The 72,089-nt window shown below is 39.0% G+C and overlaps 2 protein-coding genes across 8 annotated transcripts in view; one reads left to right on the forward strand and one right to left on the reverse strand.

Annotated features, from left to right (window-relative positions):
- Positions 1-4,673, forward strand: part of LOC114459683 (ER membrane protein complex subunit 1-like) — a 15,964-nt gene extending 11,291 nt beyond the window's left edge. The window contains exons 14-23 of one of the 2 annotated variants that reach the window (XM_028441863.1): positions 614-813; positions 929-1,078; positions 1,763-1,924; positions 2,086-2,205; positions 2,453-2,590; positions 2,876-3,049; positions 3,152-3,362; positions 3,471-3,555; positions 3,645-3,774; positions 4,098-4,673. In XM_028441863.1, the coding sequence (XP_028297664.1) occupies positions 614-813; positions 929-1,078; positions 1,763-1,924; positions 2,086-2,205; positions 2,453-2,590; positions 2,876-3,049; positions 3,152-3,362; positions 3,471-3,555; positions 3,645-3,774; positions 4,098-4,277 (1,550 nt within the window). In that variant the 3' untranslated portion in view covers positions 4,278-4,673. The remainder of the gene's footprint in view (positions 1-613; positions 814-928; positions 1,079-1,762; positions 1,925-2,085; positions 2,206-2,452; positions 2,591-2,875; positions 3,050-3,151; positions 3,363-3,470; positions 3,556-3,644; positions 3,775-4,097) is intronic. The other variant, XM_028441864.1, reaches the window with a different exon arrangement.
- An 11,059-nt stretch (positions 4,674-15,732) lies between these two features.
- Positions 15,733-45,497, reverse strand: LOC114459686 (ERBB receptor feedback inhibitor 1-like). Of its 6 annotated transcripts, none has more exons than XM_028441867.1 (5): positions 45,109-45,497; positions 42,718-42,795; positions 30,493-30,656; positions 21,659-21,723; positions 15,733-17,697 (listed from the first exon to the last, which is right to left on the reverse strand). In XM_028441867.1, the coding sequence occupies exons 3-5, from the start codon at positions 30,558-30,560 to the stop codon at positions 16,766-16,768; spliced, it is 1,065 nt and encodes a 354-aa protein (XP_028297668.1). In that variant the 5' UTR covers positions 30,561-30,656; positions 42,718-42,795; positions 45,109-45,497; the 3' UTR covers positions 15,733-16,765. The 6 variants fall into 6 exon arrangements, with proteins under 6 accessions (XP_028297668.1, XP_028297669.1, XP_028297672.1 ...); XM_028441868.1 differs by lacking the exon at positions 45,109-45,497 and adding an exon at positions 19,856-19,912 and having other exon boundaries at positions 42,718-43,388; XM_028441871.1 differs by lacking the exon at positions 45,109-45,497 and adding an exon at positions 20,980-21,118 and having other exon boundaries at positions 42,718-43,388.
- Positions 45,498-72,089: the final 26,592 nt, after the last annotated feature.

Here is a 72,089-nt window from a genome sequence, read left to right on the forward strand (position 1 = left end):
TTTTTTTTTTTTTTGAATATTTTAGTGGCATTATGCACAAAAGGTGCACTTAAATTTAGTGTTGTTTTGAAATGTCATCTTAATGACAACATGCACAAAAGGGCACTATTTGTTTTAAAATATTGTAGTGGCATTATGTACAAAAAGTGCACTTTAATTTTGTGTTTTGAAATGCCATGTGAGTTGCATCCTGCACTAATGTCTTGTTTTGAAATGTCTCTGTGACAATTTTGCACAGAACGTGCACTTTCTGTTGACAATTTTATGTTTGAGCCACTCACTGTTTAATAAATACAGTTATGTCAACTTTGACTTAGTTGTGATATCCCCTTTTTTGCATGAAAGTTTAAAATTGGCATATATTAATGCAGTATGATCAAGAATGTTTTAATGTAGACATATAGAATTATCATACTGGTGTGATTTTGTGCATCAAAGTGTTAATTCAAGGGTAATGCAAAATATCGAGATATATATCGTGTATCGTGACATGGCCTAAAAATATCGCGGTATTTATAAAAGGCCATATCGCCCAGCCCTATATTGAATGGTAGCCATTTTGCAGCCATTTAGCATTGTGTGTGTGTGTGTGTTCTTGCTGTGGTCTCTCCAGACGGGCTGCTGTCCATGGTGCTGAAGCGGCTCTCATCTCAGCTCATACTGCTTCAGGCCTGGGTCTCTCACCTCTGGAAGCTATTCTATGATGCCCGCAAGCCCCGCAGTCAAGTGAAAAATGAAATCTCCATCGAGAACTTATCCAGAGATGAGTTCAACTTGCAGAAGATGATGGTGATGGTGACAGCTTCAGGGAAGGTACAATAATAAACCCAAAACTTTATTTTAATTCCTGTGCTCAAAGATAAATGAGCTTTACTGCTTGACTGTTGTCAAAATTTTGTCTTTGTTAAACTTTCCTTCTCCTTCAAAGCTTTTTGGGATCGACAGTAAGACCGGCAGCATTCTGTGGAAGCAGTACCTCAACAATGTTCCATCTAATGCTGCTTTTAAGCTGATGGTACAGCGGACAACAGCACACTTTCCTCACCCTCCACAGTGCACCCTGCTCATCAAAGATAAGGTATCGGACAAAAAAGTCTCTACCTCAACAACTCTGACAGCTGTTTTCAAAGCATTTACAGTTTTGATGCTGAGCCATAAAACATAATGCAGAAACACACAAGATTCAACAGTATTATACTGACTGTAAGGGCTGGGCGATATGGAACAAAACTCACATTTCAATATTTTTTCTCAAAATTGCGATATCTGATAAAAGTCTCTATTTTTAACTCAAAAGTCTTACCAGAAAGATAATTCAGAGTTAAATTTGCTAACAAACAGCTGGACAATGTTTTCTTCTGCTATAAGGGACAGTTTGTGTGAGTGAGTTCTGTAGTCTGGCTTTGTTAGGGGCAGGTCTGGGTTAGGATGCCTGCCCTTTGCAATTCATTGAACTGTGCTTTTTATGCTGTTCTGAAGCATAAAGCAGCGACACCAAAAACGAGTCTTTTTATACAAAATAAATCAGTTATCAGATAAAAATATATTGTTATAGGCGATATTGTAATTTTCTAAATAGAAATATCGATATATCTTGAATCTCTGAATTGCATTGACTGTACTGCTTCAAGCTTGAGCTTTGTCTTCTTGGGTTTTTGTCTTTTCCTGTAAAGCCAGCAACATTGGGCCAAGAACATTGTTCAGTTCCCAACACTTTGTTTTTTAAGTTTTCATTTATGTTGTTTTTTTTCTTACCCATCAGGATACGGGCTTGGCCACTCTACATGTTTTCAACCCCATCTTTGGAAAAAAGAGTCACATCACTCCACCAGCTCTGACTCAGCCAATTCTCCAGTCCCTCATGTTGCCTCTCATGGATCAGGATTATGCCAAAGTGCTCCTACTAATTGATGACCAGTACAAGGTCATTATCAAACCGCAAGAAGTTTTACATTTTTTAATCAAAGGGCTGCAATGTTGGTTTTAACTTGTCAACTGCTCCATTATGTCTTGCAAATCCTAAAGCACTGTTTGTTTGGGTAGAATGTATCATCTGCTCCCCAGCTGATTTTCTTTTCTGCCAAGGTGACAGCATTCCCTTCCTCAAAGAATGTACTGCAACAGTTGCAGGAGACTGCGTCCTTCATCTTCTTTTATCTCATGGACTCAAGCCAGGGAAGACTATCTGGCTACAGACTTAGAATGGCAAGTGAAATTTAATCTTAGGACCTTACAACCACAGTGATTATGTAGGCTACTCCTATAAACAGTGTAAGTACAGTATGTATGCACATATTTTACTGCAGTTTAGTTTTTTAAATTGTTTTCTTTATTGGCCATTGATTTGGTTAAACTCTTAACCTTTTGTGGTGTATGTGGAGTATTTTTTTTTTTGTATCTGGGAAGTTTGTCTTGATAAAGAAACACATCATGGTTGGTTTTATGCTTTTAGGATCTTTCAACTGAGCAGATCTGGGAGGTCATCATTCCGACTGAAATTCAGAAGGTTGTCACTGTCAAGGGAAAAAGGTCAAATGAACATGTGCACTCCCAGGGCAGAGTGATGGGAGACCGCAGTGTTCTCTACAAGGTACAGTAATGGGACGGAATGATACAGCAAATGTGCGTTTCATTTGGTTTATAATGCTAATAAGCCATAATTGACTGACTGACCATAGATATTAATATGTCTCACTTATCCTGGACCAGGATCAATCCAGGTTTAACTTTGCTTCTGCCTTTAGTAAGCTGGAATGGGTTTCAAATGCATGATGGATGCATACACTTCACAGCTGAAGTTGCGTTTTCATTGGTTTGGGATGTTTTAACTTCTTTGAGTTCTGAGTTGCACTTTATTCCTCTCTCATTTGTTAAGTACCTCAATCCGAATCTGCTGGCTGTGGTGACTGAGAGCACAGATGTGCATCAGGAGCGCAGCTTTATTGGGATCCTCCTGATTGATGGCGTGACGGGTCGTATCATCCACGAGGCTGTTCAAAGGAAAGCGAAGGGGCCTGTACACGTTGTGCACTCTGAGAACTGGGTGGTGGTGAGGATTGTTGACCATACCTTTACCCTTTGAGGGCAGAAATGACAGTGATCGTTATTGCAGATGGGATTGAGCTTGGTCATGTTTCCTCTTGTGTTGCAGTATGAGTACTGGAGCACCAAGTCTCGTAGGAATGAGTTTTCTGTGATTGAGCTTTATGAAGGCATGGAGCTGTACAACAGCACCGTGTTCAGCTCACTTGATCGGCCACATGCTCCCCACGTTCTACAGCAGTCCTACATTTTCCCCTCAGCCATTTCTGCAATGGAGGCTACTTTGACTGAAAAGGGCATCACCAGCCGCCACTTGCTCAGTGAGTCACAGCAGGGTGTTGGTATCCTGTTACTACATTATACTTTGTAATTTGAACTACTTCCCCTTCTATTGCGGTTGCTAATATGGTTTATTGGTTTTGTTACAGTTGGTTTACCATCTGGAGGGATTTTGTCATTGCCAAAGATGTTTCTTGACCCCCGCAGGCCAGAAATTGTGTCTGAGCAAAGCCGGTGAGCCGTTTACTAAACTGGGACTAAATAATTACACAATTTCTTTTTATTTTGCACTCACATATCCAACTCGTTTGTTTGACCTCCAGTGAAGAAAACTTGATACCTTATGCACCAGAGCTGCTGATCCGTACAGAGTGGTTCATTAACTATAATCAGTCTGTGTCAAGAGTGCGAGGTATACATACTGCCCCCTCTGGACTGGAGTCAACATGCCTGGTAAGTCTGTACTCATTATTTGCCCAAACTGTGGTGTCAAAGGTTTGTATGAGTTTGTATTTGAACTGCTTTACTGTTGCATAATTTAATGTCAATGTCAACAGGGAACATTCACTCACATTTACATGGCTGACTAAATGGGTGCAGCTTATGTCCAGAATAACATCTGTAACGTGTTGTTCTATTATACTGTAAATGTACCAATTTCATAAATAGATTTATTACAAATGTAGTTGAATAAATCCTAGTGTAGAATTGGTCCATAACAGATTAAGTCGTTGTTTCTAAACTTTGATATTTCATGTTAACCTGTTATTTTGTAGGTGGTGGCATATGGCCTGGATATCTACCAGACACGCGTATACCCGTCAAAACAGTTTGATGTGCTGAAAGACGATTATGACTACATGCTGATCAGCAGTGTACTTTTTGCCCTTTTCTTCGCCACTATGATCAGCAAACGCCTGGCTGAGGTCAAACTGCTCAATCGGGCGTGGCGGTAAAGACTGATCAGGGAGTGGGTTGATTGAGCTTTTCATGTCTTGTTTTCTAACTTATTTTCCATAATATTGAAGTTATTTCATAACAAGTGTTTTGTTCAACATTTGAAATAAATGTTTAACACTTAGTTTAGTGGTTCTCAAACTTTCTCTGTTGGGCCCCAGTTAGAAAATGAAACATTTTTAGACCCCCATCGCAACAAAATTTCAATAAAATGGGGGGAAGAATAACCATTATTGAAAAAGGTCAAAATTGTGACTATTCTTCTTGAAAACACAGTGATAATAAAGTTACTGTTAACTTTTTGGGGGAAAATATTTTTTTTTTTTTCATGCCTAATGTTCATCAAGCTACCCCCTTCCTCCAAAAAAATAAAATGTCTCAATATGTTTAAAGTCTTTCGTTGTCGGACTGCTTTATTGGTAAAGGCCAGATAATGGATTACATTGAAGCACATGCATGATTTGGTACTGTATCATAGTTGAATTATTAATGATGGCAGTGCTCTGGAACACAGTGAGGCTTCAGGTCCATTTACTTTGGGTAAGTATAAGTAAGTATAGTGATGCTGCAGAGTGAAAAGGACATTCAAACCTTTTGAAGGCTTGCCTCAGTGGTATTTCTACACTTTTACTTTCACTCACCTGTCCAAGAAAAATGTTCTTCCATGTCTTTCGGAGTAGTTTATCTATGAGGAAACCCTCCCCATAAACTGGTTTAAAAATGTGAATCTGCAGCACCTATTGTCAATATATCTATGGAATCACAGGAGTGATTCCATATTATGGAATCACAGGAGTGCCAAAATTAAAAGGAAATGCATGAGGAAATATAAAGTGAATCAAAATTACAAATTTGTAAATAAAAAGAAAATCAATAACAAAAATGTGGAAACAAAGACATTCAATAATGAAAAAATATACAAATGTCATTCTTTTTCCATTTTACGTTTGCTTTTTCAATTTTGTCTTTGTTTTTTTCATTTGCGGTTTGACATTGCTTTTACTTCATGACTCAAGCTGTCGGTAAAAGCAATGTCAAATCAAAGGTCAAGGGCTGTGGGCGGGTCTTTCTGCCCAGGCTGACTCGTCGATAAGTGATTACACGATTATTGCATGCAGTGGGTATGTATTAGCTTATGTTAGCTCTTAGCGCGGGTGACCGGAAGTAGCGTCACTATCAGGCCCATGTTTATTTTTTTTTAATTTGCCAACAAACAGTATATAAGGACATACAAATACAAGAAAAGAGTGCCAGGGTGTTCACATACATTCAAACATTTTAAAAACTACAGATGTAAATGGTTTTATGAGCCTTTTTATTTTCAGATTTTTTAATGAGATTTTTGTGATTTATATCAAAATGAAAGTGAATGAAGGTTGGGTTTTGATTGCTGTACTTACACTTGTGGATATAATATTTCGCCAAAAATAATCAAGAGATTTATTTTTTTAAAAAGCAAAAAAAAAAAAAACCCACATACACAAGATAATATCATCCCATTTCAGTGCAAATCTTTGTAAAGATGGTTAATGATAAATTGACTGAAGTCTTTCCAGAAAGTCCTTGAGTGTGAGCAGGACCAGAAGAGATGTTGCACTATTTCCGGGTCGGTTCCACAACAACAACTCACATGTCTCTTTTAAACTTGATCATGAAATGTTTGGCTGGGTAGTACTTATGTAATATTTTAAGACACTTCTTTTACCTGATTGGTGATCAGATACTTATTGGGGATTGACCAAACTTTTTTCCAGTTTACATCAGCTACAAAACGGTTCCAGTTTGATTTAATGTACGAGATAGAAATTACATCCTTCTGAAATAAACTCCGAATCTTCTTGTTACTGTTTTTGGATTGAGTAAAGCAGATTATACCAATTTCTGTCTCTAAAGGACTAGGGAGAGAAAGAGGGTGGGGCAAAAAGTTCTTTCTGAAGAGCATTTGAATACTTATGGATATGGCATCAAATAGAATGGCATATTGTTTCATAGAGATCGGAAAATTGAAGGTATGTAAAGTTTCTGAATAAGACATAAGTTGCCCATTGCTGTTAAATAACTGTCCAACTAATATAACCTGTTTCTCTACCCAATCAGAGAAATAAAGTGATTTGTTCTTGTATAGAATATCCCTATTGTTCCATATAATATATCTATGAGGTGAAAAAATGTGTTTATAGATAAGAGACCATGATAAGAGAACTTGCCTATGGAATTCAGATAATTTAACAGGAATCTTGTCATCATTGTAATTGCAACCCAAAATAAATTCCAAACCACCAAATTTTGATAATGTATATCGAGGAATAAAGTTCCAAATGGACACTGGGTTTTTAAGAAAGTGTTTAGCCCAATTAATTTTAAACGTATAATTTAGAGTTGTAAAATCTCACACATTAAGACCACCAGATTCATAATTATTCATTACAACACTCTTCCTGATATAGTGTGTGCGGTTTTTCCAGAGGAAGTTAAAAAGCATACAGTCGATATCCTTACAGGTTTTCCCATCAACATGAAGAGAGAGAGCAGCATAGGTCAAGTGAGATAAACCTTCAGCTTTAGAAAGTAAAACTCTCCCTTTAAGTGTTAGATCCCTTTGCAGCCACTGGTTTAACTTGGTTTGTGTTTTTTAATGACTGGTAGGAAATTTGAAAGCATCCTAGAGGTTTCATCCTTACAAATAAGACCCAAATAAGTGACTTCCTTTTGAACCTTGATGTTACATATACTGGGTTCAGTGCATTCTTTAAGAGGCAACAGTTGGCATTTGTTCACATTTAGTGACGAGCCAGAAGCTTTAGAAAATACATTTATTGCCTGAAGAGTAACGGACACCTGACTAGCATTTTTTAAGAATAAAGTAGTATCATCGGCAAGTTGGATAATGACAACATCTCTACCAGCGATGGTTATACCTTGAAGAGCACATTGTTGGATATGTAAGGCCAGAAATTGGGTACATAAAATAAAAATGTATGGTGAGATTGGACAGCCTTATCGTATTGCCACGATTGAGATTAAATCTAGAGGTGGTTCCATTTTTCATTTTGATTGAGCTATTTGCATTACTGTATAGAGCTTTAATATGTCACAGAAGAAATTTCCAAACCCACATTTTTTAAGAGATAAGAATATGAAATCATGCTCAATTGAGTCAAAGGCTTTGTAAAAATCTATAAAAAGAATAAATGAATCATCACACACCAGATCAGAGTAGTCAAGAATATCAAGGACCAATCGGATATTATTAGAAATATGTCTATTATTCATGAAGCCAGACTGTGTCTCATCTATAATTAAGTCTAATACATCTTTAAGTCTCCTTGAAAGTAACAATGCTATAATTTTGTAATCATTTATCAATAAACTTATTGATATCCAATTATCAATAACCAGCAAATTTTTGGGGGCTTTTGGGATTAAAGTATAAGACCTTGAGTGAGGCTGGCAGGAAGGGAACCCTTTTCAATACTTTCCAGAAAAGAAATGGAGCGAGTTGAACTGAAAAAGCTTTATAAAACTCAGCCGTCAAACCATCAGTGTTGTTGTTTTTAAGAAGATCAATGACTTGGATCACTTCCTCAATAGTAAGCAGACAATCAGAGAAATGTCTCTCTGATGTGTCTATTGATTTTATATTGGTCACTGAATCAATAAAATGTAAAGTAGTCTCTGCATTATAGTTAGAGGTACAGTATATAAGTTTGTATAGAATTCACAGCAGAATTTGGAAATTAATTTGACATCTGTGATTGTTCCATTAATATTTAGCTGATGAATGGTATTAGTTTTAGAGAGATGTTTTTCTAAGCAAAAAAAGTAGACAGAATTCTGTTCCCCCTCCTCCTGCCATCTTTTTCTGGACCTAACAAAGGCCCCTTCAGCTTTAAGGCGATAGAGTTCATCGAGTTTCTGTTGAAGTTGTCTTAGCATTAATTTATCATCTTCTGTGACTGACTCTGGTGGTTTTTGATAGTATGTGGTGATTTTAATTATTAACTCTCCCTCCTCTGCAGATCTAGATTTAGGCAGTTTAGCACCATATTGTCTTAGAAATGTACTTGCTTCAAATTTAAAAAGCTCCCAATTTGAACCAAAACAAATCTCATTCTTAGCCTTAGCGTAAAAATGACTAATCAAATTTGAAATCTCAAATTTTACTGGAGAGTGCTCTAAAAGAGAGCTATTTAGTTTCCAGTATGAGAGCCTGTGTGGGTTATATTCAGAAGTAAAACGCTGCAACTTAATATAAATTGCTCTGTGGTCAGTAAGAGGTGTTGTACGGACATCGACAGTGACCCTATCCTCCAACACATTATTGGAAATCAACCAAAAATCAATACGTGACCGTTGAGAACCTGATCAGTTACTCCATGTAAATTGACTAACAGAAGCAAACTTTTCCCTCCAAATATCAATAAGATTAAATTTATTCATAAAATGTTTCATTTTTAATTTGGTGATGAATTTTGTTTAGAAGGCCATCTGTCCAGTGTATTGTTAGGAGTGACATTAAAATCTCCTCCTACAATTGAAAAAGAGTTTGGATATTTAGAAAGCCACAATGTTAATTTAGTCTCCAACAAGTCAATTAAATTATCATTCTCAAATATAGTGTTATAACCATATAGATTGACAATGATAAAGGTTAAATGTACACACTCAATTATTAGGCAAATATAGTGACCAAGAGAGTCACATTCTGAATGTAAAATGTTTCCACCAAAAGTACCTTTCAGTGTAGTGACCCCTGCTGACGTCTGTGAGCCATGAGTAAACCAGCCATCATTGCCCCATTGGGATTTCCAGAAGTTTACATCAACAACTGTAGAGTGACTCTCTTGAAAAAAAAAAAAACAGAAATCAGCTTTACATTTTTTGGCAAATAAAAACAAGGCTTTACGTTTACAAAGTTGTCTTAACCCCCTGGCATTTAGGGAAACTAGTGACAGTGAAATTCAAACAAATAAAATAAAAAACAACACAATTTAGAACACAAAGAACATAAATAGAATCAAGCAGTTAGATCAGTAAGGGACCGAGCACTGCAACATTCACACATAAATATGGCAAGAATTTGAAAAACAAGCTGCAATTGACCATTAATAGTTAGGAACTAAAATATATGATTGAAACTGAATAATAATAAAAGTAAAAATATTATTAGCATAAAACAGAACACCACAAGTATTAACCTGAGTAAAGACTTGGTTTTAACTTCTTCATAATAATGAACAGAACCGTCTAAGACAGGGGTCTGCAACCTTTACTCTCAAAAGAGCCATTTTGCCTAATCTCGCCTGGATTAAAGTCTTCCTGGAGCCAAAAAAAAAACATTCTCAATAAAGACAATACAGTGTTATTATTCTATACAGTCAAAATAATATCAAATACTTGTATGAGTTAATGGATTTGAAGGGCTACAAAAAAATAACTTGAATTTGATGACGTGAGAGATCATGTCGGTCAACACATGCTAATAGATAATTTCTTGCAACAAATCAAGCATGCATTATGCATATTAAGCTGACATGTTGGCAATTAAATAAATCTTTTCCCACACAATTAAAATCTCTATTTTCTTCCAAAATAGTGTTTTTGTTGGTTTAGTTTCTTACCAGGGATTTAAAACTTAAGGTTAGCCACAGGTGCAGGAAAGTTGATGATCTGTAGATGTTGCAGGAGGTGAAGTAGGATGGTGGCAAAGTTATTGCACAATGTGATTCATTTTTAGGGTAACCAATTCTTTTATCATAATTTTATTTGAAGTTATTGTCATTAATCATCAATACCATATTTTTTTAAACGCTACAAGGAGCCATTGCAAAAGAGTCAAAGAGCCACATGTGGCTCCAGAGCCGCAGGTTGCAGACCCCTGGTCTAAGAGATATTGAAGGTACCCTCTTTATGTTGACATCAAGGAAATCTCTGATTTCGAATCCACACGAACCCACGAAGTACGCCTTCTTGCCCTCCTTACGAGCTTCAATGGTGGGCCACAGCTTACTACGACGTTCTCGATCTTCCTTCGACGAAAGGTCCTCAGTGAATTTCAGGTGTTTCTCCTTGACGAATGTTGAAGATTTTGCTGCTCTCCAAATGGAATCTCTAAAGAACTGTGAGGTGAACTGGATGATGATTGCTCTTGGTCTGTTGTTGTTTTGGTGCTTGGGGCCAATAAGGTGCACAGTATCCACAGTGTAAGGGTGGTAGTCTTTGGACTCAGGCAACACTGATTTACAGATCTCAATAACTGCCTTCCTCCGGTCTTCTCTCTCCATCTCTTTCACTCCAAAAATTCTGATATTCCATCTCCGTAAATATCTCTCCACCTCAGTGACTCTCTGTTGACACACTTCACCACGGCCTTCTTCTTTAGTGACTCTAGCTTCCAGCTTGGTCACTCTTCCTGAGCGTTCCTCTCAGATAGCATTAGCTTTCCTTTAGCGCTTCCCACCGGCCGTTTCTTCTCGTAAGTTGGGTTCATTCTGGCGCTATTCCTTCACACTGCAAGCTCTTGCTGTTCTATGTAAGTCATTAAACGTTTCAAAGATGGTCTGAAATTATTTTCCGTCGCGTTACAACTTTATAACTGCAGAGCTCGGCAGTAAGTGTCTACTCACTCGGCCATCTTGGAACGCCCTTGCTATGCTATCAGGCCCATGTACAGGCCAACATGCACGTACTTCGCGCGAACATCTGAAATTGCACAATGAAGTCTATACTGAAGCTGCTGAGAGAAGGGGCTAACAAGCTGGATGAACTGGACACATCATCGCCAAGACAGTCGGCTGCACCAGCTGCGTCTCCAAGAGATCCCGTTGATAGTAAGTAGTTTTAAGTTACTTTTTGATATACATCCTTGCTTGTGTGGCGTAATCTACGAGATACGCCCAAGTGCAGACAGTTTTTTTTTTGTGGTAAACATTGTTGGAGCGACAGCCTAGAATAATGCACTACAAAGTGGCTATCCGTATGTAGTACAGTATATTGACACGGCTACGTACGGATAGCCCCTGCAAAAAAAAAAAATTAAAAAAATAAATATCCAGAGCTACGATCTCGACTATGCCTGCATTCACGGTGCCAAGAAATTCAAATCCACTTCAGAAGGTTTGGGTTAGTCCGTAACGTTGTTTAGGAATCTACGTAATAATAGCAAAATCACAACACCTAAACTAGCCAATGCGGGGCGCTACGTACAATACGGCTATGTATGGATAGCCACTGCTTACGTACTGTTAATGTACATATTTACATAATTGAAATGTGGAATAGAGTGAAATGAGCCATCATTTCAAATTTCAGGGAAATTTGCAAAGTGGAAAATTGCATTGTTCACAAGTGTTGTTGTGTTGACTGAGTACGTGCTGAGAACATAACTGTTTAAGGACGATTGAAGAATTGCACAAAATCATAAAAACAGTTTCTCTGCTCTGCCTCAAGACGTCTCATAGTCTTATGATCAAAAATATAATTAACTGTTTTGGACTATACTGAATTTAACTTAGATTTTTCACATATCTGATATATCATATCATATACCAAAAGACTTCATATCAGGATTTCTTTTGAAGAACTCTTTGAGAGCTAACATGGCTCTGGTTCAAGGAAATAGGGATTAACAATTAACAATCTTATTCATGTTTTTGATATGGTTTATCTGAAATGTATAATGTGCCAATTTTATTCACAAACCGTATTTACTGTTATTTTGAATGTATCTTTTTTTGTAGGTAAAGAGTCCTGCCCCCAATATTTTAAGCAATGTCTGTTTGATGTATTCCAGAAGCTGAGTGAGGGGATTTGAGCTTCATAGGATTTGAGCCTGAACACGAAGCCGGGAGTTGTCTTTAATTTATTGCCCTAATACAGGGTACAGCGTGAAATATTTGAAATCACAACAGGCAATAACGGGGCATGCAATTTACATTCGGCCACTTTAGAGAAGCCCGAACATGGATAAAGTGAGTAGAAAGGCAGATTAAGACCCAATACTACTAGTACACATTACAACATGTTTACACAAATGTTTATTTTTGGGTATTTTTAATATTTTGTAAATATCTATGATTGCCTTTATTTTCAGTTTTTTTTAACCACAGGAAGATAGTGAGTCCTCAAACACAACTGCACCTCTGATTGCATGTCGGTTTTGTGGGGTAGAATTCCAGTTTGATGCAATTAAGGCACACAGTGAAACGTGTAATAGGTAGGTGGTTTTTAAGAAGCCTCTAAATCATCCTACGCCTTTAATTGGCCATCAAAAAAAATTTATTTAAATATTTCACTAGATACATATTACTAGATACATCATTTTATTTACAGTTTTCACAGCTTCTGTACTTTATGCATAATATTTTACATTATTTATTTTATGTAGTGTTTATATTGGCAGATGCATGGCTTCTTGCATTAAATGGCATTTTATTTATTTCAAAATGTTATAGTATGAATTAATTGTTGTGTAGCTTACAGTGCTTTTTCTGTTTCATAGTAAAATTAGCTCAGTAAAGAAGTTTTTCCTTTAGTTGTTTACAGTGTTGACGTTATTCAAATTGAGGATCAAGTTTTGAAATACTGAATTTATTCTTAAGGAAATTATGGAAGTGATGACATTAAATAAAGGCCAAGCTTAAATAAATAGTGCCGTGCAAAAGTTTGGGCACCCTCAGTCAAAGTAAAAGATAAAGTTATTTCCAAACGGCATGAAGTTACAGACGGGTATTGAAAGCGTGTTTCATGTTTTAGAGAACATTTTATCTTGTAACTTCACGCCTTTTGGAAATCATTTGATCTTCTACAAGTTTAATTGTTCACATGCAGAAACTTTTGCATGTGACTGTATGTTAATAAAACTTTTCATACGCAGAGTCAGGCAACGGTTTGTGTCCATGTTTTAATAATTGATAAATGTGTGATCTATAATGAATAATGTTGCAGTAGCACTAAATGGGTTTATTTATTTCAGATTGGAGGACGGTTAATGATCCACTTGAGGCCGTAAATCTCTTCAGACAAAGTGTCATGAAGAATTCTGGTGGAGCTTCACTTCAGAATGGATCTCAGGGATTCTAATGAGGCCAGGTAACAGACCATTATCAGCTTCTACAAAAGACTGGACGGCTCCCCTTATCTGTACTCTTGAAGGTAGCGAAGTAATATAATAAGGCCTTCATTGATTTAATAGCTATAATCATTTAATACTCTACATTTTGTTGTGTTCCAAAAACAGGTGATGCAGCTATAGGAGATGGTGTTAAACGACATTGCCTTTCAGCCGTGATGTTGAATTTTTTTTGTCCTTATCCAAACAATAGTTGAATCCTACACTCCTAGAAATATGTCACAGTTCCAAAAAATAATGCACATCACATTCACTAATTTATTATTTCAACTGAAACAAAAAAACAAACTTAAACCTCCATTAGGAAGGAGGTAAACTAAACTATGTTCAAAACAACAAATTTGTACGGAGCTTTTTGAAGTTGGTCAACTGATAATGTTAATGTTCATCAAGCTAGTGCTTGGGAGTGTCAAGGTTTTTATGTAGGAACAGGAGCTGCTCAGTAGTTAGGCTGCTCCGCTGAGAAGTGACAATGTTTCTAGCAGTAGAAAAACACACGTCCATGAAAATGTGAAAAATACAATGAGAAAAATATCGAGGAGGAAAAAAAAAATTTTTTTAGTCGATTGACTTTTTAAAATCGGCACCCAAAATATCGCGATATATCGTGAAAACAATTGTCAAATAAATTCCCCCCAAAATTAATAACAAATAGATAATAAATAAAATATTCAACATAGAAATTGTAATGTGCATGTGAATTAAAACATAAAAGCTAACATTTGTCCATACATATGCTATATTGCATAACAATGAGATTTTATCTGTAATTGTACAGCTACTTCTGGAACGCATCATTTGGCCATCAAGTTCATCATCAGTCAGTGGAGTGTACAAATCTGACAACCATCCAAAAGATTATACAACAGCAAAATGAAAAAACTGAACATCTATTGACTTAGTATGATTTATTCATTCATGTTAAATGACTACGTTACTAGTGAATTAATTTCTTATTGTGTAAACAATAATGACAATTAGAAATAAGATCTATAAAATTCTCACTTCAATCCATGGGATGCCATTCTCCTTCTGATGGTTCTAGTTGACACTCCAAACAGTTCACCTATTTTGGCAGCAGGTAACTACAGAAGAACGTACGACTCCATAATGTCCACCGGTATCTCTAGTCGAGGTTGTCCAGGTCCTGACTGCCTAGCTTCAACACGTGTTTGCATGCGTACCTAGTAGGACACCACAAACATGACATCCGTAAAAGATTTACGTGTAACCACGATATATTTTCTGAATCAACCATTGAATGTCTGATCCAGGCTACTGCTGGAAAGTTTCATCATGTATGATTATTACCACGGCAAGAGTACAGACCAGAGACAGATGAAGTGCACACACACACTTGCCGTTATATTAATTTACTGAATGCACACCTCAGCACACTGTGACTCTGCTCTAATCTGTCCGTTTGTGTGAGCTGAACACAGGTTTTCCCATAGCGGGGAAAACTTCGGCCGTGGCTGCTAATTAGGGGTGAATGCCTAATGCCTAATCTTCCACCAACCTTAAAATACAGTCCGTTGGAAAATTTTCCTTCACATACCGAGCAATTGCAAATAATTGTTGTTGAACGCCTCTTCTCAATTCGTCTCCCATTTTTAACTTTTCCTCCTAAAGAAGAGGAATTGTGTGATCAGGTATCGACTAGTCAGCCTGGGCAGAAAGACCCGCCCACAGCCCTTGCTGCTTGAGCCATGAAGTAAAAGCATTGTTAAAACACAAATGGAAAACACAAAGACAAAACAGAAAAAGCAAAAGGAAAAAAAAACAATACTACATTTGTATATTTTTTTCATTATTGATTCTCTTTATGTTTCCACATTTTTATTATTGATTCTCTGTTTATTTACAAATTTGTATTATTGATTTGCTTTATATTTCCACATGCATTTCCTTTTAATTTTGGCACTCCTGTGATTCCATATCTATCTGCCCACTGTAAAAATGCAAAAATAATTAAAAAAAACAACTTCAGCTACTATTTAAACATTTTGTTTTTGTTCAAATTTAAAATGGACAATTGGGCAGTAACAGAATGTTTTGTTTTGCCTCAGCACAACATCAGTTTTTTTCTAAAATAACAGCTTCACAGTCCACTTTCAACATCAGTTGATTTTTATCAGTGAGCATTGTTTACTGGTCAGGAATGTTTCTATTAAAAAGGAAAGAGGGGAATGCACTTTGTATAGGATAAATGTTATTTATTTCTATAAATAGATTATCAACAACATTACAAAGATGTTTCTTCTGACACCACATACAATGCAGCCATTTATCCAACAGATGCAGAATCTTAACAAATGGCATAAGAGTGAGAGATAAGATATAATAAAGTCTTAACTGATTAAAACACAGGCTTTATCAAATATATTAAACAACCCGTTGTAAAAATGAAAAAATGTTTTGTTAAAGTGTGGCATCGGGTTAAGCTTCTGTTTGTTTTCAGTACTCAGCAGTACTTCAGGGAGCTTAGGGCAGGATCAAGAAATGAGACTCAATACTGGAAAAAAGCAGTGCTACTTTAGAGTACCAGTCTGTTGCAATACTAACATGTTCAAAAATATTAAGGAAGTCTGCTTACTTGGGATCAGAAATGGAAATACCACATTCATACTAGGCAATGTGGATAAAGTGCCTTGCCCAAGGACATGACAATGACTTGGATAGAGTGGGATTTGAACCTCCAACCCTTCGGTTATTGGAGGAGCCGCTCTACCACTGACCCACAATCGCCTGTAAAGCAAGTATAAAGTTATAAACAAAAGGAATGTTGAGACTGCCCAAGCCCAGATTGTCCAGTAACAAGTTTTTTGCTTTTTTCCCCCTTGCATTAGTTTTCAGAAAACTTCATGATCTCTGTATATATTATTTTTCCATTAACCTTATATATCACACCGTGCTGTGAACTGAGCTACAGTTGGCTTAAAATTAGCAAAAGTAAAACCATTGTGTGTCACAAACTAATTATTAATGTCAATATTTCAGTTGACATCTTCCCGAAGAATACAAGTCTCCCAATCTATATTTACCACTTTATTTATTTATTTATTTATTTATTACCACTTGGCAGCATTAGTAGCTGCTATCTTACAATATTAGCCTTGGGTCAGCTGTCGGTTCAGCTAGCTAGCTGATGTAACAGTTTTCCACCTCATTCGTAAGTTTTAGGCTGATAATGTTTTTGTTATATATATATGTCTACAAATGTAAATAAATCACAATTCAATAGTTTACGTTTATTTCTCTAAAGCAGAGCTCCCCTACTGTATATTATCAGACATAAAATAATGTAATAAGTAATTATCAGCCACGATACACTGCAGAATTTAAACACAGCCGAGGTTATAATCTTCTCTGCTCGGTGCTGATGTTTTCGTTTATGATCGGGTCACTCAGGAGTTTCTCCTTCCTGTCTGAGTGCTGCGTTCTTTCTGGTGGTAAGAGGATGTAGTGGGTGGCACTGGCCTGTCTACCATCCTTTAAAATGGGAAGGATGCAGGGAGTTGGCTGAGTTTGAAGCACTAATCTTTCATTTTGTTGTCTCTGTAAAGCTTTGCTCACATATTTTGGATTAGCAGCAAAACTCTGTGTGGCAGGCATCACCCCATTGATATAAATGGGAAGACTTTTGGGGCTCGGTGTGCGCGAGGGGCAAGGTGGCACTAAAGGCACCCTGGGGGGGATTTTGGGAGGCCTGTTCTCGATGCTGGTGCTTGAAGTATTTAGTAGTGAAGAGGGTTTAGGTGAGATGGGAATACGGGGGGGCACTTGTGGTTTGTCTGTGTTGCAGTCCAAGCCCCTGCTGTGGGGTGGAGAGGCTGGGCTTGGACAACTTTTGCTATGATAAGAAAGTGTCCATATATTGGCTCCAAAATGGCTTTCTCTTCCCACAATTTTGTCATCTGTAGACGGCCAAGAAGAAGCAATTATTCCCATCCTAGTTTTCATGGACCTTTCCTGAAATGCATAATTGACCTGGCCGTTTTCTTGTTTGCTGCTCATACATATAGCTTTGGGGCAGTTTTTGGGCAACAGATGCTGTCGGTCACTGGTGAAAAACTCCACCTCACAATCAGCTGCTTCATCTGACAAAAGGTCCTTGAAGTCAGACAGAGGCAGCGGCTGCAGTTGTCGGAGCAGTTTCTGATGACTCCCAAAAAATTTGCATTTGTGGGAAGAAGGAACCACCTGGTCTCCTTCGCTGGTCGCTGTGTTATCAGATAATAGATGGTAGGTATCAGTGTTGAAAGATGGATGTGCGAGAGAGATGTTAGCTGGGGAGAGAGACCAACATAAATACATAAATCAGTGACATCCTACTTTTATCTTTAAAAAAAGACTTTGTGATCGCTCATGTCCTTTACTGCTGAGACATTTATGAGGGAAACATGGAAAACCTATTATGAAAACATTATGTGAAGAGAAGATCCTCAAAATCTGACGGGTAGGCAGACCAAACTGCTTACAGAAATTATGACGGAAGCGCCAACAGAAACATGTTAAAAACAACCGCTTAACCTATCACCTTGTTTGTCAAACATCAGACACAACACCCTGATTAACAGAGGAATTGTCAATATCTGCAGGGCTTAATCTTAACTTGGCTTCCCATAACGTTCTCTGTGGAAACATGTCAAACACTAGAACAACAGGTGTTAACCAGAGAGCGATAGCTTTACATCCTTCTTCACCCACATCCTCTTTCCTCAGACACACAGCTCTGTCTTTTTATGGAAAACACTCCCACACCCTGGGGGATTGGACAAACTGAGGTTATTGCTCGACCTAAACATGAATAGAAGTTCATTATCCACTTTGGTTCTGGAAGCACTACTGTAAATGTGATTATGGGCACAACATCCTGTGTGATGAAGAGGAAGCAGTAAAACAACAGCTTTCTTCTGTAGTGTAACTCAGTTTGTGGTTATGTTCTTTTAAAAATGCTTTGCTAACTTGAGAATCTTTTTGCCAAAAAAGACAGCAGGTAAAGCTGTCGATTGGTAGCAAGTGCATTGCATACCCTGCCCTTGTTGTAAAGGGTTAGAATTATTAGTTGGTGTTTCTTGTGTCAGAACCTTAAGGCTTGTGAGGTTCATTTGAAGTAGTTTTTTTTTTAATATAAGGTCCTGCGTTTGGTTTATTAGTATATATGAGCTTCTTTGTTTGTAAAATTTTCCATTGAGGTTTCTGCTAAGCATTTTAAAGTGGAAAGACCATTAGTTTGAAACTCCTCCTGTTTGTTGGGTGAGTCAATAGATTGCCCCTTCCCCTTCGTTGCTCACTCAGACGTTGTCCATAGCACATAGAGGCCAAGTTGAGTAATTATATAGGGTGTGGATTATACATGTGAATCTCCATCACTGACAACGATTTGATACGCACCTCGATACACTACCAGTGGGACGACACATTAGCGATACATTGAATCCCCTGGCGATGCAATAAGATTCACCCCCTTTCCCAATTCAATGCGATTTGATGGCGATTCAATTCTCCACAATGCGATACGATGCAATCCAAATAAATTATACCAAGGATTTTAATAGAAAATAAGAAGCTGTAATTCAGTATGGTACTAGAGGCATAGGATTTATTGTATTCCTTATAAGCAGCAAATTTAAGAAAAAAGTGCACATTTTGCTTATAATCTCTACTAGAACTATGCATCACTTTATGCAACTTTGTTTTGGCCTCTCAAAAAGCACCACCAAAAAAACAGGCCTTTTCTCAAGTAGCGCTGGGATTTGGAACCAGATTCATCATTAAGGAACAGGAATGGGTTCCCTCACATTTGGAACCTGTTTATCACACTGTCACAACGTAATCAGTTAACAGTAAGACATCACTCTCAATGGGGGACTTAAAGTGACACATTCAATAGTACAATGTCCATATTCCTGTCTGCCAGAAATATACTACTACAAATTAGGTCTTTCACAACTGCTTGTGCAAAGAAAGATGCAAATTATTATTTGTCACTCGTCCCAGCAGACTCACCGCGGGGCTGTATCGATACAAGTGAGCCCCTCATAGGCCGGCAGCCCAGAAAACCTACCATGAACCACCACCCACCCACAACAATTCGCCACTTGATTTTCATTATTGATCACATTATTGAGTAGAAACAGAAAAAGAACTCATTCCCATTTGTATTTTTTAAGATGTTTCTAATATGACCCTAAAAATGCCATTCTTTGATATTGTGATCTCTACAGACAAAACAGATTTTTCTTGAAGCTATTTCTGCAACCAGAAAATATGCAAACCAAGATATCAAATAAAAGCTTATTACCTCAACAATGTGCTGGTTTCAAATGTTTGACACAAACTTTGACCTATATCAAGAAAATTAATCAATATTAACACAGTTAAAGTATTCAAGGCACATATATTTCCACACACACATTCTCTGGGATATTTTATATGACTTACATTCAACACACCAGAATGAAGTTTCTTTTCCAGAATTGAGGTTTAGACGACCCATTTCTAAATAAAATTACATGAAGATAATTAATTAATTGCAGCCATCAGGAAGCATGGTGACCAAGCGGCACAAACACTCAAAAGTTTGGTTCCATTTCACTAGAAAGCAACCCTGACAAAGTTGATATTTCATCAAAGGGAGCAGATACTACCAGTATGCAGAGACATTTGCAAACAGCATGCGATAACTTTGAAGGAATGTCACGTTTTCGATCTGCTCTGCAGTGAATCTCATCCCAGCAGCAGTGGCAAAGTTAGCATGTCATCGACTAGTAACTAACTAATTAACTAACACTGCCTATCATATTTGCTCCATTTGCCTCATTGTAAAATTTGGTGTTACTAAATGTTAAGTTAAAATAATGCATTCTCATGCTTTTTATTTAGATAACTATGATGAGGGACAGTCTGAAAATGAAACAGGCCAGGACAGATAAATGTCACTGAGCATTAACTATGTTGGTGTTCTAATCAACCTGTTTCTTTTTCTTTTTCCAAATGAGAATTGGTAAGAGAATGAGACAAGAGAGTGATGCAGATTTGTTTTGTTTATAGGAGGTGCTAGTGAATTCTGACACAACAAACACCAACAAATAATACCGCAATGGATAAGAAGATTTATTGATCTCAGGCTAACATACTCAGTGTTGGGAAGGTTATTTTCAAAATGTAATCAGTAACAGATTACAGATTATATGCCCAGAAATGTATGTTATGTTCGAACTCTGAGTATGTTCAGGCTCAAATGAAGGAAACTGAGTATCACATTCCAGAATGCGAGGTATGTTCTTCTCTGAGTAGTCATCATGGTAATATCCTCCATGAACTTATCAAAGAAACCCTGGGTTTCTACCTGGCTCCGCCCACTCGAACACTGCTTCTCAAGGAACACTTAACCTTAACACTCTTATCTGACACACATTAGTAACATCACACACCACAGACGTGCTCACATCATTACAAATGATGTGCTGCTTTATGTTTTTTTTTTCCTCAAACTGTAGTTTTCTTCATAACAAATCATTTAGGGAAAGACACAGAGGTTGTTCTGCATTAAAACACCTACTGACATCTGTAGTAAAGTTTCCTGGATACAACGCCGACTGTGAGTTCCTTCACCATGCGGAGATCCAGAGGAAGAAAGCGAAGAAAGCCACGGCTTTATCTCCTTCGCCCCTCCTCTTCCGTCGGGCCCTCCACCCACATAACCTGTATCAGTGACGGGTGTGTCGCAGAGTTAGTTATATGAGTTGCTTCATGTGAAGCTAAGTCTGGTGCGTAAACAATATCTCTAAATATCCCTCAAAGCATTAGGTCGGGGATTTGAATCCAGGCTGTCATCTTTTGATTTTTTTGGACGTCGAGATGACTCTGCCGACTATATTACATAAATGTAACGTCAAGCGGCTGTCGCTGTCTTTATAGCCACTGTAGTGGGAGGGCCGTACACTTTTCCAACTAACTGGGGCCAAAGAAAGTGGAATACTCTTTGAATACACCTTTTAAATTCTAATTATATTTTAAGTGATCTCATCCTTTAGAAACTCCATAAGTTGAGCATTTAAACCGTAAGCTGTCTATGATAAGAGCTGTTACCCCACAGTGACCAGCCCTCTCTATGCAGCAGCCCTCTGCGGCCCTGCTCCACAGACACATTATTTACACTATTACGCGGTCGTCACGTCACTGAAGCGATGAAGTGATGAAGCGACCAAAAAGCGTGACTTACAAGATTACAATGACACTTACAGTTTGAGTCCTTTTGAAGCTCCTTCATGTTTTGCTCCATGTCAACACTCAGGCCAAAGCATACTCTGCAATGAAAAAGTGGTTAAGAAATGTATATGCAGCCGTGGATTGCAATGTAAATCAGTTTCATATATAACCTGCATCAAGTCAGTCATTATATGGGAAATAACAAGCAAGACAAATGTTTAAAACTTTTAACAGAATATATGTTCTGTTGTTGACTTTATCTTTTATGTAACAGTTTTACAAGTTACTGGCCTGCTTTTTGAAAATAATATTTCATGTTTTGTAAGGCATTTTTTCCTTGGATAGTAGCACTCTTATTTTAAGTTCTTCTGATTGATGTACAGCGCCTGTCCGACTACAGCAAGATTCATTCTCAAGGTTAAGCTTTTTGATTATTTTTTTCTTGATTTCAATTTAAAACTAGTATTCTTGAAAACGAAAACTAATTCTGATAACAAATGCATGGGAACATTTAAAAGCAAAATTGTGGGAACAATTCAGTGTTGGAGTGAGCAATGCTGTTTGAACACATAGAGGTGTCCATCTTATTAACCCTACACCGCAGCCTCTTCCTGCTTCTTCAGGGCACAACCCTGGTATGGCCTGTACAGCTCACAAGCCTATGACAGAGTTAAAACACAAATACAGACAAAATTAAAGTGGTTAACTTCTTGAATAAGCCTACATTCTGGGTGAACTCATCCTTAAGTAACCCCGTAAGTTCATCATTTAAACCATAAAGCGGTACTGTCTATGGTAAGTGCTATAAACGTACGACTGAAGAAGAAGTGATCAGCCCTCTCTCTCCCCTGTCATCGGCACGCACACACACACACACAGGCTGGCTGACGGGTAACTCAGCTGCGCTCCGCCCTGCTGCCTGAGTTTTCACAAAAAAAATACAGGTAATTGAGGCTAAGTTTTGGTTTTGAAACGGAGCGGAGATAGGATTCTACATACTGCAGCTTTAAGTAAGTCCCAGTTACGCACTCTGGGAGGAGCGACCCTGAAATGTGGGTGTTCCCAGTCAAATCTGGCCTTACACACATTCTCCTAGTTGCTCAAAGCAGCAGTATGTAGAATCATGAGACTTGTCCATGCTTCGAAACCTATCCTAGTGACAAATGTAGGGACTTTATTTTGTGTTCTGACGTTTTAGAGACATGAAAGCATGCATCACATATCACTTGCTGCTGTGGGGACAATAACTAGAGGCTTACAGCCCCTCCCCTCCCCTGCCACAAAACTCACACCACACACAAGTAGCTGCAATGATCTCAGAAGAGCAGACACACTCTACTCCACATCCACACTTTTAAATAAATTGCGTCTGTTCTCTCCACCTTGGATATGCTTCTTTACAAGCGATTTATCCCATCTGTTATCACTCTCTCTGACTCGGTATGTGGCGCAGTCGTCCTTGAGTCCGTGCGCAGTCCACGCATACAGGGTCAGAGGGACCTCTGTGAGTCCATTCCATCCTTGTATGTTTGTGCCTTTAGACTGTTGCCGCTGTATGCCGAGGTGCGTGTGTTGGCTGCTGCAACTGGTTAAAATGAAACTGTGACAGACCTCAGACTTCTGCCCACGCTGTCAGACTGATGTCCAACTATTTTCATACTATGTACAATGTAAAGCTATAGTTTGATCACACTACAAGAGTAAATAACATGTGAAACATTCATGACAGATGATGCTGTTGATGACTAATGTTAATAAAAGTAGGCTTTCCACAACAACAAACGTTAATCTGTCGTTAGTGTGGGGGGTGGAGAGGGGATTTTAAATGTGGCTTGGAAAGAAAAATGCGGCCAATCCTCACACTGCAATAATCTTATCAAATCAACCTGTTGCATTGTTTTTCAATGAAGGGCTTTCATTTTAAAAGTATGCTTTATCATTTTCACGGATTTCAATGAAATTTACAAGCTTTAGGAAAACTGTGATTTCCAGACAGTCAAAAAATAACAACATAATTGCCCAGTCTGCCTACTTGGCTTCAGACCGCCTTCATGGACAGACTTACGTACTTTGGGTCGATTTATGTGCAGTAGGCGTGTCAGGAGCCTGGACTGGACAATACGCACAGGAAAAAAGTAAGTCTGTCAATGAAGGCGGTCTGAAGCTAAGAAGGCGGACTGGGTCACGGTGTCATTTTTTTGCTGTTCTGAAATTACAGAACATAGAGTTTTCCTCATACTAACGAGAGATTAATGTCTTACATTTCCACTTTAAAAAATGATCAGCATATCAGCGCTGTTGAGCACAGGGGCCCGCGGCATTGTAATTTTGCTCCTCTACGGAGCGATGGCACGCCCTTCGTTCAGTTTACAGCGACGTAGGGGGGAATTTCTGCTGTTTTTTTCCTTTTTTAAGTGGTACCGTCGTATTACTTGTTGAACACTTGTACACAAAAGGGACTTCCAGGAGTGCACGAGTTGTTTTAACTCTCTTTTTAATTTGAATAGCCCAGAAACACATACATCAGCTGCACCGTTTATTTAATACAGGCAATTTGCTCAGATGTTCCCGTCTTTACCCGAGGACCCCTGCAGTCACTTAGCTGCCCCGCATGTATGCACCGTCCCATATAAACAGTGTAGCTTCAGCCAGACGTAGCATGTAGCGACACATGAAGCTGAGCGTCATGTTTATAACTCACAATGGATCATTCTACATGCACGCACAAGGATGTGAATACCTTCAGGTTGAAACGTGTTCAGCATTAAAGAGACATCGGCTTCATTCAGGTCGGACGGGTTCGGGCCGTGTTCTCTCAGGCAGGTTCTTCTTTTTTCGAGAAGGGTCTGTCTACAGCTGGGCGTTCCCGATTTGATTCAAGAACGCCCCCATGGGTGTTCCTGTTAGTTTGAAAACTAATCAGAGGAAGTTATGTGGGAACAACATCAAGGTGGCAGCATTGGGGAAACCTAGCATACAGCCTGCCGGAAAGCATTAAAGAAGAAGAAGAAACAACATCACTTCCGCAACTTCGGTAAAGCGAAAGCTGCGGTCAGACTTTACAATAATCAATGAACACAGCTGACTCCATACATGTCACTCATCTCTGTAGTAACTCTTGTGCAATACTGTATTAATATTTCCACAGACAATTCACTAGTCACTTTACGTGCTGTTTATTCTGTCCATGTCTTTATGCTGCTAATACATAAACAGTCTGCATCACTGTAAACACTTTAGTCTGAATGGACTAAACGAGCAGACGGCTGAAGTCATGAATTAATAATTCATTCATATGATGGGGCTGACATTATCAGCAGGAACCGATTGGTCAGAGGCTGCAATCTCCACCCTTTTCATGTGCACGCACATGTACCGAGGCTGTAATCACTTAGCTTAAATTGGCGTGTTGATCATAGGTGATTGATGTTGGTAAGACAGCTCCTGTCTGACAGGGAATGTTTGGTTATTTGAAGCCAGCTATCAGAGATTAATCCAATCTACAGTTGGTACGGAAAGTATTCAGACCCCGTTAAATTGTTCACTCTTTGTTTCATTGCAACCATTTGCTAAAATCAAAAAAGTTCATTTTATTTCTCATTAAGGTACACTCAGCACCCCATCTTGACAGAAAAAAACAGAAATGTAGAATTTTTTGCTAATTTATTAAAAAAGAAAAACTGAAATATTACATGGTCATAATTATTCAGACCCTTTGCTGGGACATTCATATTTAACTCAAATGCTGTCCATTTCTTCTGATCCTCCTTGAGATGGTTCTGCTCCTTCATTGGGATCTAGCTGTGTTTAAAAATACTGATTGGACTTGATTAGGAAAGGCACACACCTGTCTATAGAAGACCTACACCTCACAGTGCATGTCAGAGCAAATGAGAATCATGAGGTCGAAGGAACTGCCCAAGGAGCTCAGAGACAGAATTGTGGCACAGATCTGTCCAAGGTTACAATATAATTTCTGCAGCACTCAAGGTTCCTAAGAGCACATTGGCCTCTATAATCCTTAAATTGAAGAAGTTTGGGACGACCAGAACTCTTCCTAAACCTGGCCATCCAGCCAAACTGAGCAATCGTGAGAGAAGAGCCTTGGTTAGAGAGGTAAAGAAGAACCCAAAGATCACTGTGACTGAGCTCCAGAGATGCAGCAGGGAGATGGGAGGAAGTTCCACAAAGTCAACTATCACTGCAGCCCTCCACCAGTCGGGGCTTTGTGGCAGAGTGGCCTGACGGAAGCCTCTCCTGCAAGACATACGAAAGCCAGCATAGAGTTTGCCAAAAAACACATGAAGGATTCCCAGACTATGAGAAATAAGATTCTCTGGTGTGATGAGACCAAGATTGAACTTTTTGGTGTTAATTCTAAGTGGTATGTGTGGAGAAAACCAGGTACTGCTCATCACCTGCCCAATACAATCCCAACAGTGAATCATGGTGTTTTTCAGCTGCCGGGACAGGACGACTGGTTGCAATTGAAGGAAAGATGAATGCGGCAAAGTACAGAGATATCCTGGAAGGAAAACTCTTCCACAGTGCTCAGGACCTCAGACTGGGCTGAAGGTTCACCTTCCAACAAGACATTGACCCTAAGCACACAGCTAAAATAACACAGGAGTGGCTTTGGAACAACTCTGTGACCATTCTTGACTGGCGCAGCCAGATCCCTGACCTAAACCCAATTGAGCATCTCTGGAGAGACCTGAAAATGGTTGTCCACCAACGTTCACCATCCAACCTGACAGAACTGGAGAGGATCTGCAAGAAAGAATGGCAGAGGATCCCCAAATCCAGGTGTGAAAAACTTGTTGCATCATTCCCAAGAAGACTCATTGCTGTACTAGCTCAAAAGGGCGTTTTTACTCAATATTGAGCAAAGGGTCTGAATACTTGTGACCATGTGATATTTCAGTTTTTCTTTTTTAATACATTTTCAAAAATTTCTAACTTACTGTTTTTTTCTGTCAAGATGGGGTGCTCAGACTACATTAATGAGAAATAAAATTATATTTTTTTATTTTAGCCAATGGCTGCTTTGAAACAGAGTGAAAAATTTAAAGGAGTCTGAATACTTTCCGTACCCACTGTAGTAACGTAACATAGGCCCAAAGTGTCGACTCATTCCTAATATTTCAGATGTTTGTATTATCTTATTTACCTTGTTTATCCTGTTTGAGTGCTCCTTTTTTATTCCTGTTCTGTACTGTGCGCTCCAACATTGAAATTTCCCCACCGTGGGATTAATAAGCAAGGGTTCTCTATCTACTGACTCTGTACTTGTCATTAACCAGTAGTAATAATGTGCGATACTGTAGTAGCTGTAAGAATGCAATAAGGTATCACAATGTGCCCACTCACTTCACTAGTCACTATCTGCTATTTATTTTGTGAGTGTAGGGTATATACAATTAGGGCAATTTTTATTTTTTTTACTTAAGATGTGTAAGAGATTTGTTATTTACTAAACATTTACAGCTATTTATATTTGTTTCATTATCTTGTTGAATGCTCTTGGGACAAATGTTCAGAGTGATGTGGTTGTTTTCTTGAGAAAATAAGCTTTTGAATTATATATAACATGCCATGGTAGCTCATATAAAATAAAAACTGCTCAGTGCAATGTTTTTATTTGTTTTAATGTTTTTTCATCCACCTTAAATGTGTCAACTTGTTCATTAAAACGGCCTTTGTTTTATATCTTCTAATTATATTGTGTTCATTTGTATTTTACTGTTTAGACATTCAGATACATTTAAATTATTTTATATTTGGTAAATTTATAACTCAAAGCAGTCTCAAAACTGTGTAGGAAGTTAAAGTCCTCTTTAAAATGGACACATACTGGTCAACTTCGTATTTTAATTTCCTCTGATATATACAGTCTATAAAAAAACATCCACAAGGGGTCGCCACCTCGTTTTCTTTACGCATCTGGCAGCCGAAGAAGCAGTGGGTGTTCTCGTTTCAGATAGAGGGTGTTCCTGTGATGAACAAAAACGCCCATTTTTGGCCGCAGACGAACAATATTGTGCTTTTTTCGGCCCGATTAAACTTCTAATGTGTGCGTCCTCCACACGTGTCTGTGTGCGCCTGCGTCCTCTCCGTGTGTGTGCGCCTGCGCGTGCCGCGACATCCACATGTGTTTGTTCCAATATTACTGCAGGTCCCACATAATACCATTATCATCTGTCGTCAATACTGTGAGCTCTAAAGCATGCAGGATTGTGCAGCACTGCAGGCTTCATGAAAATATTATGTCAGGTGGACAAGAGTGTCTGCGATCCTACAGTGAGTCCGGCTAGAGGAGACAAAGATATTGTTTACATCCAGTGAAACTGCCATTGGTTTCCAACATAACAAGCTGTTTTAAATTTAAAATGTGCTATGGAGCTGATGTTAGTGTGCCTGACTTGAAGTCGAGCATCATTTCTATACCTGTCCTATCAGTTTTGGGTCCCTAATGTGCAATTCACCAACCTCTGCATAGATAACGGCTTGTTTCACTTCATATTTGTGATCAAACTGTGGCTTTACTTTGTACATAGTATGAAAATAGCTGGACAACAGTCAGACCAGCCTAGAAAGAAGCCTTAGCGCCATCAGAGTTTCATTCATGAGCTGCAGCCGTCGCTCAGCTCGCGGTGCGTATTCCAACTGATCTCTGTTTTTCCAGGGTGTCTCCAATTGAATCGATCACATAACTGATCGCATCATCATTAAACCATTTGTGTTTATTTCAGATCAATGAATAGTACCATGGAAAGAGAATGGAAATGTTGCAGGTTTATGTAATGTCCATAAAATAGTCAAGAAAGAAAGAAAGGGGGAGAATGTCTTTCCAAAATGGCTGGTATCTCAGCTTCCTCATTTTTTGAGACCAAGGGGGTTAAATGATCATTTTTCTTGCTAACATAATGCTCAAGTTGTTGATAATCACATTGTTTAATGAAAGACTCTTCAATTCAGTGAAGTTTTTAGAAACATAATGATTTTAACCTTTTCAAAACATAACTTTTATTCTATGTCCTTTGTTGTAAATAGCAGAACTTGCTAACTCCTGTTTTTCCACAATTTTCCATACTTCAGGAAGCAGAGGTCTGAGTGGGGCAGAAAGAACTTTGCTAAGAATTGTGGTGGGAGATTTAGATTTAGAGCTGTCAGGTTATTTGTACTAGTACTTCTGACCCTCTTGCTCCTTTTTCATGGTCGCGGGGGTCTGCTGGTTCTTATGTCCAGCTTTTTTTGGGCACTAGACGGGGACCCTAGAGAGGGCTAAAGTCCATTGCATGGCAACACACAGACACACACAGACAACCATTCACATTCCCATTAACTCATATGGGCAATCTAGAGATTTCAATCAACCTAACAGACATGTTTTTGGATTGTGAGAAGTAGCCGGAGTATAGTAGTCCCTCGCTATATTGTGGTTCACCTTTTGCAGCCTCTGTGTTTTATGGATTTTTTTACAGTGCAATTTTGGATGCATTTTTTTTTAAAGCGTATGATCACGCATTGTGTTTTGTGTCCTGATTGGCAAATGCTGCGTTCACCCACCAGCGACACATCCAACACGGTGAGTTTCACTGCCTGCTGAAGCGAGGAGCTGCGCTTCTTTTTCTCCTCTCACAAACATAAACCACCAGTGAATAAAGCCGATGTGATTAGCGGCTAATGCTATCCTAGCTCAGTGCTACAGAGAGAACTTTTACCTGCTACTACCACCTCCTCGCTGATTATTCTCATGCCTAATCCTTCCTAGTCCAGTCCCGGTTATAAAGGCCGTGTCATACAGCTCCAGGTGGTCACACACAGCTTCTACTCCATGGTTGAATGGGTGAACAGACCTTTGTCCGTGTTGATGGCCTGACGTCATCATCAACAAAGACTCTGAATGCGTTTGGCATCAATGTCTGATCGCTAGCAGTGTGACTCTGAAGTGCTGTATGTTTGAAAACATGTTTATGTTTTAAAATCTACGAAGGTTTGAACTTTGAGAGTGTTTAAACAAGAGAAAAATGTTAATTCCTGTCTGAGAAAAGTGTATAAAGTGTGTGGTGAGGGGTTTTATAGCCTTAAAACATGTATAATAATTGTAAAAAAATAAAGTTGACTACTTCGCAGATTTTGCTTGTTGCGGGTTATTTTTAGAACGTAATCCCAGGGATAAACGAGGGACTTCCCCTGGAAAAATCCCAAGCAAGGACGGGGAGAACATGGAAACTCCACACAGAAAGGATTATTATTATTATTATTATTATTATTATTATTATTATTATTATTATTATTATTATTATTATTATTACTACCATTTCATTTTATTCAAAGTATTGTCCAACACGAGCAGTTTGGGTTAAAGGACTTGCTTAACATCCCACAATGATGGACCAGGTTGGATTAGAACCAATAGCCCGCTGATTACAAGCCTGCATCATTGACCCTTACTCCACCACCCTAGAGGTTGAACCCATGAACTTTCTGAGAGGTTTTACAAAGAAATAAGGTTTAATGTTTAGATGTATTTCTCTCATCTAACTGTTGTAATGTTCATGAAATGCAAAGAAATTTAGACAAGAATAACAGAAGATAATACATTGTCATTGCGTTTTTTAAGTTACGCTTTGTATTAATATAAACCCGATGTCTACAACAAAGGACAGATGATAAATACAAAAATAAAAATATTTCTGAGAAAATTTTTGTTGTACATTGTTTTTTTAACCTAAAGACTCTCAGTATGTAGAACAAATGTGAATATAAAAAAATAATAAAAAATTCTGTCTCAGGAGGACAAGAGTTAGTCACTGGTGTAAATAGCTAAAGCGCTTGTTTGTTGAAGAAAGAAATGAATATACCTGTTGAGGTCATCATCTTCCCAGTGGTTGTTCTGACTTGCAGCCATGTTGTAGAAGAAACCTTGCATTTAAAAACTTTGAATACTTGTCTGATACTTCTCCGAAGCTTCTGTACCATTAAACTCTATCAAAGCCATCCCGTTGTCCTTGTGCCCAGAGGTAAACTGCAGAAAAAGTACAGATAACACAGTTTTAGCCTTTTCCTGGACACACATTTTTCCAGCCAACGTTCACATCAGGCAGATAAGACATGGTTATTGTATGACATCATTCTTCTTGTTTGTTCAGGTCACACCTTTGTCAATGTGAATTACTCATAAACTGAACATATGAAGGCTGTATATCTGGAACTTCATCCAGCACACCCAGCAGCAGCACGCACACCTAAGTTCCAACAGGCAGGTCAAAGGTCAGCTAACTTTTAGAACACGTTCACAATGAGAAGCAGGAACTGAACATTCACATTCCATAAGTAAAACGATTGACATTAAGTACAGTATTAATTACTCATAGGTCACCTTATATAGATCCATGCGCATTATATTGTGTTCACTATCAATAAAACAATTTCTAGAAGTTATGCATGTTTATATAGATGATGGAAAGGCTCATATCCTAAAGTCTTTTTTCTCTACCGTGTACGTGACATTGGTGTCAAATGTTCTATATTCAGCTCATTTTCCCAAAAACAACAAAAACAAAATTAAAAGCATTTCCTTTACATTTTGTGGCATATTCATAAGAATACAATGCATGGAATTTTCTTGCATATTACAAAACACAATGACAATACGCACAGTAAAGCTAAGATTTTAAAATAAGCTAAAAAAAAATAATTACACTGTTTGGTGGTACAAAGCCATAATGTGACAAAGCAATGTATTCATACAAGCTTCTTGATGTTCCAATGTAAAAAAAATCCTTAAAATCTGCTAAAATAGATGACAGTTCTGTATTCATTTTGCAGTTAGCACATCAACTCCTTAGAAGTCCAAAACTGTGAGCAATGCATTGTGCAACCACAAATACTTGTTTGGGACACTGAGTTCAGGTGCACAGTATAATAAAACCAACTTTTTTTGTGATACTTGTGATAATATTTAATAGATCCTTTGTAGACACAAGTTGTTTGGAAGGCTCTCCAACTATCAAATAGCTCTGCAGGTGAAAACTACTTATTTAAAAAAATATATACCGGGATATATATATGTATGAAAAGTACCATATTCCTCTTTGTGTGGTTAGTTTATGTTGATTAAAAGTTTGGATGAACGGCAGAGCCCGCGAAACGTGAACGTACCATGTTCCCGAAAATTCAGTCAAATGACTCGGTTCCACCGAGTAAAAAATGTCTCCGAGAGGCTCTTGACATCCATGTCAAATTACAGCCCGAATCGATAAGCATTAACGAAGGAGTAGTCATTTGGAAAACGGCGCCCCTGTGGCACATATCTAGTAATGGGCCCCATTCATATATTGGTATGTGTTAATGATTCGGTACCACCAACTGTTGCAATATTTGACTCAAATAAATGAGAAAATGACTTTAATGAAAATTGCCAAAAAAAGGGGGGTGGGCCCCTGGGTCTTTAATCAAATTGTGCGAGGCAAAATCGTAATCTACATTGAATTACCTTTGAAACGATATATCACACGACTATGTTCCCATAAATTTGGAAATTACCGGAAATTGGGGGTGGGCCCCCGGCCCCATTTAAAAAAAAAAGAGCTCCGAGCATCTCATCATATTCATTCATAGAGTATTTATACCAAACTGCATTCCGATCTAACGAGAACTAACGGAGGAGTAGTCATTTGAAAAATGGGGCCCCGAGGGCCCCCGTGACACGTACGGGGTAATAGGCCCCATTTATATATTGGTATGTTGCAATGATTCGGTACCACCAACCGTTGAAATATTTCTTTTGGGCCCCAAATCAAAAATCGGGCTACGAGCGTCGATGCATACACATCCATAGATTATACCTATCAAATTTCAGTCTGATTTGTTCACGAATAACAGAAGAGTAGAGATTTTAACTGGTGTACACAAGAAAAACAAGAAGAACAAAGTGAGTGGCGTTTTGAGTCCGGTAGCCCGGCCTAAAAAGTAAAAGAGATTTCTTGGATAATGCATGACAAATATCTTATTGTCACAAATAGTGTCACATGGAACACAGCCTACTCACTTCGCTCCACTCAGACTGCCTCAAGGCGTTATGTGCTGCATACACCCTGAAGGCACCACAGTCTATTGATAGGACTAAAAATGTTCCTTTTTGATAAAACTTTTGGTTTTTGATCCTTGCATGGCTTCCAGCTTTTTTGTTTTTATCAAAAATGTTTTTACTTGTAGCACGTTGAGTATTTTTTTTTTTTTTTGTCAAGTGAATTATAAATTAAAAAAAACATTTTATTATTACTACAATCGTCATTTATTATGTGTTATGGTAAACATGCAGAATTGCTTCTTGTCATTATGGGTCTCCAGTTGAAGTGGGAAGCAAAACATTTCAGTGACTCATTTCCCCATTTGAATACTAATGTAATCCTTAAAACAACCGTCATTTCCACCAGTAAGTCTCAGCAATAGACGCCATTGAAAAATGAGGATTTCTAGGGACAACTACTTTGTGTTCATGAACGGAATCACTGTCAGCCATGAATGGGCCTTTGTGCTACTTTGATGTACTGAGAAGCACGCCTGAAAATACAATCTGAACTCTCCCATGAGGTTAGGACTAGAGATTCTCCAGGGAGACATGCTGGCACAGCCAAGGTATGAGCCTGTGCCTCAGGAACTCTAAAGAAAGGCTGGTACTTGTTAGAAAGGCAAGCAAAAAGCTAAAGAAAGTACTTTGTTCGTGTAGAAGTCTTGATGTCCTGCCCCTGGCAGTACCAATGTTTAAATCTTTCAGCAAACAGACCACTTACAAACTCCTTAACAATAAATTCTGGTGTTTAGATAAAGAAACTAACCCTAACTCTAATCTGACTGTGCATAAATACATTCTACATATTTATGTGGGATTATTCTAGAAATTGATGTTTATATAACAGGGAAGGCGTCATGCCTTCCCTGCTGTTGTTTTTTGAATGCACATCTTTGCACATGATCTGAACACTTTTGAAAATCTGTCCTTTTATTTTAGTCCTTTATGTTCTGTATATATTTTAAAGTCTTTCTACTGTTAGTTTTACACCATGCCTCAGAGAGAAACATTTGTTTTTGGGTTTTTTTTGTATGTCCAGCACATGTTGAAAAATTGACAATTAAAGATTAATTTGACTTTTGACTCGACTTTGTAGAGAGAAGGAAGGGGGTAGATGGGTAGGAGAAATAATTGATGAATCATCCTTCTGACATAGTAATCGATAATCATTTCATAGATTTCCAATAATTGTTTATTCAAATGGTAACTTTTGGTAAGTGACGCAAATTACTATAGAAATATATTTTAATGGATTAACTGATGTTTTAAAAGCATGATAGTGCTTGAGCTGCTAATTTAGTTTATATATAATAAACTGTATATAATCATTTAGAACAGCCTTTTTGTTTATTGTATGTGTTACAATTACAAACAAGAATGCTGCAAAGATGGCACTTTCTCATGCAGTTCTAACTGAACAGTTTACAGATGTACTCTGATGGTTTAATAAATGTAGCTCTGTCTGAATGCATTTGATATGTTTTCAAAAACAGCAATTCATCAGTGGTCACAAGGGTTGGGCATCGTTTGGATTTTAAGATTCCGATTCTCAATTTCGATTCATGTTTTAAACAATTCTTGATTCCGATTCTTTGAGTTGTGAAGGTCAACAGGTCACAGATTTCACAAAACAATTTTTTCCATTTGAAAAAGCCTTTACACTGTCCATTTTTATTCATTCACTTAGTTGATACAATCAAATTTGGTTGCTGTACTGCATTGACGTGCAGTCAGGGTAAGCAAGGTAGGCAGTGCCTACCCAAGGGTGAATTGATATTTTGATTATTTCATTTATTGTTTTAATTATTATTTCATTTATTGTTTTAAACATAATATAACTATAAATTGGTTGTTTTTCAATTTCCGATGGCCTATAGTAAGTTTGAAAGTGTCAGCATTTTGTGCTTTTCATAGCCCAAATTAATAATCATTGCTATTTCCTAACTGCTGCAAGGCAGGAGGAGGCCACACCCCTTCTCAAAGGCACGTTGCTGCTCTGCCTCTTTTCCCATAGCGTGTTTTTATGTGTTTGCACATGCGCAGTCAGTTCCCCAAGATGAAAACCATTTACGTCCAAAGGCAGCTCTCTACGCTGCCTTTGGACGTAGCCGTGCGATGCTAAATGCTATACGTAAGTTCACAGTACATTAGTGAATTGCTATCACATGAACACTGCTGCGAGGTTCTCTAGCTAGTGGGCGGGATAACACTACAGGCAGGATGACAGCGCTAGAAACAATAAACAAACTTTTTTTGAGGAAAAATGACAGCTTTAAAATGATGGGAGACCAACACCTGAGCTACCAGTCCTTCAGCAAAGGAAAGGTCTGAAAATTGTTCGTATATTTCTACAGTGAATGGTACAAAAGGAAGGATTGGCTTTGTGGATGCTCCTCATTGCGGCTGTTCCGAGTTGTAGTTGCTGCCATTTTCTCCATGTTTCTGTGTTTCCAACAAAAAACAATGGATGCGCTGCCGTGTCATGAGATATATTTTGTTGGGAGAGTATGGAGGCTATATAAAATAATTGTCTATGTTTCTTTAATGATGTTTTACGATGTTGATTTTGTTAGATGGCTAAATACTTGTTCATGTGGATCTTGTTGGGTTTTTTTTTCTTATTATGAATTTTATATTTGGATAAGCACATTGAGATGACTTTGTTGTAAATTGCGCTATACAAATAAAGTTGAATTGAATTGAATTGAATTAACACTTGCCAGCAGAAACATATGAAATTTTCAATGGTATTGACATTGGTGGTCTGGATTTGGAAGGCCCTGCCTACCCTACCCTAGTGCTCACGGCATGTCACTGCTGTACTGTAATTAGGGCATTCAATTACAGGGTCCCCATCTGTAACTGTAAAACTGAAACTTGCAGAATTAAAACTACAAGTTGGCAGCAGTCTAAAAAACAAAGAGCTGCAACCCAGGTAGATGTATATGAAACAAAATAAACTCAAACCCTGGAGCAGTCATGTGACAAATCAATCAACAGTTCTTGTTGAGGAAGATTATTGTTATTCTGGCAACTAAGTCCTGCATGACCTAATCGCTCAAATTTGAAAAATTTTAACTTTTTAAAGGGGACATATCATGCTAAATCCACTTTTTTAGCCCTTAAATGCATTTTGATGTTTATTTAGAGTGCTTAGAAGCACAGAAAAGTTCAAATTAATCTCTTCAGGTGCCTCGTTGATATCTTTATATTCTGTTTTGGTCATATTTTTCAATCTGTTTCGATTTTTCGATTTTCTATTACATTTTTTGAACAATAACGACCAAATTAGGACATTGACTCCAGGCCCAACACTTCGAGCAATCCGCCATTTTTATTTCTCGCTTTTATTTTGTAGTCCAAGTTTCAGGATAAAGAAGTTACGAGAGGATAAGTCAAAATGTTTGGTTGTTGGATGTAGTAACCCACACGCTTCATTACAACGTCTTCCAGCATCAGAACCTTTTCAAAGTGCTTGGTTGAGTTTTATTCTTCACGGAAATGTACCCACATCTGTGGGTAAGGTCATTTTTGTGTGCGCGCAGCACTTCAAGGATGACTGCTTCTGCAACCTCCGCCAGTATAAAGAAGGATTTGCCGAAAGACTTTGTCTGATTGAGGGTTCAATTCCTTCTATTTTTGGAGACGACGAACAGAGCACTTCGGTAAGCTGTAAATAACGCTAAAAAGTGTGATGATAAGACGTCCCTGTCATTGTTTTGTTAGCATTAGCAGTTGCACCGTCTTAGTATGTTAGCGCTGTGTGCTCATTTTAGATCCTTGATGATATGGCCTACGTGGTTTAATTTAAGTCTAAAGTTTTCATTAGTCATTTCATTTTGCCATTTTTGTCTCCGAAAAGACTGTATTAAAATGCATTTCGTGACATTAGCTTGGCGCAAGCGTTAGCTCGGTGCTTGTGTTAGCTCACTTGTTAGGGTTCTGCAGGTTCATCATCTTCATTTTCCTCTCGCTCCGCTGGGTCAGACTCTGGCTCGAACATGTAAGGTTGGATGGACAAGTCTTCTGTTGTTGACATTGTGTATATAACGTGTAAATGAACATTTTCTGCACCGCTACATAGCCATATCTCTTCTATCACACTACAAAAATGGCCGAGCAGGGTGGAGTTGAACCTGGAGAGGGGGCGGGGTATGAAGTGTCTTATTTGCATTTAAAGAGACCGCACCAAAATGAGTTGCTCTTAGAAGCACATCAGAAAAGGGGTAGAAAAGGGGTGGAGCTATAATAATGAGGAATTCAGATCCAAGCATTGCAGTTCCGCTTTATATAGACCACAACTGTATGATTTATATCTAAAAAGAAAGGATTTAAAACCATGATATGTCCCCTTTAAGCGACAACTTCCCCGGTCGTTATTGTCTGTAGAGCCAAGGCAGCAGCCCCTCTTTACCTTTTGAAATTACCAGTGCAAAATTAAAGTGGATAACTTCTTGAATAAGCCTACATTCTGGGTGAACTCATCCTTAAGTAACCCCGTAAGTTCATCATTTAAACCATAAAGCGGTGCTGTCTATGGTAAGTGCTATATGCTATAAACGTACGACCGAAGAAGAAGTGATCAGCCCTCTCTCTCCCCTGTCACCGGCACACGCACGCACGCACACACACACACACACACACACACACACTTCACTGGAGTGATGGAGTGACCAAAAAGCGTCACTATGTTTAAGCGACTCATCACGGGTGATTGAAGTGACTGCAGTCGCTTCAGTCGCGTTCGGTGTGAGCGCACCTTTATGCTGCATCCACACCAAACGCGTTTTCTGCGGCACTGGGAGGCAAATTATTCTTCGGTGGGGCGGCGCGGGGCGGTCTGATTCCCGCGTGGAAAGCGATTGCTGCTGCAAGCGCTTCCGGTTTTCGTGATATTCGCCGTTTGCTTGAGTTGAAAATATTGAACTCCAGTGCCTGTTTCACGTGACGCGCAGGCGCGAAAGCCAATCAGAGTCCTTGTTGGCAATGACGTCCGGCAGGCAACACGTAAAGCAGTATTTTCACCCATTCAACCATTGAGGAGAAGCTAATCGTAGCGGTGTGTGACCACCAGGAGCTGTATGACACGACCTGTTATTTTAACCAGGACCAGGAAGGATTTAGCGTGGAGGAGAACCAGCGAGGAGGTGGTGCAGCAGGTAAATGTTCTCTCTGTAGTTTTCATCTTTGAAAGCCGGCAGTGAGCGAGTATAGCTTTACCTAATGATAGCATTAGCAGCTAACACCAGCTTTTTTCACTGATGGTTTATGAGAGGAAAAAAAAGTCAGGAGAAGCGTAGTGGGTCAGCTGCAGGAACATCCAAACTGTGGAAATACCCTGTGGTCATGTCCTTCATCGACCCCTTTGTTTCACCGCGAGAGACAAGCAGCAACATGGGGCAGGGGGTTGAGGAAGACAGGACCGCAAAGTATGGTCAACCATCAGAGACTGGAGGTTTGTTTATCAATGCCGACACATAGAAATATATACCAGGTTAATATTCAGACCTTCATGCATCACAGGGCTTCTTCTAGTGGGAGGATCTAAATCTAGTATAATGATTTAAAATGTATAGTAATGTGTTTCATATATTGTGTTTGCTGTCACTCAGAGGTAAACAATCAATGAGTGATGGAGAAGGAGAGGGAGGGGGAACAGAAGATGCTGATGCTGGTGGTGATGATAGTGATGATGATGATGATGATGGTGATGATGGTGATGATGATGCTGCAGCAGCATCTCCTGCAGAAACAAGTGCAGCCAAACCATCTGATATGAACATGACAGAAGTTGTTTTGCATTCTGTTATAAATAAAATGTATCTATAAATCCTTGGTATATCAGTGATGACAATGTTGATCATTACCTCATTTAATGTTTAATTAAAATATATCTATGATCTTATTTAAGTAACAGTAACTTGATAAGCTATTAATATATATATAATGTGTTTGTTTATTTTTAAGGAAAAAGAGCAAAGAAGAGGTCCAGCCAAGAGAGGTGGAGCAGCTTATCCTACAGACCTTCAGGAGACCACCTCCTCACCACCAGCTCTGACTAAGGATGAGATGTTTTTGAGAGACCTGCTTCCTATCCTGCAAGAAGTGCCACCAAAATTTAGGGAACGTTAAATTTCAAAGTTTTAAACTTCTTGATTATCATCCGGTAACACTAAATTTGGAACATTTTAATGAGGTTTTTGATTGGGCTGGATGGGCTGGGGTGGGCGGCACTCTTTGCATGGCAGGAACCACATTGTGAATAGTTGTTTATACTAGTTTGTTTATTATGTAAGTATTATAGTATTGATGTAAACAGTTTGTTTAAAATTGAGGTATTATAATGTTAATGTAAATGGTGTTCTTTCAGAATTGTTGATTATAAACACATTTTGAAGTGTACTTTTGCTTTCTTTTTAATTTCTATCAATGCATATTAACAGAAATGTGTTCACCACATCAAGGTTATATATGTTGTTCATACAAGAATATATAGTTTCCTCATATTGATTCTCTGTGAGAACTTTAATGCCTTAAATTAATTTCAGAGGTGAGGTTTCTTGGATTATTTCTTTCTGGTTAAAAGTGAAGCTGACAGACGTTTCTCTCCCCATTCTTTCATATTTATTATACACATGTTAATACAATAGGAAGTTTGCTCTATAGAAGTATGTGGTTGGCTCTTAAAATAGTCATTTTGGGTGTACTGGTGCATTATGTCTAGCCATGGAACGGCTCCTGCAGAGAAGCACGATGTGAAGACCTCTCGTCCATAGCTGTTAGCTGTGGTCCTGAAGGAGTCACCTGTGGCCAGATACCTGCACAGTGAACAACATAGAAAAGCTCAGATCATTGATAATCAGATATATATGATGTGGGTGTGTGTACGTGTGCATAAAAGGTGGAGAGATTAGAGAGAGAACAGGCCTTATCTCCCAGAATGTGTTGCCAGATGACAATAATTAACAGTAGTAAATAACTAATGATTTATGAATAATTAATAATGAGTTAAAAACAATAAATATTATTAATGAAACAAGCCTTATCTTCCAGAATAGGTCTCCAGAGGACAAAAAATAACAATAGTAAATAATTTATTATAATGATTAACTTTTATTTTAGTTGTAATATATTTATGATAAAAACAATAATAAAGCAGGCCTTTTCTCCCAGAATAGGTATCTCCAGAAAACAACCATTTTAATAATTCTGCTTTTAAATTCCCTTGGGATTAATATAGTATCTATCTTTATTGTGTATTTGAGAGATGTGTCTGATGAATCATGGCATCTTCGGTTGCTTATGAAACTTACCGGAGACAGATAAGACAGTCGTTCGGCTGCAGAGATGGAACTCCGGTAGTTGTATCCTGCCGGGACATCCGTGGGCCAATCCGACCCAGCAGGTCGTCGAATCGGGCGCTTGTCATCCACAGTCATAAGCAGTCATCATCCAGGCGCAGCTCGAAGCAGGCAGTGAAACTCACCCAGTTGGATGTGTCGCTGGTCAACCTGGTGAAGCCAGGAACGCTGACGTTTCTTCTCCTTCCGAGGGTAAGGAGCAGCGAATTGACAGGGGGTCCTCTATAGTTGATGGTGGAAACAAACAGAGCCTGGTTGTCGCCTTTTTGGAAGTCTGGTGGGCGGAGCTTCGCTTCAGACATGAATATGAAGCAAATAGGGAAACATTTTTTGATCCTGTGAATCCTGTGGAAGGTTTCGTGCGGCAGACACGTACGGTACCGCAGAAAACGCGTTTGGTGTGAATGCAGCATTATACCACCCGCGGAAATAAACTAGTGCGGGCATTTAGGAACCAAAAAAAAATTATTGAAATTCAAACATCTTCGTAACGGCTCTGGAACCGGACGTTAGGAACCGGTTCCTATTTGGAGCCAGATCTCGGTGCCCAACCCTCGTGGTCACGGTGAGAAACTGCGAAAAATTGCATAAAGATGCATTGATTTTTAATCGAGTTGCTATAACTGTACTAGACAATTATGTGTAAAATAATTTAAAACAGTAAAGAGGAAAGCTTGAAAAAAGGAACAACCTCTTTACTTGTTACATTGTAATTATAAGTATGTTGCATTTGGACATGCATAGGGTGCCCCCTATTGTCTGACCACAGATGACCCAGGCTGCACTCCTTGTCTCCTATGCCGCCCAGAGGAGCAACAGAGTTGCCTTGCAGCTGGGGCATGAGAACTGGGGGACCGATGACACAAGGAGTCGATACAGTTTTTTTTACCCACAAATGGCCAGAGGTGAAAGTAACAGATTACAAGTGCGTTACTGTAATTGTGTTGCTTTTATGGGTCTCAATCAGTGTTTTTAGTTTTACTTAAGCATGTTTTAAAAGGAGTAAAGTAATTCATTACATTTCTACACCCAACCGTGACTAAGCAAATTCTTATTTTTTGTTTTAAAGTGATCAACGAACATTGTGAAACTACAAAAAAATAAAATGACCAGACAACAATCAAACGCATCACATCATAGCCGACGAACCAAAGTAAACGTGAAACATTTCTTTTAGAGTTCATAACATGTAACTATACTTAGAACCTGTTATTTGATTTAAAAAAATAATCGTACATTTTGACAAACCTTTTATTTTATACAAACTTACAGTAGACTTAAACTTCCTTTATTGTCATTCAAACTTGAACTTTACAGTACAGAGAAGAACAACATTTCGTTGCATTGGCTCATATAGCAGGATAAAAAACAGGAGCAAGTACTTACATAAGGTAATTAGCATTTTTTTTTTGAAAGATATTATGCAGATTTTAAATTAAATTAAACTGGGCTTTAAGCCTTTATTTGTCATGTATAAATGTTGTTACACATATATATTGAAATTTGTCCTCTGCAATTTAACCCATCCCTGGGAAGCAGTCGGCAGCCATTTTGCGGCGCCTGGGGAGCTGTTCTGGGTTAAGGGACTTGCTCAGTGATGGCCCAGGTGAGGCTTGAACTCTCTAATTACAAGGCCAGCGTCCTTAACCACTAGGCCACCACTCCCCATCTTGAAATAGATATCAAGAGGAAAAGCTATGTGTAAGATTCCTATACAGATAAGTGATCAGTTATCAGTAAAATATACCTGCCTTTGTGGAAAATAAATTAAGTTCCAACTGTGCAAGATTGTGTCTCTTCCTTTTTAAGTTTATACATGAGATGTTTACTGTATGCAAGGGGACCGTGGCTAGATTTATTATCAAAAATAAACTTGGGGGAGTGAAAGTAACTTGTGACTTTTACTGAATGAGTATTATTTAAATCAGTGGTTCTCAGACTTTTTTTTTGGCTCAAGTACCCCCTTTCTCTAACTTTTGAATCCACGTACACCATTTGTCCAACTACACATTTTGCTCAGAATTCTGTAAAAAAAAAACAACTATAGAGCATAATGATGGATGAATGAGTGATAACACATTTAAAAGAATCTGTAAATATGCGTAAAGAAACAGTATTTAGTGCCTCCTGGATATTTATTTTTACATTTATTTATTTTTAATCATTTATGGTCATTTCCCTCCTGTTGTGAGACCAAGACTGACCCTTGTACTTTCATTTTTCTCTTATTTTGTGTGTTTTTGTTATAATTTTCTGAGTTGCTGTTAATATGATTATCATTTTTAACTAAAATTAAACATTATAAAAACCCCATATTTTTAATGCTTTCATTTGTTACTTTCTACTTTCCTCTCTCTCTCTCTCTCGCTCTCTCTCTCTCAAGTACCCCCTGTCGTGCCATCACGTACCCTTAGGGACACACGTACCCCAATAGATATCACTACTTTAATTGGGCTACTTTTTATTTATGTATGACTGACTCCATACCGCCTTACCGGGAATATTCATCTCTTAGCTAGCAGGGTCCACCGCTACCATTTTAAAGATAAAACCAGTGTAGGAAACCAGAGCCGTCTTCCCAGTCAAACCAGCGCCATGTGCAACATCCTCCCACCATCAACAACACATCGAGCTGGAATTCATGAACTCACAGAGTGACGTAGTGCATCTTAAAAAAGGATGGAAGTCTTCCGACGCGCTGCAGTAACTCCACCCCTCACTGGGAAGATCTTCTGGAAAAAGCTGCCATTAAAACTACAAATTAAAATAATAAATATTACTGTTGTCAATAAGACTTTTCACACTCTTGGAACGTTCAGTTCTCGTGCATGCATTCAAAGGTTGAGAGGGATAAACTCGGCTTTGCTGACAGCGAGTCTGTTCGATTTTGATTATTTTACCCGTTTTCCCCCTGGGATAAATAAAGGAATTCTGATTCCTTGAAAGATTTTTTGCGTAAACGTGCTATCGGTCTCCGAGGCAGAGGCTGCTAAAGCTAATGCTGCACACGAGCTGAAAATTATTTTTTTCTGACTTTTCAAAGTGTATCACTTATCGGCCTGTCCATCTTGTGCGCTTCCTTCAAATTTGTAAATTGAATTAAAATACTAGCTTAAAAAAATAATCATGGGCCTTAGTGAACGGTGCACCTTGTAAATTTAACTTTTCAAAGTGAGAACTCATGTCCTTTTCACACTTAGAAATTTTGCTTATCCCATCAATAATAAGAATACATTTTATTTATAAGCACTTTTCAAAAACTCTAGAACTCTTTACAGTTGTTAAAACAACTACACAAGTCAGAAAAAGAAACAAACAACAATAAAGCAAATACATAATAATAGAAAAGTTAAAAACCTGTAGATGGAGTGGAAGCAGAGGAGGTCTGTCCCTTTGATAATGTTTCTCACATCAGTTTTACAAAAGTGCTCAGATCAACGGAAAGCCATAGTCTCCCTGAGTCCGAATATATGCGTCGGGTAGAGTCTGCTGGAGACCATGGAAGTTGGGGCTTGTCGTTCAGAGTCCCATCAATGGGAAGGAGTGTGAAACCGTTTTTCCCATCGGTTTTACAAAAGTGCTCGGATACGTGCATCATTCCCGGGTAGAGTCCGAATTCCGCCCGCTTGAGACCCAGGTAGTTGGTGTTCATTCTCCAGGGGTGGAAGTGAGGGGACTGGCCATGCTTCAATACTGCTGCTGAGCTGCGTCCATCAGTTTTTAAAAGCGCTCAGATCGGTCGAAAGTGGCATCAACGGGAAACCCTGGACACCTCCTCGAGTTCGAATATGTGTAATATTAATAATATGAACTAGAGCTGGGCGATATGGCCCTTTTTGTTTTTTAATATCTCAATATTTTCAAGCTATATATATATACGATTCATATCTCGATATTTTGCCCTTGCCTTGAGATGATGCTTTGATGCATAAAATCGAAGCAGAATGGCCATACTTAATATATGTTAATGTTTTCTCTATGATGTATTTGGAGTTTCCCCTAATTATTATAGCATAGCCTACCTGTTAAGTTTATTTTTTCAGAGACAAAACCCTTAAACTAAGGTAAAGCCACATTCCAAATGTCACACAGGGACCTTTATTAACAGAGGTCTAGAGAACAATATAAAAATGTATAAAACAAATTTGCGCACATTTTAAAAACAACTTCAGCAAACCAAAGTGCTGTACAGTTTTTCTTTTTTTTTTAATAGTATAAATAACTATTGATTATTTATTTATTATTACTGACAATGACTTTTCTGTTATCTCCCATCTGAAATGACATATAAGCAGTGTTTGATCTTCCCCTGCATAAAATAAACGTGCAGTGTGACGTCATGGAGTTGTTTTGAGTCCTGTTTAAATCGTTATCGACACCTCTGGATCTCTACAGTGTTTTACTGAGCATTATGCCTGTCATAGACTTTACTCATTATGGGGACCATGTCCACAGCAATATGTCTTGGTAATCTCGCCCCACTTTCATTAGGCACAGCACGAGTCATTGAAGCTTTCAGGGAGGTTTGTGTCGGAACAGAGAGAGAGGGAGGCGGGGTTGAGAGGGACAGATGGTAGAGGATAAAAAGGCTTACTGGCGGCTCTACGGAACAAACTTTTAATGTTACGTGAATTATATCGATACTACAATATAGTCCTATGCTATATCTCATAAATAAATATATTTATATTTATTAAAAAGTCGATATATCGCCCAGCCTTAATATGAGCACTATTAAAACACTAACGATCTCCGGAATAACATACAAACGCTGTAAGGTTGAAAATAACAGTGAACGAGCTTGTTTACGGTTTTCTCCCAAATATGACACCACCCGTAGCGCATGCGCAGTTCTAGAGCGTGAAAAGGCTTGTTCAAAACAGCTTTATTTGCATGACAAACAAGTTTATAAAAATAAAATTATACAAAAATAGGGTTTCACTCTATATGTAGAACAAAATAAACAATTAGCTTGTGTGTGTGTGTGTGTGCGTGTGTGTGTGTGTGTGTGTGTGAGAGAGAAGGAAAAAGCGCTCCCTCACCTGTAACAGCAGCGTGTTTTATATGAAGCTGCAGTGAACGCTCTGTGTGAAGCAGGTGGAGATTCTCTGTCAGGGCGAGGCTGTGTTCGGCTCAATCGTGGCGTGCACGCAGACAACGATACGATCCTGGCATCGTGCTGACCGTTTTCGGATGAAGGTAAGACGCTGATATAGATTCTTCCGTGTTCTTGGCGTTGTGGTCTCCGCACGGAGAGCAGCAGTCGCGGGCTCACATGTATCCAGTTGTTGAGACGTGTCTATCTCCGTTTCCATCTGATGTAGGTTAGCCAATGCGCTACAGTCACAACTCCTAATGTCGGGTTGTGTGTTTAAAGCTGACTCGGCTCACAGAAGTCTACCCAGTGTCTGTTCACGGTGTGTTCTTCCTCTGCTCCATTGCAGCAGCAGCAGGGATGTCACAGTTCACCACAGCCAGAGGGACGCAGCAATGTTCATCCTTCATTTTCTTTCCTACTCTTGTGCCCTTGTAGCACCTGAAATGAAAGCTAATTTAACATAGTTGCTTTAACCAGGGCTGGACTGGGACCAAAAAATGGCCCTGGAATTTTTGGCCATAGTGGCCCACCACCTATCAATATGCAAAAGCACACAAAATACGAGAGGATATATCTGTACATTGTATCGTTTCAAAAAATAAAATAAGGTGTAATAGCCTATGGAAGAGAGTAACCGTTTAAAAGTTTCATATGCTGTTTCTATACTTTAAAGACATTTGTCTTGGGAGAGCTGACCACAGTGTTACAATTTCCATCTTAAATGGGAAGTGGATGTCAAAAGGCCACTGCTAGAGATGTCTTTACAGTGTGTAATGAAATATACTGTTTATTCAAATACAGAATTGTGCCCACGGTAAGACTATTAATCTATGTAAAACTATAATATAATATGTAGAGATGTAACGATTCACTCAACTCCCGATACGATTCGGTTCACGATATACGATTCTCTCACAATTTATTTTACAAAATGGGACTGTACACATATGATGACTGAAAAATATTCCTTTATTTTTTTGGGGGAAAAAAAAACTAAAAAACACTGTACTATTTTCCTTTTATATTTCAGTGTCAAAATAATCCCTTGATAAACTATTCAAAACAATGCAATTTAACTAAAAATAAATCTTGAATGAAATAAATAAAGGAATAATACAAATGAAGAAGGGCTTTGGTACCCCAGCGGTCGGTTGGCATGCAGCTAACTGAGCAGTGAAGAAGAGATGCTATGCTAGCAGACAGAGCTAATAGAAAAATGTGACTTTTACAGATATTCACGTAATATTACAGATATTCTTTCGGTGCTAAAGGGGTAATGAATCATTTATTAACATATTTAAGAGTAGAAGGCAGCCAGAAAGAAAGCATTAGCAGACTCCGCCCGCCGCCAACACTTCCGGATAGTGCCCTCTGCTGGTTAAAAAAAAGTACTGCGATTCAATTGTCAGAAAATCGATATCAACCGTGATACCTATGAATCGATTTTTAACTGCCGTACGATTAATCGTTACATCCCTATTGACAGGTGGAGGTGGGGTGCACACACGTGCGCAATTCTGTGTCCTGAAACGGACAGAAAAAAAAATAAAGGACGGTCAGGGAACAGCTACCTTCGACAAACGACTGCGTGTCTTCACTGCCTTGCACTTTTGAAACTCGGAGGAGCTACTCGCGTTAGTTATTCTCCGGCGCGCATATTTTGCATTGACATATTTTTGCGTTGTCCTGGCCCTATTATTATTGTTATTATTATTATAATTATTATTATTATTATTATTAACATCCCAAAACATTTTTATTTTTAATTCCACAAGCTATCATCATCTAGATCAGGGGTGTGCAAACTGCGGCTGAGGTTATTAATGATTAATGACAAATAAAATCATTATATAACAATTTGTTAACCTAAAAATAAATCATGTTGTACAATGCCACCTTCCTATTTCACCTCCTGCAACATCTACAGACCATCAACTTTCCTTGCACCTTTGGCTAACCTTAAGTTTTAAATGGTAAAATAATTAAACCAACAAAGGAAGAAAATTGAGATTTTAATTGTGTGGGGACAGATTCATTTAACCTCCAATGTGCTGGATTTGTGGCAAGAAATTATCAGTTAACTATTGATGTGTTGACGGACATGTTTATGCGTTATCAAATTGAAGGTACTTTTTGTAGCCCTTCAAATACATTAATAAGTAAAAAACTTCTTTATATAACATTGTGTTCATGTAAACTAAGATGTGTAAGAATTTAAAGATGCAAGATACTGTTTTGTTATTATTTCTTGATGTTAATTTATTTTATTTTAAACTGTTTTGAAGTTTCCATTTACATGGTCAATATGAATCAAATGAAATCTAATTAAATCAATTCTTATTCGACATAATTATAGCTGGAAAGAATTCAATACACTGTATTGTCTTCATTGAGAAGGTATTTTTTTCAGCTCCGGAAGGACTAATCAGGTGAGATGAGGCAAAATGGCTCCTTTGAGAGTAAATGGTTGCAGATCCCTGATCTATCCAATCCAGACAATTTTTCTGATTGCTTGGATTTGAGCTCTTCGGCTGATAAATAGGGATGTCCTGATACAACTTTTTCACTTCCGATATGATACCGATATTGCAGCTTTGCGTATCGGCCGATACCAATATTCATCTGATACAATATCAGCACGAATCATATATACTTTTATTACTTATTTTGTAGTTTTAGTCATGTTGGGTGTGGGATACATATGTATGTGTATATACGTATATATGCATATGTGTGTATCCATAAAATGAAGAGTCCATCCTTAAGACTGCTCTACTGTAAAGTGCCTTGAGATACCATTGGTTATGATTTGGCGCTATACAAATAAAGATTGATTGATTGATTGATTGATAGTGTGGAATGTTATAAAAGGCTTGATCAAGTGATGTTACTCAAACAGAGAACAATAGTCAACAACAGTAGGGTCATTTGTTGGGGTGTGAACCACAGTCACCTATGGATAGAAGTGCTGGAATGGAACATTTTATCGGAGAGCTTATATCGGTGATTTTAGATGCAGTCCATTAAAATCCGATATTTGATTTCTGGCTCATATCTGACCGATATTCAATATCAATATAGGATCGGGACACCTCTAATAATAAATATCCTTTCCCCCTATTTTTTTACACTTTCATCCAATTTTTACCTTCTCTTTTACTTTTTTTTTTTTGCCATTTCCTTCAAATAAGCTACATTTTGCCCAACAAGTACTTTTCCTTCGCAATAAATATACAGTTTCCCTTTTCTTTTGAAAATATTTTGCCTCTTTGAGTTCCACATTTCTGCCCTTTTTCACTATTGTTTGCCACATTTTGGCCTTAGGGTTGGAATTGGGGTCGGTGGTGTGGTGTGCTGGGTCCTCAGCTCCTGGGTGCTTTCTCAGGTGTGTGTGGGCGTGCGGTGGCTGCCTCTTGGCTTGGGGTCTTAGGGGCGTCTGGGGGGCTGCTCGGCCGTGGGAAGGTGGCCTGGGCTCCCTGGCCCAAATACCTGTTTTAGGTATTAACACTCACTCCTTACCGCTGTCCACAGCCACCACCATTATACCTAAGCTTCACACTTGTCACCAGAATGGCTTGATTACACAACGCAATAAGCACAATATGCACAACAACAACTTCACATCTTATTCTCACTTTAAAATAATCAACTCTTGCCCATCCTTCCATTTTCTACCTTGAATCTCTCCTCCCTGCTCCCAATCCCCCCCCCCCCACCCGACCCCCTCACCCAGGTGTAACACAGCCCTCTCTTTTTTGACCCTCCCCTTAATAAAGTATTTCTTACCCTTCCTTTGGGAGGGCTGGTGATGGTCACAATTATGCAATAAATTAAATTCATTTATTTAATTGCAATAACAAAACATGCATTGCTGTCTTAAAAAGATTGCACTTCTTGTAGTGTTGACCTTTGACAGCATGTGCAGACAAGGTAAAAAAACCCCAAAAACATAACTGTTTCCTTTTTTTGCTACTCTTGATTATTTTGACCCATTTTAGTCACTTTTCACTCTTTTCTTGCTAAGTTTTTGCCACTTTTGGACCATTTTATGACACCTTACTTATTGTTTGTCACTTTACTTACACTTTACTCATTGCCGGTCACAGACTTTATCACCATTTGCTTCCGTTGCTGAGTCGACCCCTCCTCGTTTGTCTCTCAGCCCAGCAGCAGCAGTGCTGACAGTGTTGTCAGTGTTGTTTTGGCTGAGCTTTGTTGTCCTGAGAGCATTGAGGTTTCACTTTGTTCACTTTTCTGAGGAGTTCTTGACCTTAAATATGATCTTGAGCCAAGGTTAAGGTCACACATTGAAAGGAAATGTTGTTCAATGGTACCAGTGCCCAAGTTATAGGGAAAGAAGTATTTTTTTAACTTTTTTTTGGTGACATCATGAAGTTTGACCTTTGATCTTTTTCACTGGTAGGTCGTACAGCTTTGGTCCAACAAAATAAAATACTCCACTTGAGATGAGCTTTTCATAAATGTAAACATCAAACTTGTATGTTAAATTTCATAGAGTTATAGAAATTTTGGTTTTTGACACTTGATGTGACCTTGACCTTGAAATTTTGGCTCCTGATAAGGTCGACTGCACATCTTTGACATTGCCCCTATGAGATGACAAACGTGTCATTAGTGCTGCATTAAAAGCCTGGGTTCTAGGACAAAGCAAGTTGCGGAAGAAAAATATTAATAAAAAGAACTCCTACGAGAACTATGTTTTTGGCAGTTTTCATTTGCCAAATACGGTAACAAAGATAGGATATGTAGTGATGTAAGAGGAGTGAAAGTGTTTGTTGAGAAAAGCTTGTTTCCTCAGACTCTGCTGCTGACTGTCACACATTGCGTCAAATGTCAGTGACATGGGACGGCGTTGCCGTAGAGATGACCTCAAGAGTTTGTTGGCACAGCTGGGTCCAGGTGTACATGGAAAGTGAGGGAGAGGTTAGAGTGTCGTATCAACATTCCATCCTTGAAGAGTTTGGAGAGAAAAAAACAGACCAATTAATTCAGGGGGGTGGGCGAATGAGAATAGAGAAGGTGTTTGGAGACGGGTTAGCCATAACATGGCTGCCAGCCCTACTGTTCCTGTTCCTGGTCAATTCCGATCAGTAATCCAATAGTGTGGCCATTTCCTGTGAAACAAACTATGCACTCCTCTTAAAGTTCCACGGTGGAATACATCTGAGAGAGTTCGGAGAGTTTGGCTCCTTTAGTCGATGACTGCGGCTTCCAATAGTTCTGCCAACGTATTCCAATTTTGCGATAAATCAGGAAAATGCCAAATCCAATCAACAGAAGACCCAATATCATAAATTCCAATCTGATGGTGATGGACGTCTTCCACGTCCTCAGGACTTGCAAACTCTCCCATTGCCCGTCCTTCTAGTAGAGAGATTTGACCAAAAGCGATGACAGACCAGATAATCAATTACACGATTAGATTCAGGATCGGGATGCTGATAGAGGTTCCTGTTAGATTAGAACAAAACAAAAACAAGACAAAGAGCAGCAAGCAGGAAAAAGAGGGAGCGAGTGGAAAATAGCGTCCCTCTCCTCTGAGTGCAAGCAGGAAAAAATAAAAATAAATTAATATGAGACGGAAGGAGGCCCCGGGGAAGACCCAGGACACGCTGGAGAGACTATGTCTCTCGGCTGGCCTGGGAACGTCTCGGGGTCCCCCCGGAAGAGCTGGAGGAAGTGGCCGGGGAGAGGGAAGTCTGGGCCTCCCTACTGAGGATGCTGCCCCCGCGACCCGGAAACGGCTAAGCGGGAGAAGATGGATGGATGGATGGATAATATGAGACAGGCTGAACCTGTCTCATGTGAGCAGCAGTGCAGACAGAAGCACTTTTCTCTGATAGATGATGACTGATACTCGCCGCTCCACTGGAGCACGGGAGTCCCTATCTTTAACTCTACGTATTAACGTAATTGATTAGGTTAATAAATCGTCCCAGCCTGACTAGCTAATAAGTAAAATAACTTACTTACTGGCTCTTCAACTCCCCACAGCGGCATTTAAGTTGTCAATTAGGGGCAAAGAAGCTCAAATGCAACCTGGGCTCTCCAGTGTGTGCTCAGCAGGTTGTGGTGGCACTGGGCGGACGGGCGCAGGTCTACTGGTCATCGAGTTCAAGTCATGTGACGCCACAGTAGAAAAGTTAAACAGTTCCGTGGTTCACACGCAGGAGAGACGTTAGCTACAGCAACCGAGGAGATGCTAAATGCATGAAAAATTGAGAAGAGAGAATCCCGATATAGGGTTCACCATTCGATTCGAAACCCGATTTGAAAAAAAAAAAAAAAAAAAAAAAAACTCAGACAAAGATTGGGCTGTAATAATGCACTTAACGCCTTTCAATTTGAATACACAGATCATATTTTGGAGAAAAAACTGATTAGTCAAAATGCAGATTCTTATTATTTTATGAAATTGTCAAGAATTTTTAAACAATACTATTAATATATAAATAAAGAAAATTGCCTAGGAATTTACATATTTTTCTTAAAGGAATCAGTTTTATTGGCCAGGTACAGTTTAGAACAATACAAGGAATTTGACTCGGGAGTTACAGCGAAAGAACACACATCAACACATCGGAGCAGCCATTTGCAGCACCCTATTTCAAGATCTATACCAAACAAAACGCATTGTTTTGCACCATATTGTTCCAATTCTGCTGTTTCATAGACGACATGAAGAAGAGATGAAGAGCAAAAAATCTGGATAATTAAACCATACCTTCAACCATTTCTGACAAAAACGCTGGTTCTTTGCAGCAGACTTGGGTCTGCATTAATGAGCAGCAATTGATCCTGGTTGCCTGTATTTACATGCACCCGGCCGGAGCTCTTCTTCTCTTCTTCATGCCATCTACGAAACAGCAGAGTTGGAATTGTTGCCCCCTGCGGTCCCAGTTTATTTCTGGTCACGGATTTTGTTTATCAAATTTCGGTAAACAAAAGAGGTTTACATGGACTATTTGAACTTTTACTGATTTTTAGAGCAACCCAAAGCGGCAGAAGTTGTCATTTTGACTGAAAGAGCCGCTAAATGATCCAGAATGCCTTCACGCCTGTAGGGGAACTTAGACAAGGAGTGATAAGAATTATAATATTAATCATTATTAATATTCCAGTAATTTGCCTGAGGAGGTACCATCTGAAATTGAGTTAAAGTGTTTTAAATCACTTAATTAGTTCAAGGCTTGATACTGCAACCAAATTGATCGCATATGCAACCATTCTTTTTGAGTGCGCGAGTGAAAATTTAATCTGTTCAAATCTGTGCGAGTTCGTAGGATGACCTTATTTTGTGATGGAGCGGCTGAGCGCTACGTCACTTCCCACAAAGTGCACTTCTTTCTCTTTTTCTCTCTCTCTCTCTCTTGCTCCGCGCTGTGGGTGAGGAGACGGTGCCTGCTCACGCAACTTGGCTAGGGGTAATGTGATGGTGAATGCGCCAAGTTTTAACACCAATGCGCTCCTTTGGAGTGCGCGCGGTCCGTGAACAGAGCCAGGCATAACGAGTCCTTCACTGAGTGCGCACTCACATTGATGGCAGCAGTAAAAAGGAAAAAATGTGCCGAGCGCAGCGATGGAGCGTTCATGCTCATCAGAATCAGCATGGAGGGACCAGAACTGAGGGACTATGATGCTAGGCCAGATGTTCAGCTGTGGTTCTCCCAGGGCAGGGGTCTGCAACCTGTGGCTCTGGAGCCTAATGTGGCTCTTTGACTCTTATGCAATGGCTCCCTATTATTTTTTTTTACAGAGGTTATTAATGATTAATGACAAATAAAGTCAAGATATAACAATTTGTTAACCTAGAATAAATCACGTTGTGCAATGACTCAGCACCGTCCTACTTCACCTCCTGCAACATCTACAGACCATCAACTTTCTTTGCACCTGTGGCTAACCTAACCAAGTTTTAAATCCCTGGTAAGATAACTAATAGAATAGAATAGAATCAACTTTATTGGCCATGTAATGTAAGTTATACACACGAGTAATTTGACTTGGTGAACTGTGCTCTCTCTAATAATGTAAACATTAAATAATAACAATTAACTAGAAAAAAACATAAACATAAATACAGTAGTTAGACTAATATGTGCAAAACTAAATAAAATAATATAACAATAACAAGATAATAATAATAATAATAATAATAATAATAATAATAATAATAATAATAATAATAAGATAATAGTGCAGTGCTGAGTAGTGCAGGTGAACATTTAAATAGTATGTACAGATTGATCCAGGGTTGTTATGTTTATCTCCATGGTTATTTCACAGAAACAGGTCTGACACTCTTTGACTGTTTAGAGTTGATCAGAGTGACAGCCTGGGGGAAGAAACTGTTTTTATGGCGGGTAGTTTTGACATACATGATCTGTAGCGTCTGCCGGAGGGGAGGAGTTTGAACAGATTGTGTGCAGGGTGTGAGGGGTCTGCAGTGATGCTACCTGCCCGTTTCCTGACCCTGGACAGGTGTAAGTCTTGGGTGGAGGGCAGTTCGACACCAATGATCTTTTCAGTCCTGATTATCCTTTGTAGTCTGTGTCTGTCTAGTTTGGTTGTAGATCCAAACCAGACAATGATGGAGGTGCACAGAACAGACTGAATGATGGAGGTGTAGAACATTATCAGCAGCTCCTGGGGCAGGTTGAACTTCCTCAGCTGACGCAGGAAGTACATCCTCTGCTGTGCCTTTTTTCTGGTTGTGTCTATGTGGGAGGTCCACTTGAGGTCCTGTGAGATTGTGGATCCCAGGAACCTGAAGGAGTCCACGGTGGCCACTTTGGAATCCCCCCCACTTTGAGTGGGGGGGGATTCCTCCTGAAGTCCACTGTCATCTCCACAGTCTTGAGCGGGTTCAGTTCCAGATGGTTCTGACTGCACCAGAGAGCCAGCTGTTCCACCTCCCATCTGAAGGCAGACTCGTCCTCATCCCGGATGAGACCGATGACGGTGGTGTCGTCTGCAAACTTCAGGAGTTTCACAGAGGGGTCCCCTGAGGTGCAGTCATTGGTGTAGAGGGAGAATAGAAGTGGGGAGAGAACACACCCCTGGGGGATGCCAGTGCTGAGTGACCGGGTGCTGGATGTGATGCTACCCAGCCTTACCTCGGTTGTAATGGGTCCGTCTCTTGTGGCAGACGGGTTGTTGAAGAAAAGTCTGAGGTGCAAAGCGTGGTTCTGGCTTGTGGTAGGAACGATGGCCCTGTTCCTTGATCAGTGTGTTTCACAGCTTGTTCAGTCAGCAGGTCACTGGTTCTGACTTGTGTTCTTCACCACGGGTTGAGAACTGACTTCGGGTGGATTTCTTCAGCACAGTGTGCTTTGCTCTATTGGCCTTCAGGTTAATTTCAAATCATTGAGGCCTTTGTTCCCTGGTATTGGTTTCCAGTGGTTCAGCTCTGCAGGCATTTGTCCTTGAGTTGGTTCAGGGTTTCAGCTCTTGTAGTTGGAACAGGAGGTTTTTCTTCTCTGGACGCGCAAGCTTATTTAAAAGGTCAAATGAAAGAATACGCTTTGTTACAAAGAAAATAAAAGATTAAAGAAGATATTCATACACTGCAGTGGGCATCTTAGCGGCTAGCACCAAAATCCAATGATTTGAATTTTGTGCTTCGGTTTTATTGTGGTTTAAACTTTTCTATTGGTCAACGTGTTTTCGGGAGCCAATCAGATTGTTTGGGTGGTTCATGTGACCTGTGGTATGTGTAAAAGGATGGATGAATGATTAAACTTCTTTGGAGAACAAATTAGACAATAAATCATAATACAGTCATTTTATAACCTTCAAAGCAAGATTAAAGTAAAGATCGTATTTTCCCGAACAGTTTGATACTAGACAAGATATGCTTTATGTAAAGTTAAATGAGAGATATTCCTTAAAAACACTTAAAGAGCATATTTACTATATATTACCTTATTTTAAGAATCCATTGAGTTCCTGTGAATAACGCATTAATGACAGTGTAAAAATTGTTTTGACATTGTATCAAACAATTTTGAGTTCATTTTAGTCATTGTTTTTGATAATTCTGGAGGGAAGCAGAACACAAAGGGAGAAGATTCTGCCGTGTGCTTCAAGAAGCAGCAGGGGGAAAGCAAACAGTCGTAAATGCCGGTTGGCTCCTTTGCTCTTGTGAGGGAGAAAAAACGGGGGGAGGCATATGGTTCTTTAAAGTTTGTAAAGGCCATTTGTTCAGGGAAGCAAGAAAGAGAAGGGAGGACATGTCTTCCTACACTCCTATAGAACTCAATGGACTAAAAGGGGAGATTGGCGTCATCAATGATTTCAACATGGCGGCAAACAGGCTTTGCAACAGTAAAGTAGTCCCATTTTTAAAAGTTAATAAAATTAATATGGTGCAAAATTATGCGTTTTGTTAGGCATAGATCTTCTAATAAAGACATTTCAAAGGTTTTAAGCCACATTTGTAAAAACAGTGGAGGATCCCTTTAAGGTAGGGATGCACCGAAATGAAAATTTGTGGCCGAAGCCGAAAAAAATATAAACGCTTGGCCGAATGTCAGTCAATTTTTTGATAGTGCATAATTAGGCTGGAATAAATTTTTAGACATGTTTTTTAAAGAAAATAAATGTTTTTTGAATATTCTGATTTTTTTTTAAATATTCCAGTAGCCTTTGCTTTTCAAAAAAAGGACAACAAAGTTTTTCATTTATATTAGCCCTTCAAATAAAACAAAACATGCAGTCCAAAAAAAAACTAAAGTGCATTAAAGGGGAGGTATGATGAAATAAATCACTTTATAATGGTTTTGCTACTGTGATAAACATCCCTTTAGCCTCATTCAGAGGGCCAAAGTTGAAAAAGTTCCGTTTCCTCCCTCTCTTGTCATTACACATTTTGTAAAAAATCAGCTCCAAATGGGCGAGTTGGATTTTGCCCACGTTGGCAGGTGACGTCACCTAACACGCCTCCTAGTATGTGAGCTCCTCCCTCTCCAACTATCTTACAGCTAAAACAACACTGATATTTAATATAGAATATATAATATACTTTATTGCCATATATGTAAATGCAAACTGCACTACTAGACGCCCAAACTGCACTACTTTTTCTGCTGCCGATCATGTTGGGAGTCACTGCTTGGAGCCACGGACCCATTGTTTATACACATCAGCTGTTAGCACTCATTGCTAATGCTACACCAGCCTATGCAGCAACACCCGACATTGTTTGTGAACTGAGGAGGAAACAATGGGGATGTTTACGGATTCGTGGCTCACAGCGCTAATAAGAGACTCGAGAAGAAGAAATAAAAGAAGAGTTAGATATTGTCATAGATATGTTCATTGAAAGGAAAACTGAAAGTGATGGAGATAAATATGCTCAGATGAACTCACACACACACAGAATTTAAACAAACACACAAATACTCTGTCCTAAACTCTCACACATTAAAATCATCTATTTACTCTTACATTAATGTACACAAAGACTAGCTCCACAAAAGCAGAATGACAGTTATTGATCCAGAAATTAAACTGATCTTACCTTTTATAGGCTCAGTTTCCTCCTTTGTTTTTAAATCCCTTTGAACCTCGATCCATGGTGGTTTTTATCAAGTTTTAGTTTCTCTCTTTTTTTCTCACTCACTTGGTTCTCTCTATGTTCCTTGTGTCGATTTCGTCAAAACAAAGCGGCATCTTTAATGTTTCAGTTACGTGTGAGTAAAATTATCGCAATTTACCATCACTGGCTGTAAAGAGCAACTTCTTATCTTTCATGAACTGGTGGAATTTCTGCGATAGAGCAAATATGAGAAGAGTTACGGTCATTTAAATTAACATGTTGCGTTCTGGTGCCCTGGAAAACCCAGTCCGTTCGTATAATCCAGCAGTGAAAAGAGCATGTGTCTGGGTAAATCTTGATGTATAGTTACCCTACGCAACAGAAGATATGAAATTAACAGCATGTACTGTCAACAACAAACCCAGAGTCGCTTAATGGTTCCGTAATGCCATACTTGTGTCATAAATTAACGTGATGACGAGTTTGTCTGTGGGAACCGAGTTGAGCTGGTGATCGCGTCTGTTCTACCGTGCCAGAGGAGGGTTGGATTCCTGAGCTTGGAACGGCCCGAGCTGGCAGTGTCAAGTTTTACATTTTAGGGCAAGGGGGTTGGATCGGTGGCGTGGTGCGCTGGGTCCTTGGCTCCTTGGGGCTTTCGCGGGTGTGTATGGGGGGGGCGATGGTTGCCTCTCGGCTTGGGATCTTGGGGGCGTTCGGGGGGCTGCTTGGCCGTGGGGTGGTCGCCGGGGGCCCCTAGATTGCCCGCTCTTGCTGCTGGCCTGGCTGCTTCTTCGGGCCCGGGGGCGGCTCGTGGGTTTTGCAGTGGCGGTTCTTGGAAATACATTTGTCATGGATGCACTGGCCTTGGGCTGTGGGATAACACTCATACTGGGCTCAACCATAGACACATTGTTCCCAAATACCTGTTTTATGGAATTTCCACTCACTTCTTCCTCTGTTCACAGCCACCACCATTATTCCTAAGCCGCACACTGGTCACCAAACTGGCTTGATAACTCAACAATAAGCACAATATACACAACCACAATTTCACATCGCATCACTTGAAACCTATCGACTACTCCCCACCCATTCCATTTCCTATCTTGTATCCCTCTTCCCTGTTAACTTCCCCACCCCTCTCCAACTCCTCACCTTGGTGTAACACTGCCCTCTCTTTTTTACATCCTCCCTTCAATAAAGTATTTCTTACCCTTCCCTAGGGAGGGCTGGTGATGGTGACAATTATGCAATGAAATAAATAAATTTATTTAATTTGCAATAACAAAATATGCATTGCTGTTAAAAGATTGCACTTCTTGTAGTGTTAACCTTCAACAGAATGTGCAGACAAGATAAAAAAAAAAAAAAAAAGTTTAACATTTTATTTTGTATTTTGTTTTGTATTTTGTATTGTTGGAATGTCAGTGCTAAATAAATATTTCCATATTTTTATTCTTTAAATCATTAATGTTAACCAAATTACTGTATTTATACTTACAGTGCATTTGTTAATACTAATAAGGGTTGTCAAGTTAAATCTATGTTGTTATGACTCCAGAGGAAGGGAATGGGTTCTGTACCTGTCAGACACGCTGAGGCACACTGAATCTTGAATGTGGTTTGGGTGATTTAATAAAACAGCGGCTTTCACAGTTAACACACACTGGATGGATTCTTCTACACAGTGTGTATCACAATGAACAGCATGGAACTCGAGACCAGGTAAAGTGAAGCAAAGCGAAGCGGTTAACAAAAAAATTTGACTACCCAGCTCTCCTCTCTCCTAATGACAGCCAGAAATACACGCCTTTTGAAATAGCCGCCCTTTACCACCTGTCACCCCGCATCGCATGCGTTACCGCAGCAACCAAACACCATGTCATACATACACAAATATACTACAATATGGCTCCTACACGTTTTTACCATTTTAGGAATGGGGTGAGTTAGAGCCCCAAGACTGCATAAATCTTACTCTGACCTGACAGCAAAAATTGAGAGCTCTGCTGATCTGAGTTCCGAGTTAGTAAGGGTGATAATTGACCACTTTAGTTCAGCACTGTTTTTCAGTGATAGCAGAGTTGGTGCACCAAGCATAGTTTATTTTATTGCACAAAACGCTGGTTTTACTGGAGCCGTCTGAACTTCGGTCTGCCCAATGTGTGTAGTGCTCCATAACTCAATGGCCAAAACAGTGTTGAAGAAGTGTTTACATATCATGTTGGATGAAACATTAAAAGTTGGACATTGTTTGCATTTTTGCTATAATCTTATTTCTGACATATACTCATGTTTATGCCACAGAATTTTGTTGTGGTAAATGCTGATCAGACTGCAAAACTAAGTATTTAGTAAATTTACAACTGTAATTGAAGTTGATAAATGAACCCTTTCATATTAATTAAGTAATCATTTATCTTTACATTAGCCTAACCTATAAGACAGAACAAGTTATGTATATTATATTGTTTATTATAGTACAAATAGATTTATTGCTTGTGTTTGTTGAAAAACACATGAAAAGAGGACCTTGAAAAAAATATCACACATTAAATCGCAATTGAGGAAAAAAAAATCTTTGCTTGAAAGTATCTCTCTGTATTTGGCAGCTGTCTTCTTAACCTTAAAACACACCAAACGTGAAATTCCTGCAGCAGAAAATCATCCCCACAGCATGCTGCTGCCGCTAGGTGAAGAGCAGTACCTCATATTCTCCAGCACTTGCAGTTAAGGCTAAATAGTTCTATTTTGGTTCCATGAGATCCTAGACTTTTTTTTCTTTCTTTTACAGAGTAGCTAAAGCACCGGTCCAGATTGCTTTCCATCTAAGTTTAATAAAGCTTTTTGGAAGCTAGCCCCATATTTATTAGAAATATTTATTGAAGCTTCAGACCTAAGTGTCTACCCCAGGGCTTGAACCCAGGACCTTCCTGCCATGAGACGACTGTGCTAACCACTACACCACCTTGCTTTAATTTTTGACGAACGCTGTAACATTACAAAATTAGAAAAAAAGTGAAACGGACTGGCGCCCTGTCTATGGTGTACCCCTGCCCAGCGCCCTATGAGAGCCGGAGATTGGCACCGGCAGACCCCTGCGACCCTGATAAATGGAAATAAGTGGGTATGAAGATGGATGGATGGATGAAATGGATCACCTACTTTCTTTAACTGGAAATATAAGAGGAAGCTGGATTATTTGGAGAAAACCTACACAGGCACAGGCCGGACATACAAACTTTACACAAAAAGGTACCATGTAGGTACCTAGGATTTAAACCAATTACCCTGGGTTAAAAGGGTTGTGCGTATCATCTTCTTGAATGAGAGGTGAAACGTGTTCAGGAAAATCTATTTTTTGCAATCAAGAAAATGAAGCTATCACCAAAAACTATATTATTTTAAAGATTTTTTTGCTCTTCGTTTTTTTTTGCGGAATCTCTCATTGTCTGACTGCTGGCACTGTGTGCTTTTTCTGAGCCGCTGAATGTCGGATGCAGAGTGCAGATGTCCGGTTGTCCTCTGTAAAACTCCTTCAGTTATGAGTGTTGGAAGCACTTCGAGACCTTTGAAGAAACTTGCTGTGTTTAAGTTGCTCTGCTGCAGCTCAGAGAGCTCTGTTTACACACCTCTCACATTGCCCCTGCTATAACCTTTGTAAAGGAGCCACATATTGAATGGTTACATTTTTTTTTTTTAAACATCTGTTTATTATCTTTTATGGAAAAAAAACAAAAAAAACATGCACAACAATACAATACACACAGCAGCACCCCTGCTAGCAATCAAATCTGTTCATCAGTCCAAACCTAATTTTGTACAGAAATAGCTTATCCCTTCAAGAGCCAGAAAGAGAGTCATTCCTTTAAACCACTGAGAGACACCACAGATTGTCGGTTCCTTCAATGAGCGAGCGATGTATCGTTTTGCCTCCAGGAAACATGCATTAAGTAAATACTTGACATTTTTTGAGAAGAAACCATTTTCAGGATATATATTAAGAATGCACAGTTTAGGGTTAAGAGGCACTTTTTGACTAATAATTTTACTGCACAGATCCAATACCTTTTCCCAGAAGCTCACAACCAATGGACACTCCCACATACAATGAAACAGAGACCCCATGTGGACACCACATTTAGTACATGTGTCAGGGACATTCGGGCTAAAGCGATGCAGCTTGGCGGGAGTGATGTACTGTCTGGTAAGCCATTTATACTGTAGTAATTTGGAGTGTGTATTAACTGTTTGAGTTTGAACTAGGGAGCAAGCTGCTGGCCACTCCTCAACTGTTAAATTGGTATGTAAATCACTTCTCCAAGCCCGTAAAAAAGTTTCTGAGGATTCTTTGCACTTGTTTATGAACAGGTTATACAGTAAAGAAACCTGTCCCTTGGACTGAAGATTATTTAAAACAATATTCTCTAGGGTAGTTAAACAAGGAAGCTCTAGGCCAGGGCTATTCAATTAAAAATTGACTCGGGCTAAGGATATGAGCTGGGCCGGACATTTTTAGCAGACAGTGAGCAAAGTTAACCATTTAAAATAAATATAAATAGAAAAGATAATGAACACACTGGATGTTTATTAACGTATTGCCACATCCAAAAGGACATAAACTAAACCTGTGCTGAAATATGGTTTCATTAAATTTTACATTTCAAACACATAAACACAAAACACATTTTGATACAATACAATACAAGCACATGTTAAGGTGCATGTGAACATAAAAACAAAGTGCAGATTAGAAATGACATCTTTGGATTTGGTCACATCTGAAAGTGCAAAAAAAAGTAACTTAGCAACTTTTCTGAACTTGAGGTATTTTTCTTCTCTTGAAATAACAAAAAACAGAGTTTGTCCCTGTCCATATTTGGTCTCATCTGAGACAGTCACATTCTGCATATAATCAAAAAAATAAACCGTGGGCACGGTGACACAGTTACTATCCCATTGAAAGGAAATAAAATGTGCATAAAAAAGTGCAACTAAGTGAAATATTAAGTTAAAAGAAAATAGTCACATAAATACATAAAACTACATTTTGTTCCTGCTATAGCACACTACTTTATTGCACTTAAAATTAGGCATTACATCTCAACTTATGTAGATGTGAGTGTAACACTTCCCTAGTGGATTTTTCTAGTGGGAGAAATGACACCTCTTGTTTTGAACAAGAGCATAGATGTTTGGCTCATAAGATGTCAATGCAATCCGAAGGCAGTAGTTAAGAGTACTGTCAGTCAGAGAGCAACAAGAGCTGTTTTTTATCATGTTCATGTGTGAAAAGCTTGATTCACATGTGTATGTTGATCACAGAAACGCTCCAGTGCTTTGCCTTTGGAGAGCCACCTTACGTCGTTGTGCAACAATAGGTCCTGGTGCTCCGCAGACATCTCCGACAACAGCTGGCGAAATAAGCGATGTTGGAGGCTTGATGTTGAGCGAATAAAGTTTATTATAGCCATCACATTGTCCATTGTCTTTTTAAAATGATCGCTCAGTTTTGCGCACAATACAGTCTGATGCACAATACAATGCAGGGTTGTCATCTGAGGCGCAACAGTGGACCAACGTGCAGCCAAACCTCTAACTTTTCCAGCCATGGATGGAGCCCCATCCGTAACAAGCATGCACACGCGCTTCATGTCCAGATCATTATCTTCAAAAAATGATATTTTTTCAAACAGTATCTCACCTGTTGTTTGTCCATCTAATGGCAACAAGCCCAGCAGTTCCTCTTTGAAAACGTTCCCGTCAAAAAAACAGACATACATGGAAAGCTGGGCTGTGTCAGTTCTATCTGTAGACTCGTTTACTGCTACAGCCATATTATCAGCTTTTCTGAGCTCTCTTAGCAGCGTCTCAAAGACATCTATGGAGAGAATGTCAACCCTGCGAATGATGTGAAGTGTCAGACAGGGGTACCTGTTTGACAGCAGATGTCACACTCTTCTTAACTTTATCGTCGGTTAAGACTTCGTCCACGACAGCCAACATGCAGTCCTTCACAGTTTCTGAGTCTGTGAACGGCCTCTTTTTCTTTGCCAAGATCCATGATACACGAAGGGAAGCTGCTGTGGCTCTTTCCTGAGCTGTGCAAGTCTGTTTCATTGTAGTACAGCTCCGGTTGTAAGACGCAGTCAAACTTTGAATTTTAGCCACCCTCTCATGAGATCCCTCGGGAAAGTTTGTTCGAAATGCGGCATGTTTTTCAGTGTGGTGTCTCCAGACATTATAGTCTTTCAGCACTGCAACGCATTCGTTGCAGAGTAAACACATTGGTTTGGCGTTCGGACCTGGTGGTAAAATAAATAAATACTTGTCTGTCCATGAAGGATTAAACCGACGGTTTTCCTCTTCGATTTTTCTTTTCAGGGTAGAAAAAGACATGCTGAAATTTTCACCTGCATAGAACTGCTAACTCCACCTCAACAACAACACAATGCATTGTGGGTTGTGTTGCATTCAATGTTTGCAATAATGTAGGAATTTTTGTAAGAACATGTCAGTGTTACTGAAATATGTTTTTCTATACTTCTCGGACCCAAGTCATTCAGCAGTTGCCTTTGGGCCACTTGAGGGTTGCTTTCGGGCCGCATGTGTCCCGTGGGCCGCTAATTGAATAGGGCTGCTCTAGGCTATTCTTTTGCCTCGACATTATAAAATTCCTGAGTTTAATATATTTGAAAAAATGCTTTTTATAAATGTTGTAAATTGTTTGAAGCTCCTGAAACGACTTTGATTTGTTATCCTTGTAAAGGTAAGACACTTTCGCTGCACCCTCATCAGCCCAAGATTTAAATCCAGGATTTGCCCTGCCTGGTTGAAAGCTTTCGTTGCCATAAAGTGGTGTAAAATGAGATAGGGGTTTTTCCTCCCCTCCATGAGCAAGAACACCGTACCATACCAATATGGTGTTCTTTAGGAAGGGGTTCCTCATTTGTTTAATCAGCTTTTTCCCATCTGCCGAGTACATGTAAAGGTTTAAAGGGGTCTGGGTATCATTTGATAATCCCAAATTCATCTGTAAACCAAAATAAAATAACCGTTTTTATTCCTCTCCTTCTCAAACAAAAAACAAGAAAACCGTTTTACCGTTTTAATCAAAAAACCACAAAACAATCAAAATTGGCCCGTTTTTCGATTGTCCCGTGTCCTTTTCTCCTTTTCCCTTTCCAATTGAACATTGAAAAACAGCAGTTTCCGTTTTCCATTCTCCTTTCCCCGTTTAGAATTGAAAATAGAAAATCAGCTGTTTCCTTTTTCCATTCTGAACTCTGATACGGAAAACGAAGTCACGTGTCACGAGATCACGTGGTCTGGCTTTTTTTTCAACCGACATGCGGAAGTGATGGTGTCAGAATAAAAGCATACGGGGAGAGAGAAATAAAGCAGGCACAAGATCTATCACAGAGAGTGATACATCATTAAAAGCTTTACAAAAGCTACATAAAGATCAAGTTTTGGTGTTTTTTTAATTTCGACATGAAATTGCTTAGCCGGCCTGTCGTGTTTGAAAAACATAATCCAAAATTACCAGCAGAGGTCCCCACGTCCCAACAAACAATATGAGACACCAAATCCCTCCTGAAATATGATCAGACTAAGATTTAACTTTTTATGGCTTGCAGTGTTTACTTACATTACATGTTTATTCAAACACGCTCTTTTATGAAACCATATCAGGATGAGAGTGGTGATGTGGAGACATGCAAGAGATGTCCCTAAAAGGTGAAAAAGAGCTGTGTCCACATTGCAGCAATTCTGTACGTGCATTTGTATCCCGAATCAGCTGATCAGCCATTCCTCAAACTCTTTGCATGTTGTGACGGTCTGATGCGCTCTCTTCTGAAGGCATCGGCTGTAATTTCTTTCAGCAAGGCTGGATCTTTACACTTCCTGAGATGTAAATCACAATCATGTATATGTTTCCCTCATACACTTCAATAGGCTACAATTAATCAGCTGGTTTTTGTGACATATATATTTCATGGTAGTATTAGTATGAGTGGTCAAAGATTAGATCCAATATTTTATATTAAATGATGAAAAGGCAAACACTTCATACTTAATACATTTACTCAATTCATTAGTTAATTCACATTTTTAGTTTTATACTGTATGCCATATTTTTTTACTTAATATATTTTTAATATGGCGTGCATTTAATTAAAAGATGTATGTTAACATTTTCTGAGAATGCTGGTCAATCATCTGTGCTTACGCATGGTCTATTTAAGGAGGTTCTATTTTAGTTTGTAGAGTAGAATAAATTCAAACAAGAATACATTGATTAATTTTAGATTTGTGCTTTAAGCGTTTGTATGCACGGTTTAAGAACAAATTGTGTGTATGCACTGTTAATGAATGAGGCCCATTGTGTCTGACATGACTGATGACTTTGACAGATTTCTATTGTAGATAAAACACAATAATGATCCAAAAATGGACCCATGTGGTACCCCACAGTGTATCATAGCACCCTGACTCATACCATTTATGTTGACAGACTTTTGTCCGTTATACAACTGAGCCAGGACATTGATGAGAAAATCCAAGTTAAAACTTTACAACATCTTTTTCCATAACTCCCTCGTTTTTGCGCTGTGTCCACTTTCGTTGCTACCTGTCGGCCACAATTGGGTATACTTGCTTTATTTGGCCGATTCCACATGTTGTATCGACGTGAGCCGTCGTGGTTGTGGGTAGGAATCTCTTTGAGGGGCTGCTCAGCTAAGCAGAACAAGAGATCGAGTGTACAAGAAGAAATTCGGAAGTGTCTCTTCTATTCTTCTTGAAATCGACTTGAAAATGTCATTTTTGGTTGTCTGAAGTTGCCATCTAGGAGGATGACAAACAATGTTTGAAAATTTTAACAGGAAAGAAGTTGAGGTGTGATCTGAGATTACTATACTATCATACCGACAGTTACTAATTACAGATAATAAGCCTGCTGAAACTAGATAATAATCAATTCTGGAAAAGGTTCGGTAAGAGCTGGAGTAGCAAGACAAAGTCAACTAACCTGGGTGCCTACTTCTCCACACATCGATTAAATTAAAATCTCCATACACTGAAGAAGCTCTTTTCTTGTCTGTGGGTGTGAAGTGTCTATCCCCGTAGATCTATCCAACTATGGTTGCAACACACAATTGAAATCACCCCCGATAATAAGATGACCAGGCAAGGCAGCTAATGATAGGAAAAGATGTCTGTAAAATGCTGAATTATTATTTGTCCCATAAACATTTACCAAATTTAGCCTAAAAGAAATAATTTGACATTGAACAATAAGATTTCGGCCAAAACAATCTTTAGTTACATTTATTAGCTAAAAAGGAACTGACTTATGTATGTGTGATTACCCCTCGTAAATGTGAGCTAAAGGAAGCTGAAAACACCTGACCAGACCATCTTCTCCTCACTTGATCACATCCTCAGCAGTTAAATGTCTCTCTTGAAGGAAAACTATCTTAGCATTTAACTGCCAGATCCTGCTCATAACTTGCTTTAATTTAATAATTTTATTTAACCCTCTCACATTCCAGGAGGAAAACTGAAGTTCAGAGGTCATAAGTAAAAATCAAAATCATTTTAAGATGATGAAACTGTTACGGCTGAATTTACGGTTGACCTCATTTGAAGACATGATTCATTGCTCTGGTTGAATGATGGAATCCAGGAGAAGCATTGATGATTTTATATAAAAAAGTTTATTCTATTGCTAAGTAAAAAAGGTACAAGATGGAACAAAGTGAAACAAAATTAGCGTCCGTCCAGGCGGACGTCCGAAGGAAGTGCCGCGCCCCGCTCCAACAGTTTCAAAGCTTAAGCTTTTTATACAGATAAGAAAAGGTCCCAACAGTGAGAGACAAAAGGGAGGGAGTCAGATGCCCATAGTGGCAATGTTGGAGGATGATGAAGATGTTATGAGAAGGTTTGGCTCCAGTCTTTATCTGTCTTGATAAGTGTGTACGTCAGTGTATGTCTGCATGTGAGCAGAGATTCTGGCCTTGGCAGAGACTGTGCTGCACTGAGAATAATACGATCTGTACTGTTTAATCATGATTCAGCTGTTCAAAAGTGTAAAGATTAATGGAGTCGTCATGTATTAAAACATGACAAATTGTACACATGAACATACATTTGAGGATATGATGATGAATATAAAAATGACCATAACATTCCCCACTTTTGGTCGCCTCAACGACCAAATCAAGAAACAAAATTATTATATTCCACCTTTGCTGTCTGTCAGGGTTAACCATTAGCATCGTTATTGTCATACATTGGATATATTCTTCTTTTGTGAGGCACAGATATATCAAGAAAAATGTGGAAATAAACCTTAAAAAAAACTTCATCATTATTATCAATGGCATGAATCATCAAAAATCATCCTTTATTACATCTAGATAAGCAAAAACCATCATTTGCATCAAGGACATCACTCGTCTTCATCGGCTGAGTTCAGTGGTAACTGGGGTAACCAATAGCATCATGAGTGAAGAACCTTGAGTATTTTCCTCCATCGTAGCAGAAGGGTTTATGACTGTATTCCTGCAGCTAGGTGTGAGGTTGTCCTCCCTCAACCTAGCTATGAGCATTTGGTGTGGCTTATAAACAAAGCTAGGCCCTTGTTCTAGAGCGTTTTCTTGTGTGTGTGTGTCAGTGGCCTTGTCGGTTCCCCCTTCATTGTTCGGTCAGCCTCCGTCTCAGCATCAGCTGGTCTCGGCAGTCATCTTGGATCCATGTCGCCCGCTGTGCGACCTTCACTGCCGTGTGGGTCGTTCATTTCGGTCGGCGTTGTAGATGATTGGTTGTTGTCTGAGGAAGGGTAGTCTCCACACACCTGGCAACCTCTCTTGGGATTGGCTGGTACCTGAACAGAAAGGGGGGAAAAACACCAAAACAGAACTCTTGGGATTGGCTGGTACCTGAACACATGCGCGATCCCACTACTGAGGCTTTAGCTGGTACCTGGTACCTGGTAGGCTTTAGCTGGTACCTGGACAGAAAAAAAGGGGGGGGGGGGGGAAAAACACTCACCCAAAATAAAATAAAATAAAATAAAATAAAATAAAAAATAAAATAAAATAAAATAAAATAAAAAATAAAATAAAATAAAATAAAATAAAATAAAATAAAATAAAATAAAATAAAATAAATAAAATAAATAAAATAAATAAAATAAAATAAAATAAAATAAAATAAAATAAAATAAAATAAAATAAAAGTTTAGGGGTGTTAGGTTTAGTTAACTAACTAAATGAATAGTTAGTATGGCCAGGAAGGCAGAGACAGGTCAGAGGTCAGGATCTGAGAGCTTTTCAGATCCTAAAAGGTGCTGCTGCACAATCACACAATGGTTAGGTGTGGGTTAGTGAGCTTTTAGCCATGCTAGCTCTGTAGCCCATTCGCACGCGAGTGGGAAAATATGAGGCTGAAAGAAAAGCAGGAAGTATTAATTCGATTTTCTTTTCCTGGAGTAAGGAGAAGCATAGCTGGAGTTGCAGTGATTATCTGTGGTACATCTACTTACCTGGTGAGAAGCAACAATTTGAGAACCACTGTTTACAAGGGCAATGCAAGTCGGACGGAGAAGGACATGCAAGTCAGACGGAGAAGTGTGGAGTGTGATTACATGTCTTCTCAAGATGAATACATACAATTGGGAGACATGGAGATGTGAGAAAGCTAAATGAGTTTAACCAAATAAATAAATAATGTTATTTATTTATTTAAATTGTTTGTTTCATTTTTCGTTGCTATCTCTTATTTGTGAAGGAGAAATCTTATTCTATCCTTTATTTGTTCTGAATAATGTTAACACTCCACACCTATTCACATAGCCTAATTCTTTTATAGAGCTGAATTTGTCAGTTCATTTATTTCATTCATTTCCCTCATAATTATTATTTGAGATGTAATTTACTTAATTTTGAAGGTCAATTGGTGGCAAAAGTGTCTCCTATTCTGTGTCTGAACCAGAGTTCAGCGAGATTATTGGCCCTTTAAGGTTAGACAGAATTAAAGTTAAGTTGAGTCGAACAATCATATTGTCTTTTGCTCTCTGTATTTATCCCATTCGTAGGGGTGACGAGCCCCAGCACGGTTTGGAGAGCTTCCTTAAATGCTTGGAAGTTACTTAACTTTAAACTATCTCTTATTTCAATCAATTATCAAGAATTTCAGGAGGACCCTTTTTAAATCTCAGGCGACCCAGATTGGGCCACCAACCCAATGTTGAGAACACTTAATTTTTCCCTTAAAAGTGTCTAAACCCAGTGAAGGTGTTTTATGGTCTTGCACGCTAAGTGCTGTTGGAACAAGAAGAAAATGGTTGGAGGGTTTTGGGGTAGATTATTTTCCTATGATAAAATATAAATCAAAAATCAGAGGGACGTTGGCCCCTCCCTTCCCTTTTTTTACATAAGAATACATTTGGATTCTTAAAACCATATGATAAATATCATTGGAAAATCACTTATCTGATCATTTTGGATGTGTCTCCGTTTTCCTCTCTCTTGTGTCCGCCTGCCTTTGTGCCCTTCCAACCTCCTCGACCTCCTTCTCCTCAGCCATAAAGGTCAAAGCCAGGGTCAACTCTACGCTCCTTTTGGAAATTTGAAGATCTGTCCCCACTTTTGCAGTTGGATTGGAAGTCGCTGTATTCTCTGGAATAGATATTATGTTAGAACATCCACAATATGTCATATTGTCACGTGTCTATTTCAATCTATTTTCCCTTTGCTTCCCTGTTACAGTTATGGACAATACTTCCCTTTAATTCTCATCCTTCATCATAAGAAGCAGTGACCAGGCATGGCGGCGAAGAGGAAGGATCGGAGTCGAGAAGGCGGTGGCATTCTGTTAGGAAACACTCAGAAACAGAAAGAGAGGAAACCATTAAGACTTAACTGGATAATTTAAAATATCTCTTTTCTTTAGTTGGATCTGATTCGTCTCCTTACAGCGACCTGTATTTTGGAAAAAGCTACATAATAACAACAACTAAGACGAAGACGTAGACAAGTGCACACCACAACGAGTATACACATATAACAACAAAAAAACATGGACACTGAACATGTAAGGTCAGTCAAGGTCAAAGCCAGTCATTCCACTGAAAGTGGTATCATATATAAAAAATGTCGTTTGGTGTTTTTAAACACCCAGAAAAAAACCTTTAAATCCTGGTAACTTTTTAGAAGGCCCAAGGCCTAAAACCTTAATTTTTAACAAGCAGCAGTGTTTTCTGAACACCCCACTACATAATTGGCAAAAACAGGGAGAAGATCAAGTGCATCAGAACCCAGGAGGAAAAGAAGGTGAAACAGAGGAACATGTGTAGTCAAACAGCCATTCATCGGTCAATCACTCAATGACACGTCCACGGCACATTCGCACTCACAACACGGTTCTCTCAGGCATACGTAACGTGTCATCATTCAGTCATTCATGCACCGCACACGTTCATGCCTCAATTTTCACATCCATTCATTCACAAGGTTTTGTTGCATAGTGTCTAAGTAGAATATAGGTCTCATCTAACCCACCAATGGCGATAGCCAGTCCACCTCGTCTCTCGGGGTCAATGAGCTCTTATTGCCCCCCCATGCTTGGCAACCTTTTAGTGTTAATTAATTGCTTTTTACTGGTATCGTCTGATTACTAAGAGGTACGCTCCTTTTTACTTCCGCCTTGGCGGAGTCTACACTTAGAGTATTGTCCCTTGCAGTACTGACAGTCTACTAGCTGCTGATCAGGCAGCAATCGCACAGCCGTGCACAATAACCAAACTCAACCCCGGTACCCAACCTGGGGGAAACTCAACCGCTGTCCATCTCCAGAAATGTAAAAAAGAATCTCTGAATCAGCAGGAAACTCAACCACCGCTCTTGAAAAATAAGAGTTTGGGAATAACTCAACCACCATAAACTCCAGAAGTCTAGGAAAAAACCTCTGAATCAGCAGGAAACTCAACCACCACTCTTGAAGAATAAGAGTTTGGGAATAACTCGACCACCATAAACTCCAGAAGTCTAAGAAAAAACCTCTGAATCGGCAGGAAACTCAACCTACACTCTTGAAAAATAAGAGCTTGGGAATAACTCAACCTCGGTCTGCAACCTGAGGGAAACAAACTCAACCCCGGTACCAAACCTGGGGGAAACTCAACTGTCAGGACTTTATTGGGCACCTCTAAGATTGAACGGAGCATGCAACCTCTAATAACCCTCACTCTAAGGGAACGTAGAAATTTGTTCAGAACGGTATTCGGTTACCAAGCATGTATCAAATCAGGTGGACCACTATCCCCCGAAGAGTGCTTTCCCTAGCAAGGTGTATCCTTTTTTCTGCACATTAAACCAGGACTTCTTGTTTGAAAAGTAATTGCCTATGTACTCATAGCAACTAATGGGACATTTTTTTCTCAGGAAAAATTTGGTACCCCCCCCCATGCTGTCGAGTGGCTTTGGGCCGGCCAGACAGTCCGACGCGGTAAGGGGGAGGCGCGCAAAATGAAAACAATGAATGTTGAACTAGGCTGTCTGTCGCAAGCAGCTTCAAAAAGGGTAAGGTACAGATTGTTTACGAGGGTATCGGTCAAAAAATGTCAAAATTTAAACTTCGTTGAGGCTGCAGTCCTCAATCTCTGTCTCAATTTTCCTGAAATTGAGTAAAAACAAAAGAGAAAAAGAAGAATCGTTCAGAAATAACAAAGGAGAAAAACGTGTGAGCTCAAAAAAAATCATGGCCAATAAAAATTAAAACTTCAGCTCCAAAAGCTGAGGCAACAGGGGGCTCTGTCTTCAGCGGATGTAACCATATCTTGCATTGTGGGGGGCCTCCCCTCAATCAAGAGAATAAATGAAAGAAAAGCAAACAAAAACAACCTTATCAGTAACACTATTTTCTTCCCCTTTGTTTGTTCTTTTCTCATAAAGGCAAAAGCAGTGTAAATAAATGAGCAAAGATAAATGATGGGCACACTTGATCTCATGTGGCAAACAGAAGGGTTCTGTGTGAAGTTCTGGTGGTCCTGTGTTTCTCATAGTTATGAATGTGGGTGTGTGACTGTATGTCTGGTCTGTCTGCGTGTGAGAGAATAAATGAAAACAAAATAATCTAGTGCACAGTCAGAAGATAGAGGGGTTAGTATTGTGCGAAGGAGAAGCTTGTTGGCTATTTGCTAGTTGTCCCCCTCCATGCCAAAGTTCAAGGCTAAAGTGATTTAGCACTACCACCAAAGGCTGTGGTGGACTTCTTGTGTCTTGGTATCCTTGTGGCTTTTGAAACAGTGTCTTTTTTGGTGAAGATATCCAGCAGACGTGTGACCAGTCTGCAGTTGC

This window comes from Gouania willdenowi, unplaced genomic scaffold, assembly GCF_900634775.1.
Source record: "Gouania willdenowi unplaced genomic scaffold, fGouWil2.1 scaffold_334_arrow_ctg1, whole genome shotgun sequence".
NCBI lineage: Eukaryota > Metazoa > Chordata > Actinopteri > Blenniiformes > Gobiesocidae > Gouania > Gouania willdenowi.

Bases quoted from the DNA above. Each gene is read 5' to 3' on its own strand.
- LOC114459686 (XM_028441866.1), bottom strand. From the start codon at position 30,560: ATGCAAGGTTTCTTCTACAACATGGCTGCAAGTCAGAACAACCACTGG. The intron at 21,724-30,492 runs GTATATTCATTT...TTTTCATTGCAG, and splicing joins GAAGATGATGACCTCAACAG to AGTATGCTTTGGCCTGAGTG. The intron at 17,698-21,658 runs GTAAGTGTCATT...CTCTCTCCCCAG, and splicing joins GCTTCAAAAGGACTCAAACT to CTAACATCTCTCTCGCACAT.